This window comes from Oncorhynchus gorbuscha, linkage group LG14 (genome assembly GCF_021184085.1).
Source record: "Oncorhynchus gorbuscha isolate QuinsamMale2020 ecotype Even-year linkage group LG14, OgorEven_v1.0, whole genome shotgun sequence".
Classification (NCBI taxonomy): domain Eukaryota; kingdom Metazoa; phylum Chordata; class Actinopteri; order Salmoniformes; family Salmonidae; genus Oncorhynchus; species Oncorhynchus gorbuscha.
In genome coordinates, this window is record NC_060186.1 from 31,720,893 (window position 1) to 31,790,168 (window position 69,276).

Here is a 69,276-nt window from a genome sequence, read left to right on the forward strand (position 1 = left end):
GATGTATAATTTTGTGATGTCATCTTGCAGTCTGTCTCTCGATTTAGTGAGAAGCCTTTTGAGAAAGGCTTCCACGACGGTGTCTTGTGGCATTACATTATAGTCCAGCTTTATATCCAGAGCTGCTGTCACGACAAAGTACATGTCCAAGGCTGAAGAAGGTTTAGGATTGCAACATAATTCCCTTAATAATGTGTAAGTATAAAGTGGTCCTTATATTTGAGCTCCAGCATACTTAGTAGTTCATAAGATAAACCTAATTGCCCCTCTCCTGGACTGTCAACTTGCCACGATGGAGAGGCTTGCTTTCTCCAATGACCCTGAGCGCAAAGCTGGAGGGGTGCAGCCAAGCCGGTCGAAGGGTAGGAGGCAGACAAAGCAATCCATGATCCTCCATGTTGGGGGTTAAGCATGGGCCTAACTACCCCACTCCGGTAAAAACTCAAACATTGACGAATGGAAACCAAATAAATTGCACCATAGCAGGACATTTAAAGGTATAATTATACCCTGAACAAAACATCAACACATAAGAAGGTAGTACAAACCTTGAAGCCTCTCGGAAGCGGTATCCCACTGATAGCATGCTTCTCCTATGAGCAGGCAGGACAATGGAGGAAATCGCTTCCACAAAGCTTGTCTATTTCAAACCGCCTGTCTATTCGAGGAAGGCCTTCTGGAATGTTTCGCCAAATATCTTTCCACTCTAATAACATGCAAAACATACAGAGGTATAAGTAAGGGGCAATTGTTATATTAGGGAGAAATATTAATCACAAATGTATTAAAATGATCGTTTGTTGAGTATATACACACTTACCATGCCAACGTGCTTTTTTCTTGCATCAAACATTCCCACAAAGGCTTGACAGGAGCATCCCGTGGCCAACACCATCATGTCTTCAAAGGACTAGAAGAGGTCCACAGTGAAGGTGGTCAGACGAGTCCCGGTGGCTGCCCAGTAGACATTCTTTAAAACTTTGTCCAGCCCCACTGTCCAATGTCTCAGACACCTGGATCAGTTCAGAGCAGGAAGGGACAGGTTGAAGCACCCTGAGTCAGGAGTAATTAATTACATTATTTAAACAATAATACAGCTGTGGCACAGCCATGGGCAAAATACAAACTAGAAACCAGAATGCAGCACAATAAATCTCCAAAATAAATTGTTCTATATATCTAGACTGTAAATACTAATGCATTGAAAATTGTGCAGTATGGCTCAAAAGTATTGCAGGAGGTGCTATCAGATTTGATTTGAAACACCTAAACAATAAACACACACCTTTCTCCTGGAAGTTAAGAGACCACTCATCATCCTGATGAATTACGGTGGTTGGGACAAGGGGCGATAAAACCCTTCAAATTGAGACTTCCTGTTGTGCAAACCTTGATGATATGGGTGGCTATGTCACATGCGGCACAGAGAAGATGCCCGGGCAGGCACTCTGCACCGGACAACAGCATCCTCACTGTTGCAATACTGCCACAACACAATGCCTTCAGCAGAGAGCATACTGTCCACCATTACCAATACTGTCACAACACAGTACCTTCAGCAGAGAGCATACTGTCCACCATTACCAATACTGTCACTAGCCCAACACAGTACCTTCAGCAGAGAGCATGCTGTCCACCATTACCAATACTGCCACTGGCCCAACACAGTACCTTCAGCAGAGAGCATACTGTCCACCATTACCAATACTGTCACTAGCCCAACACAGTACCTTCAGCAGAGAGCATGCTGTCCATCATTACTAATACTGCCACAACACAATGCCTTCAGCAGAGAGCATACTGTCCACCATCAGCCCCTGTAGATCTTGTGGGAGTCTTGTGGAGATAAAGATATATATATTTTTTTAAACATGACAGAACCCATGAAATTAATTGCTTGGCTGTATAAAAAAAGGTTAAAGTTGGCGTGGCATTTGTCTGGCATTGTAGCAAACTGTACCTGTATCTTGTGGGGATAGGTGCAGGAGCATGGATACTGCAGGAGGATGGATACTGCAGGAGGATGGGTACTGGTACTAGAAACTATTAAATACAAATTGTGTTATATTTCTTAATCAACACAGCTTAAAGGCATTAGTATAACTGTGTTTTTTGGGTTTAGACATGAGAATCCATTACGACAGACATACGTCATAAAAGTATGATATACTTTACATCGTTATATTAGATATATATATCATTAAATGACGTGGGTAACTATGTGGTTTTAAGGGTGACCTGGATTCAAGCCTACTTCAGGTCAATACCCCCTTCTACCATTTGATTTCCTTAGGGTCAAGTGACCTGGATTCAAGCCTACCTCAGGTCAATACCCCCTCCTACCATTTGCTATTCTGATGAGCAGAAGTTTTGTGTGTTTATTGTGTGTGTTTATTACTTTTCATGTTAAGGTGTGAGGGATTTGTGATAGAGAAGCACAGGTTGTGTTTTCTGAACCGAGGGAGTAGTGTAACGATCCCAGCCTTGATAAGACAGTTAAGAAATCCCCCAAGGGAGTTCTCGCTCTTGGCATCTCCCTTGGAGTTCCTTTAGGGCAGGTTACACCAAACCTCTCCTCGGGCCCCTCCAGAAGTTTCACATTTTTGTTTTAACCCTTAATGTGCACAAATGGTTCAATTAGTCAATTAATCATCAAGCTTTTGACTAATGAAATGATTTGAAACTTCTCGGGGGGGCGGTGGAGAAACCGTGTTTTAGGGTCAGATGCCCCAGGGTCAAGCACTATTTTGGGCGATGCTCACCCCCGCCATTAGCTGCAATATGGTGACCTGTTCCGGTAAGGTCCATGTCTTCCTCTGTGACCTTTGATGACAATAATATACAATTGAAATGTTTTTATTTTCTTTATTTCACATTTATTTAACCAGGTAGGCCAGTTGAGATCGAGTTCTCATTTACAACTGCGACCTGGCCAAGATAAAGCAAAGCAGTGCGACACAAACAACAACACACATGGAATAAACAAACGTACAGTCAATAACACAATAGAAAAAAATCTATATACAGTGTGTGCAAATGAGATAAGATTAGGGTGGTAAGGCAATAAATAGACCACAGTGGCGAAGTAATTACAATTTAGCAATTAAACACCGGAATGGTAGGATGTGCAGAAGATGAATGTGCAAGTAGAGATACTGGGGTGCAAAGGAGCAAGATAAATAAATAAATACAGTATGGGGATGAGGTAGATTGGATGGGCTATTTACAGATGAACTATCTACAGATGCAGTAATCTGTGAGCTGCTCTGACGGCTGGTGCTTAAAGCTAGTGAGGGAGGTAAGAGTCTCCAGCTTCAGAGATTTTGCAGTTCGTTCTAATCATTAGCAGCAGAGAACTGGAAGGAGAAGCGGCCAAAGGAAGAATTGGCTTTGGGGGTGACCAGTGAGATACACCTGCTGGAATGCGTGCTACGGGTGGGTGCTGCTATGGTGACCAGTGAGCTGAGATAAGGCAGGGCTTTACCTAGCAGAGACTTGTAGATAACCTGGAGCCAGTGGGTTTGGCGACGAGTATGAAGCGAGGGCCAGCCAATGAGAGAATACAGATCGCAGTGGTGGGTAGTATATGGGGCTTTGGTGATAAAGCAGATGGCACTGTGATAGACTGCATCCAATTTGCTGAGTAGAGTGTTGGGGGATATTTTGTAAAATTATATCGCAGAAGTCGAGGACCGGTAGGACGGTCAGTTTTACAAGGGTATGTTTGGCAGCATGGGTGAAGGATGCTTTGTTGCAAAATAGGAAGCCAATTCTAGATCTAATTTTGGATTGGACATGTTTAATGTGAGTCTGGAAGGAGAGTTTACAGTCTAACCAGACACCTAGGTATTTGTAGTTGTCCACATATTCTAAGTCAGAACTGTCCAGAGTAGTGATGCTGGACAGGGGGGTGGCAGGTGAGGGCAGCGATCAGTTGAAGAGCATGCATTTAGTTTAACTTGCATTTAAGAGCAGGAGGAAAGTTTTATGGCACTGAAGCACATCTGGAAGTTAGTTAACACAGTGTCCAAAGAAGGGCCAGAGGTATACAGAATGGTGTCGTTTGCGTAGAGGTGGATCAAAGAATCACCAGCAGCAAGAGCGACATCATTGATGTACACAGAGAAGAGAGTCGACCCGGGAATTGAACCCTGTGGCACCCCCATAGAGACTGCCAGAGGTCCGGACAACAGGCCCTCCGATTTGACATACTGAACTCTATTGGAGAAGTAGTTGGTGAACCAGGCGAGGCAATCATTTGAGAAACCAAGGCTGTTGAGTCTGCCGATAAGAATGTGGTGATTGACAGTGTCAAAATCCTTGGCCAGGTCGATGAATACGGCTGCACAGTATTTTATTTTATCGATGGCAGTTATGATATCATTTAAGACCTTGAGTTTAGGACCTTGGGTGACTGTGGCAGCTTTCCAATCTTTGGTGATACCAGACAATACGAAAGAGAGGTTGAACAGGCTAGTAATAGGGGTTGCAACAGATGTGGCGGATAATTTTAGAAAGAGAGGGTCCAGATTGTCTAGCCCAGGGGATTTTTAGTGGTCCAGATTTTGCAGCTATTTTAGAACATCAGCTATCTGGATTTGGGTGAATGAGAAATGGGGGAGGTTTGGGCAAGTTGCTGTGGGGGGTGCAGGGCTGTTGACCAGGGTAGGGGTAGCCAGGTGGAAAGCATAGCTGCAGGGCCTGGATTAACCTCTACATCACCAGAGGAACAGAGGAGGAGTAGGATAAGGGTACTGCTAAAGGCTATAAGAACTGGTCTTCTAGTGCATTCGGAAAAGAGAGTAAAAGGAGCAGTTTTCTGAGCATGGAAAAGTAGATTCAAGACATAATGTACAGACAAGGGTATGGTAGGATGTGAATACGCCAAAGCATTGAGTGACGATGAGAGAGGTTGTCTCTTGGGACATCATTTAGACCAGGTGAGGTCACCGCATGTGTGGGAGCAGAAACAAAAGGGCTTGCTAAGGCATATTGAGCAGGGCTGGAGGCTCTACAGTGAAATAAGACAATAATCACTAACCAAAACAGTGTAGGCAGTAAAAGGGTCCAGGACAATTGGCAAAATAGGTATTGTAGCCCATGAGGCAGACAGGACTGGCATATGATATCTATTTAGAAAAAATGGTTACACTTTACATGTGTAAACAAACACACAAAACAAAATAGGTACATAACACCATGTTAGTAGGCCTTCTTAGACCTTTTTAGACCTTTTTAGTCCAGGACTTCAGTGAATTATGTTGCCTCTGCTGTCCCTCTCTAACCATTGGACAGGAGTAAGGCTAGTGGCAGGAGCAGGTGACTGTCGCTTTGCAGCTCGCTCCTTCTGAACCTAAAGTATTTATTAAAATCAAACATAGAATGGAAATCAAATCAAATCAAACTATATTTGTCACATGTGTAGTGTAGACCTTACTGTGAAATGCCTACTTTACAAGCCTCTAACCAACAGTGCAGTTCAAGAAGAGTTAAGAAAATATTTACCAAATACACTAAAGTAAAAAATAATAAAAAGTAACACAATAAAATAACAATACTGAGAATACCGGGGGGTACCGGTACTGAGTTAATATGCAGGGGTACAAGTTATTCGAGGTAATTTGTACATGTAGGTAGGGGTGAAGTGACTATTCATAGATAATAAACAGCGAGTAGCAGCAGTGTACAAGGCAAATGGAGGGGGGGGTGTCAATGTAAATAGTCCAGCAAGTCTTATGGCTTGGGGGTAGAATCTGTAGGTCCTAGACTTGGCGCTCCGTGCGGTAGCAGAAAGAACAGTCTATGACATGGGTGACTGGAATCTGACATTTTTTTAGGCCTTCATAAAAAAACATAATGATGATGTTGGAGTTGTATTTGGCCACGTAGTTGTGGGTGAACAGGGAGTACAGGAGGGGACTATGTACACACCTCTGAGGGGCCCCAGTGTTGAGGATCAACATGGCAGACGTGTTGTTGCCTACCCTTACCACCTTGGGCGGCCCGTCAGGAAGTCCAGGTTCCAGTTGCAGAGGGAGGTGTTTACTCCCAGGGTCCTTAGCTTAGTGATGAGCTTTGTGGGCACAATAGTGTTGAACGCTGAGCTGCAGTGAATGAACAGCATTCTCACATACAGTGGGGCAAAAAAGTATTTAGTCAGCCACCGATTGTGCAAGTTCTCCCACGTAAAATGATGAGAGAGGCCTGTAATTTTCATCATAGGTACACTTCAACTATGACAGACAAAATTAGAAAAAAAATCCAGAAAATCACATTGTAGGATTTTTAATTAATTAATTTACAAATTATGGTGGAAAATAAGTATTTGGTCACCTACAAACAAGCAAGATTTCTGGCTCTCACAGATCTGTAACTTCTTCTTTAAGAGGCTCCTATGTCAACCACTCGTTACCTGTATTAATGGCATCTGTTTGAACTTGTTATCAGTATAACAGACACCTGTCCACAACCTCAAACAGTCACACTCCAAACTCCACTATGGCCAAGACCAAAGAGCTGTCAAAGGACACCAGAAACAAAATTGTAGACCTGCACCAGGCTGGGAAGACTGAATCTGCAACAGGTAAGCAGCTTGGTTTGAAGAAATCAACTGTGGGAGCAATTATTAGGAAATGGAAGAGATACAAGACCACTGATAATCTGCCTCGATCTGGGGCTCCACGCAAGATCTCACCGCGTGGGGTCAAAATGATCACAAGAACGGTGAGCAAAAATCCCAGAACCACACGGTGGGACGTAGTGAATGACCTGCAGAGAGCTGGGACCAAAGTAACAAAGCCTACCATCAGTAACACACTACGCCGCCAGGGACTCAAATCCTGCAGTGCCAGACGTGTCCCCCTGCTTAAGCCAGTACATGTCCAGGCCCGTCTGAAGTTTGCTAGAGAGCATTTGGATGATCCAGAAGAAGATTGGGAGAATGTCATATGGTCAGATGAAACCAAAATATAACTTTTTGGTAAAAACTCAACTCTTCGTGTTTGGAGGACAAAGAATGCTGAGTTGCATCCAAAGAACACCATACCTACTGTAAAGCATGGGGGGTGGAAACATCATGCTTTGGGGCTGTTTTTATGCAAAGGGACCAGGACGACTGATCCGTGTAAAGGAAAGAATGAAAATCAACCATCCACAATGTCTACCAATTTACTTCTGTCATGAGTGAACCTTCTATATACAGTTCTGAACCTTCTATTTCTTGTTGAAAAACTATAGTTTCTACTTTGTGTATGACACAAAAAGATGAAACGTGGCTGGGTCTTTCAGCATGACAATGATCCCAAACACACTGTCCGGGCAACGAAGGAATAGCTTCGTAAGAAGCATTTCAAGGTCCTGGAGTGGCTTAGCCATTCTCCAGATCTCAACCCCATAGAATATCTTTGGAGGGAGTTGAAAGTCCGTGTTGCCCAGCAACAGCCCCAAAACATCACTGCTCTAGAGAAGATCTGCAAGGAGGAATGGGCCAAAATACCAGCAACAGCGTGTGAAAACCTTGTGAAGACTTACAGAAAACGTTTGACCTCTGTCATTGCCAACAAAGTGTATATAACAAAGTATTGAGATAAACTTTTGTTATTGAACAAATACCTATTTTCCACCATAAATTGCATTTAAATTAATTAAAAATCCTACAATGTGATTTTCAGATTTTTTTCTCTCCATTTTGTCTGTCATAGTTGAAGTGTACCTATGATGAAAATTACAGGCCTCTCATCATTTTAAGTGGGAGAACTTGCACAATTGGTGGCTGACTAAATACTTTTTTGCCCCACTGTACATCCACAGGTACACCTCCTATCAGAAGTTTCTAAAGCCATGACATCATTTTATTGAATTTTCCAAGCTGTTTAAAGGCACAGTCAACTTAGTGTACATAAACTTCTGACCCACTGGAATTGTGTTACAGTTAATTATAAGTGAAATAATCTTTCTGTAAATAATTGTTGGAAGAATTACTTGTGTCATACACAAAGTAGAAACTATAGTTCTTCAACAAGAAATAGAAGGTTCAGAACTGTATATAGAAGGTTCACTCATGACAGAAGTAAATTGGTAGACATTGTGGATGGTTGATTTTCATTATCGTGGGAACTGTGTTATATTGTGCAAAAGCAAAAGGCATGGCTCCACAGTTAACACTAAAAAGTTTTGTTATTTATCAACTTTAATATATTAAGATCTTAGGTGAGAACAACGCTCAAATTATTATTTATTAACTATATTATAACTATACTATATAACCAAAAACAGTCCTGCAAGGTGAAAACACTAACAGTGTGGGAAAACAGGCTACCTAAGTATGGTTCTCAATCAGAGACAACGAAAGACAGCTGTCCCTGATTGAGAACCATACCCAGCCAAAACATAGAAATACAAAACCTAGACATACAACCATAGAATGCCCACCCACATCACACCCTGACCAAACAAAAAATAGAAACATACAAAGCAATCTACGGTCAGGGCGTGACAAGCTATGGAATCATATTTACAGTGCCTTGTGAAAGTATTTGGCCCCCTTGAACTTGCGACCTTTTGCCACATTACAGGCTTCAAATATAAAGATATAAAACTGTATTTTTTTGTGAGGAATCAACAACAAGTGGGACACAATCATGAAGTGGAACGACATTTATAGGATATTTCAAACTTTAACAAATCAAAAACTGAAAAATTGGGCGTGCAAAATTATTCAGCCCCCTTAAGTTAATACTTTGTAGCGCCACCTTTTGCTGCGATTACAGCTGTAAGTCGCTTGGGGTATGTCTCTATCAGTTTTGCACATCGAGAGACTGACATTTTTTCCCATTCCTCCTTGCAAAACAGCTCGAGCTCAGTGAGGTTGGATGGAGAGCATTTGTGAACAGCAGTTTTCAGTTCTTTCCACAGATTCTCAATTGGATTCAGGTCTGGACTTTGACTTGGCCATTCTAACACCTGTATATGTTTATTTTTGAACCATTCCATTGTAGATTTTGCTTTATGTTTTGGATCATTGTCTTGTTGGATGAAAAATCTCCGTCCCAGTGTCAGGTCTTTTTGTTTGTGCCTCTTTTTTGTTGATTGTCTTTTTTACATAATTAATAATGGCAAGCAGCTAGCTAAAAAGGCACAATGTTCACTGGGGTTGCATCCAGCAGGAACCAAAAAGCTAACGTTAGCATACAAGATACTATTGTGAAGTGCGGATAAATGTATCTTACTGTCTACAAGATGAACCAATATACGTAACTGACTGAAATAAAATAAGAGTTGGCCTGACATTTGCCACAGCCCTTTTCAACCACTTTTGATTTGGTATAATAAAATATATAGATGCCAAAAAAGAGCGGCAAAGTGCTCTCAAAGTGTTTTTTTGAACAATTTGCCTCATGATTTGTAAATACGCACACAATTTCTCCATCCTTCTGACACATACAGTCAATATCGCTTTTGAGTTCAGCACTGATAAAGACATAGATACATTATATCCCTTTAAGGATCTGTGCATTCTTGCATTCTCTTCAAGGGTGGTGAAACGTATTTTTATAATGTTACGACATTCATTTTCTGGCAGTTACAGCATGATGCCTGTAAAGTACCACACCCCAGGTCATATAATGATTCCCATAGTGCTATATAACAATTACTGTATGATATTTTGAGAGCAAAGTCTACTTTTCTTCATGCTTTCAAACCAGATACTCCTAGCCTGGTCCCAGATCTGTGTGTGCTTCATTCCAAATCCTTGATTGCATTCAGTTGCACAACTGACTAGGTATCCCCCTTTCCTCTTCCTTTCCCTTGCCCTTGTCATGCAAAGAGTAGTGTCAATGAGTGGCATGATGGCATGAACAGACTGGTACCCAGGCTAAGACACTCCTACACGTTCTTTCTCATTGTAGGAGGATCTACAGAAAGCTCAGGTAGGCACCTTCCTTTTCTCTCACTTCTGACACGTCTGCAGTCATTCCAGTATGGCCACAGCCTCCTCTCCCCTCACAGACCACCTCCGTTGTTCGATCTGCACGGAGGTTTTCACTGAGCCTGTGTCTCTCAACTGCCAGCACACCTTCTGTAAGAGCTGCATCCAACAAAGCCTGAAGACCCTCCAGCAATGTCCCTTGTGCGGATCTTGCCTATTCAGAGACTCAACCTTTGAAATCAACAAGCCTAAACCTAAACCTAGACTTAAACCTAAACCTGAAGGGGTGGAACAGTCTTCCGATCATGGTGAATGGAGACAGAGAACCACAGCAGGACAAGACATGTGTTCTAAACACAATGAAATTTTGCAATTGTTCTGTGATACAGACAAACGGTTCATCTGTGTTGTATGCAGAGACGGGAGAGCCCACGCAGGACACAAGTTCAAACCTGTGAAAGAGGCGCAAGATGATGTCATGGAGAAACTAGTCTCTGACTTAATCTACCTTCAAGAGGATATCAACATGGTGGTCAGGTTCCTGGAGAGCGAGCGAGGCATCACGGCGAACACGCGGGAGAGAAACGTCAGACTCAAAGCCGAGATAAGCTCCCAGTTTGAGGAGCTCAGAGAGCAGCTGAGACTGAGAGAGGAGCAGGCCATGAGGGAGATGGAGGATATGGACATGGACTTTGAGACTAAACTAACCGAGATAGAGGAAGTGTTGGCAGAAGGCTGGGAGAGACAGGCCATCTTAAAGTCAGCGATGAACATTGCTGAGCCCAGGGAGTTCGTCATGTGGTGGACAGAAAAGGGTGAGGCCGAGGCGAGGCTGGTGAGGGAGGTTGGAAAACTGCAAGGACCTTTGATGAGGAAATGCCCCCCTCCCAGTCCACAGAAACCCTGGACAATCCTGGGGCTATCTGCTACACAGCCCAAACCATCCATCACACTCCCCAACTCAGTCACGATACAACGTGGCCCAGCCGGGACAGAGTTGCAGAGCCTGCTTGGCTTCCTGGACTCAGAGGGTCTGAAGAAAAGTCTTTCCAGAAGCATTTCTCAACCCAAATCCAACCATTTAGTCTTTAAAAAGAGTCAATCTAAAAAAGGCAAGAGTAAATTTCATGTCAGTTTTTAGATACTGAGTCATGTCTCAAAGTGACTTTCCTCTTTACAAACGGATTGTGCTCTTGTAATCTGATTACTTCTATTGATGTGATTGATTCGAATGAATAGTGTGTATTATTTTTAAAGGTTTTATAGTAATAGCTGTATTGGTTTGAATTGTGGCACTGAGAAACAAATTATTGTGTGCATTTGGAATGTGTAAAGAAGATCATATAGATTTTAGATTATATTTAGATTTAATGTTTCTTTTTCGATTTTAGCATTAGTGATTCATCAAATCAAATCAAAGTTTATTTGTCACGTGCGCCGAATACAACAGGTGTTGTATATCACCTTATAGTGATAAACAGAGTAGCAGCAGCGTAAAAAGAGGGGGTTTGGGGGTGGACACACAATCCAAATAGTCCGGGTAGCCATGTGATTACCTGTTCAGGAGTATTATGGCTTGGGGGTAAAAACTGTTGAGAAGCCTTTTTGTCCTATACTTGGCATTCCGGTACAGCTTGCCATGCGGTAGTAGAGAGAACAGTCTATGACTGGGGTGGCAGGGGTCTTTCACAAATTTTAGGGCCTTCCTCTGACACCGCCTGGTGTAGAGGTCCTGGATGGCAGGCAGCTTAGCCCCAGTAATGTATTGGGGCTAAGCCGTACGCACTACCCTCTGTAGTGCCTTGCGGTCAGAGGCCGAGCAATTGCCGTACAAGGCAGTGATGCAACCATGCTCTCGATGTTGAAGCTGTAGAACCTTTTGAGGATCTCAGGTCCCAGGCAGGTATAATGCACTCAATTCTCAAGATCAATGGATTTATATGAATACATTTTTAAAAAGTGTCAAACTGTGACCTAAGCTAGGAAGCCATAAATATTTGAAAACATGGTATACAGTGCTAAACCTATTTTATTTATCCACTACGGGATCGGTGTCCCTAAACTGGGACAGTTTTTGCTCAATATGCGATAATGTGACTAGAATGATGTTGTAAACAACAGACATCTTCCGGGACATAGATGTCTAATATGGGCAGAAAGCTTAAATTCTTGTTAATCTAACTTCAATATGCGATAATGTGACTAGAATGACGTTGTAAACAACAGACAACTTACCTGGATATAGACGTCTTATATGGGTAGAAAGCTTAAATTCTTGTTAATCTAACTGCAGTGTCCTATTTACAGTAGCTATTACAGCAAGAAAATACCATGCTATTGTTTAGAGGATAGTGCACAACAACAAAACATTTTTAGTACGGCAACTGGTTTGATACATTCACCTCTGAAGGTAAATAATGTACTTACATTCAGTAATCTTGTTCTGTTTTGTCATCCTTAGGGTTCCAGAGATAAAATGTAGTGTAGTGTTGTTTGATAAAAAACATTTCTATATTAAAATGTTGGAACTGGGTTCTACAGTAGAGAGAGAATAAAGTAGACGGCACACGTCAAACGTTTGATATATGACCAATGTCCGGATGATGTGTGCATGCCCATATTTGGGCATCCGGTCAGGACATTCAGACGGGAACTGATCACGTGCTTATGCCCATATATGGGCATCCTGTTCCTGATCTCACGTATTAGAGGGTGTGCTAATTTATGCATATATTGTATCTATTCCTTTGAAGTTGTCATGATGATTGATGTCTAGGGACCTCTTTGAACTGGGGGGTTTGTTTGAACATTTCAAAGAGTATGGCCCCCCAACCCCTGTTTTATTGACCTTAGGGCTGTTGTCTATGAAACAGGAATGCCCGGGGTATTGGGTGTGGCAGACGCATTATAAATAAAGCCCAGAACAAGACATGCGGCCCCAGAACGGTAAACAAGATTTAAAAAATAAACATAGATTTTGTGATCAGTGGCAAAGCTGTGATGACTGTAACAACGGAAGCAGGAAAGCGGCTGAAACATAGAGAAAGAGCCAAGTATAAAGCCACAATATACGATGCGCCAAAAAAACGGTTTCTAAGTGTGTATAGAACACTAATACCGCCCGCAACTGCGCTGAAAGATCAAGTGCTGATGTTTTAATGGACAGCAATGGGGGTATCAGTTTAAGTACCTGGCCTGTAGAGTGAACCTTTATACGGTAGCTGAAGGAGAAGAATATACCAACCAGACTTTAGGAGTGGACTACGGGCTTGAAGACTGGACGGTTTTTCGCAAGGTTGTGTGTCCCGAACTGAGACTTATCACCAAGGGCTACGAGACCCGTTGGGAAGGTACCCCAGACTCCTCAGGAATAATATTTCACAGGGTGAAAATACAGAGAAAGAATGGACTTCCATGTGGCTGCGTGGAGTTTTATATCAGCAACGAGGAAACCTGCAACCAAAACATTCGTGATGGAGGATTTTAGGTTGCACATGCTTATTCCTTTTAAAAGTTGGGATTTAATGGAATTGAAAATGTTAGAGTTGTTGGACGCTCTTTTTGTACAGAGCCAACAGCGGCAGAGCATTGTTCATGTAAGGAAGTGCATAATATATACGAATCCTGAGGATGATGATTCAAAGGAGCCCCAAGAAGGTACATCCTCAGAAGGGTCATCCCCCGAAGAAAACTAAGTACGTGGCTGCGTTAACCACGCCCTGATACCCAAAGGACTGGTTCAACAATAAAAGGATGGCCCTTAAAGCCTCCAGTTCTTCATTTCCGCATATACCATGGACATTCATACCACATACCAGGACTCAGAAACGTCATGGGGGCCAGACCATAAGGACTCTATGTCTCGCAGCCCAACATTCTACTCCCCCCTAGTACTGACTCCCCCCTGGCAAGACCCTACATATACACAACCTGAGGATGTGTTTGATGGGGTGGTCAGTAGTATTTTTGTGGACACCATCAAGGCCTCTGTAGCCACGCTTATATACGTGGTGATTGGAGAGTATATATGAGAAAAATGCATCCTTTGTGAGGTCAATCACCACAGCCAGCGCAGGCATCCGTGCCTATACGACCCCCCAAGATACTAAATCTTCAACCATTTTGAGGCGCTGGTGAAAATACTTTGGTCTTGCAGGTTTATACCATCGCTGGTCAGAGCCCTGGAGTCTATGGGGGTCTATGGGTCTTGTGACGTCTATTCCCAGAGTTTACGGGGTAACCGAGGCTTTCCTACATGAACTGAAGGAGGCAATCTACATCCACGAGAAAAGAAATCCGACACACCCTGGTGGACGACAACAATTACAGGGAAGCTGTGGTGGCTGATGTGATGACTTTCTGGCTCAATAATCCCCAAGAGACCGAGTGACAATTTGTTATTTAGATGTAACTATGTGTATACGATGTTAGAGAGAATAAATACATTTTTTAGTTTGAGAGAACTTACAAATGTTATGCATCAAATTATTGAAAATAAAGTGAACATTGTATCATTCTATACAACCCACAATTCCTGGGCTAATGTAGAGCGTGTGCTGAAAATGGAACAAATCATGAATCATGTACGACATGCGGGCGAGAGTCTACAATGGACACAATTGGTATCCCGTCTTGTGGATGATTCTGAAGAACTATAAACAACTGTCTAAGATTTTACTTTATTTGTTTGAAACACCATTTAATTGTAACATGTATGATATTTGTTGTTTACATACTTATATATCGGACGTGTGTGTTCTAAAAATTCAGCGACACAAGCCTGTTAATCTAAACCAAATATACAGGGTGTTGCATGCTGTGATCGTTGAGAAAACGGGGACATGTATCCTGCAACGAATTCTGAATTGTCTGTATACGTAATACATAATGTACACTTAAAATAAAAAATAAAAAAATTAAATGAAATGTTGTCGTTATTTGAAAGTGGCTCATTAACGTTATTGTACCTCAGAGAGGCAAGAAGGATGGCGGAACAGATGTTGAAAAACATTTATTATAGTCCCTCTAACACCGGGTCTTATGGGGGTAAGGAGCGTTTACAGAGCGCTATAGCCAAAGAAACAGGTAGCCGGTTAAGCGATGCTAAAGTGAATGAGTGGTTATCAGAGCAGGATGCACATACTCTACATAAACCTGTAAGAAAACAATGTCCAAGAAATAGAGTTTTTTCTACTCAACCCTTGTCCCAATTTCAGGTGGATCTATATGACATGCAGGCCCTTGAAGGATGGAGGAGCCCCCAAGAAAGTGCAGAGTGATGGCGGAAAATAATTTTTAAATACTACTTTTCAGAAAGTCATGAGAAGCACAATATAGTACATTTTGCTATAGGCTCGGATTTGAAAGCTTCAGTTGTTGAATGCTTTAACAGAACTCTGAAGTAGCGGATGTGGCGCTATTTTACAGCTCACAACACGCATAGATATATCGATATAGTTCAAGATTTAGTAATGGGGTACAACAACAGCTACCATAAGAGTATACGTATGAAACCCTCCGAGGTCTTGTCTGAAAACTCTTTTCAAGTCTTTAAAAATCTGTATGGTTTGTTCCCCCTTCGCCGTAAGAAAAAAAAACATTTTAAATTCATAGTGGGTGTCATGTACTTCTAGAAGTAGTGGATGGAGGAGTCAGGTGCAGAGAGCAGGGTAGTTGATATGTGGAATATTTATTCCCAAAAAAACAGAGTCGGTCAACGCCACACACACGGGCGCAATAAGACCCAGTCCAAAACAACAGGACGAAAACGGTTCAAGAACAAAATATTTCCACAGAAATCACACACATCAAATAACGTAAAACAAGCCTGCACAAACGCCGGCGGGCCTACCGGGTTTAAATAGCCCAAAACCAAAACCTAAACAAGAAACAGGTGCAACTAATCAGAAAAAAAATAAATGAAACAGAAAAGGGGAAGTTGTAATCTATAACACACCTCGTTTATCCTCCTCAGGACTTTAAAGCGGCCCCAGCTTCCGGCAGGGCATGCAAAGGGGCAGGTTTCGGGTCGGGAGCCAGACCCTGTCCCCTGGTGCGAACACAGGGGCCTCACTGAGGTGGCGGTCAGCGCTCTTCTTCTGCCGTCCACCGGCCTGCTTGAGAGCGCCCTGGACTGCCCGCCAGGTCTCCCTAGTGCGCTGTACCCACTCCTCCACCGAAGGAGCTTCGGTCTGACTCTGATGCCACGGAGCCAGGACCGGCTGGTAGCCCAGCATGCATTGGAATAGCGACATGTTCGTGGAGGAGTGGCGGAGTGAGTTCTGGGCCAACTCCGCCCATAGGACGCACCTCGCCCATTCTCCTGGCCGGTACTGGCAATATGACCGCAGAAACCTACCCACTTCCTGGTTCACTCTCTCCACCTGCCCATTACCCTCGGGTGATAACCAGAGGTCATGCTGACCGAGACCCCCAGACGTTCCATAAACGCCCTCCAAACACGGGACGTGAACTGAGGACCCCGATCAGATAGTGCCGGAAGACGTGGGTAAATAGAGCCTCCTCAGTTTGTAGGGCCGTAGGGAGACCAGGCAATGGGAGGAGACGGCAGGACTTAGAGAACCGATCCACAATGACCAGAATGGTAGTGTTCCCCTGAGACGGGTAAGGCAGTAAGAAAGTCCAACGACAGATGAGACCAGGGCCGTTGTGGAACCGGGACGGGCTGTAACTTCCCTCTAGGCAGGTGCCTAGGAGCCTTACTCTGGGAGCACACCGAACAGGAGGAGACACAGAGCCTCACGTCCTTGGCAAAGGTAGGCCACCAGTATTTTCCCCTAAGACCCTGCCCTGTCCTCGCAATCCCCGGATGACCTGAAGAAGGTAGTGTGTGAGCCCACCGAATCAATTGATCACAGACACCAAGCGGCACGTACCTGAGACAGGTAGGACACTGTGAAGGTGCAGGTTCCATCCGCAACGCCCGCTCGATGTCCGCGTCCACCTCCCATACCACCGGAGCCACCAACCTAGAAGCTGGAAGGATGGTAGTAGGATCGATGGACCATCGGCCTTAGTGTTGAGGGAACCTGGTCTATAAGAGATTGTGAATCTAAATCGGGTAAAGAACATGGCCCACCTAGCCTGACGAGGATTCAGTCTCCTTGCCGCCCGTATATACTCCAGATTGCGGTGGTCAGTCCAGATGAGGAAAGGGTGCTTAGCCCCCTCAAGCCAGTGTCTCCACATCTTCAGGGCTTTTACCATAGCTAGCGACTCCCAGTCCCCCACATCATAGTTCCGCTCCGCCGGACCCAGCTTCTTAGAAAAGAAAGTGCAGGGGCAGAGCTTCGGTGGCGTGCCCGAGCGCTGTGACAGCACGGCTCCGACCCCAGTCTCGGAAGCATCAACCTCCACTATGAACGCTAACGATGGGTCCGGATGCGCCAACATGGGCGCGTCAGTAAACAACGCCTTCAACTGGTTGAAAGCTCCATCTGCCTCGGCCGACCACCGTAAACGCACCACCCCCCCTTCAGCAGTGAGGTAATAGATGCAGCCACTTGGCCAAAACTCCGGATAATAGCCAGCCAGGGTATCCCCAACACCACTGGAAACGCAGGTGAATCGATAAGGTAGAAACTGATCCACTCCCTATGATCCCCCTGCATTACCATGTCCAGCGGAACCATGGCCTCCGTTACCAACCTTGACCCTAACGGTCGGCTATCTAAGGAGTGCACGGGAAGGGTGGGTCTATCTGCACCAACGGAATCCCCATCTTACGGGCGATTCCGCGATCCATAAAACTCCCAGCTCCGCCTGAATCGACTAGCGCCTTATGCTGGAGAGAAGGAAAAAAACGGAGGGAAAAAAATAACTAAAAACATGTGACCAACAGGGAGCTCTGGGTGAGTTTGGTGCCTACTCACCTGGGGTGGCCGAGAACTGTTCCGCCTGCCATCTCGACTCCCAGACGGACTCCTCCAGCACCGGTCCGAAGTGTGTCCTCTCCGGCCGCTGTTGGTGCAGGAGGAGCCTCCTCCTCCCTGGTCCCCCTAGATGCAGCTCCTCCCAGCTCCATCAGAGTTGGAGCGGGAGGGCTGGGAGGTGGAACTGACAGGACTCTCTCTGAACGCCCGCGGGCAGTTAGCAGGTTGTCTAGTCGGATCGACATGTCTATAAGCCCGTCGAGGGAGAGTGTGGTGTCCCGACAAGCTAGCTCCCTGCGAACGTCCTCCCGGAGGCTGCATCGGTAGTGGTCCATCAGGGACCTGTCATTCCATCCCGCACCAGCAGCCAAGGTCCGGAACTCCAAGGCAAAGTCTTGCGCGCTCCTCGTCTCCTGTCTGAGGTGAAACAGTCGCTCGGCCCTCAGGAGGGTGATCGAAAACGGCGGGTGTACTCCGGGTAGTGGTCCGAGCAGAGGCTGCCTCTACAGTAGATCCAGTTTGCCAGCAGAGAAGCACTTTGTCACTTTTGCTTTTTAAACTTTCTAATCATCTCTAGTTGTTTTTGTTAGTTTAGATTTGTTTGTTTATTATCATATGTTTTTATATGTAAAAGTACACAAAAAAAGTACACAACACATTTTATATGATCAGATATTTTTATTTTTAAACACAACCCATTTAATTATTAAACTATTACACATTATTGAACAATTACATTTAATTTATTTTATTTTCAACTAGTAAACCTACACATTCTTCACAATTATATTTTTAAGCAGTGTATTGGTAGTTAACATGCTACCTAACTGATCAACAATTATAGGTACAAGCTAATAACAAGGTATATATGCTATCTTATTGAACAAGCAACTTAACTCAAATAATGATGTGTGCGCTAGGCATCTCTCTCCAGATCTCTCCAGGTTATTGTGCTGCTTGGCTGGCTAGCTGCTCAATGGTTTCCTCCAGATATTGCCACTGTTGTCGCATACACTGAAGTACACACTGCCACCATCAGCTGTGTGTCTCCGCCAGTTCCAGAAAGTCCACTCCTTGCATAGTACTGTAAATATGATGAATCATAGATTGGCAAGGAAATCCTCTTCATCTTCACTGTCCAACTGCATTGTCACAGAGCTGGAACCAGCAGAAGAGGATGGAGTGGCCTTAAAGCTGTACACTGCTGTGGTGCCAAACTGCTGCAGAACTTCATTTGGTAGTTTGTGCTGGTAAAAGGTATCACCAGCCAGCTTCAGTCCATACAGGAGTATGGAGTTGAGAGTGTGCAGTGACATTCTATTTCTTAACTTTGACTTGACCACACTCATTTGGCTGAATAGCCGTTCAACCTTCACATTTGAGTGTGGCAAGGAGAGGTCAGCGAGTGCAGCTTTGCACAGTCACTCTAATATACTTTTCCTCTTGCTCAATTGTGCACTGGGGCCTCCCACTCCTCTTTCTATTCTGGTTAGGGCCAGTTTGCGCTGTTCTGTGAAGGGAGGAGTACACAGCTTTGCACAAGATCTTCAGTTTCTTGGAAATTTCTTGCAGCTTTTGAATGGTACTGTATATATGGGGCTCTCGAGTGGCACAGCGGTCTAAGGCACTGCATCTGTGCTTGAGGCATCAGTGTCGAATTTGGCCCAGTATCAAATTTGTTCTTAACTGACTTGCCTTGTTAAATAAAGTTTAAATGTAATATATTATTGTTTTTTTACTGCCAACATTCCATGTTCCAAACAATGCATTATGCATCCACTGCCATATATACTGGCTGAAAGAGTTGCAAATGCAACAAGTACTGTATATTGTATCACTCACACCTTTCCAAAAACAACAACACAGAGACACGTATGGTCTGTAAGAGTAAGGAACTATCCTGTTTTATTCGTTAAGCTCTCCAAAATTAGTTTCATAAGCATTGAATTCATGTTATTGAATTCATGTTTGAATAAGTCTTAGTTTCAATTATTCCTATTGACAGGTTTCAAGGGTACTTGACTGACATCGTGTGGTTTGTTGACCGTATTGCACCCCAGCTGGTGTATTATTTTTGCGCACCATTTTCCCTCAGACTATTTTGTGCTGATGGAATTAATGGTAACGTTAGGTAGGAAATGCTTCTCCACTCCTTTCCCAGATAAAGACTTTCTTTGATATAATTACATCCAAATTGTCACAGAATATGTTTTAACTAATGTACAATGTAATGACATACAGTTTGTCATAATGTGAAGTGTATTTTGGTTGTTTTAAGAGTTCTCATGCTAACTTGTTAGCTATGCTAGCTCTCGTCCTGTTAGCAATGTAACGTAAACTAACCCCATAGGACACCAAAGAGGCCTTTCTATTGACTCTGAAAAACACCAAAAGAAGGATGCCCAGGGTCGCTGCTCATCTGTGTGAATGTGCCTTAGGCATGCTGCAAGGAGGCATGAGGACTGCAGATGTGGCCAGGTCAATAAATTGCAATGTCCGTACTGTGAGACGCCTAAGACTGTGCTACAGGAGACAGCTACAGGAGACAGGACGGACAGCTGATTGTCCTCCTGCCACTGCGAGGATGATCAGGATCGGTACATCCGAACATCACACCTGCGGGACAGGTACAGGATGGCAACAACTGCCCGAGTTACACCAGGAACGCACAATCCCTCCATCAGTGCTCAGACTGTCCGCAATAGGCTGAGGGAGGCTGGACTGAGGGCCTGTGGGCCTGTTGTAAGGCAGGTCCTCACCAGACTTCACTGGCAAAAATGACGCATATGGGCACAAACCCACCATCGCTGGACCAGACAGAACTGGCAAAGTGTTCACTGACGAGTCGTGGTTTTGTCTCACCAGGGGTGATGGTCGGATTCGCATTTATCGTTGAAGGAATGAGCGTTACACCCCGAGGCCTGTACTCTGGAATGGGATTGATTTGGAGGTGGAGTGTCCGTCAAGGTCTGGGGCGGTGTGTCACAGCATCATCAGACTGAGCTTGTTGTCATTGCAGGCAATCTCAACACTGTGCGTTACAGGGAAGACATCCTCCTCCCTCATGTGCTACCCTTCCTGCAGGCTCATCCTGACATGACCCTCCAGCATTAGAATGACAACAGCCATACTGCTCATTCTGTGTGTGATTTCAGTGTTCTTCCATGGCCAGCAAAGAGCCCGGATCTCAATCCCATTGAGCACGTCTGGGACCTGTTGGATCGGAGGGTGAGGGCTAGGGCCATTCCCCCCAGAAATGTCAGGGAACTTGCTGGTGCCTAGGTGGAAGAGTGGGGTAACATCTCACAGCAAGAACTTGCAAATCTGGTGCAGTCCACGAGGAGATGCACTGCAGTACTTAATACAGCTGGTGGCCACACCAGATACGGACTGTTACTTTTGATTTTGCCCCCGCCCTTTGTTCAGGGCCACATTATTCCATTTTTGTTAAGTCTATGGAACTTGTTCAGTTTATGTCTCAGTTGTTTAATCTTGTGTTCATACAAAGACTTGCACATGTTAAGTTTCCTGAAAATAAACGCAGTTGACAGTGAGAGGACGTTTATTTTTTTGTTGAGGGTATTTATACAGAAAATAGGTAGAAAACATGTACATGCTGCATTTATATTACAATATTGTGTTTACAATATTTTATTATACATTTTCTGATATAGATCTCATATGCCTTTAATTTTTAAGTAAAAGCAAGAGCTATGCCTAAATGCTATTAAATCCAATCAGATGGTTTGGATTTCTCCTTTACCAAACTCATTGCCATTATCAGCACATTCTTTAATTATGAGATTTATGAACCCATCCCCTCGAGTAATTTAATAGGATCTCTGTGCCAGAGATACTGTAGTTACTGCATTTGAAACATGCTGTGAATGTTGCTTTCTGGATAGAGGGGAACTAACAGCAAAGAGGAAGAGAGAAACACATTTAGTCCGTGCAACATATCAACTGTTAGCCAAACATTCATTCTATGAAGGTGTCAGCTCTTCGGTTTGGGCCTAGGAAATGACCCAACTATCCTACAACAATGAAGGTGACCTCCACAGCAGAGTTCACTGTCAATGGTTTTCCCCTAACATTATCTCTTGATGATGCACACAGTCTATTGAGTTCAGCACTGATAAAATACTTTGATATAATGTATTTATATCTCTCTATTTCTGGAACTCCTAATTGAGAGGCAAATCAAATGTTCTATCAACATGCTAAGTCAACAACGACCAAGTTTTCGATGAACATCAAACTACCTTAGTCAGAGGATCCTGGTAAACACAATAGACCACAGCATATCATTTCATTTGGCTGTATGCTCTGACGAATAAAGGTTGTTCTGGGCCGGAAGGTTAGCCCATGCACCACAAACTTCCGTCTGTTAAGGTTGCACGGCTGCATTTTCTTCAAAGGTGCGAAGACTTATTTTCATAATGTTATAGACAAAAAAATAAAGGGAACACTTAAAACAACACAATGTAACTCCAAGTCAATCACACTTCTGTGAAATCAAACTGTCCACTTAGGAAGCAACACTGATTGACAATACATTTCACATGCTGTTGTGCAAATGGAATAGACAACAGGTGGAAATTATAGGCAATTAATTAGCAAGACACCCCCAATAAAGGAGTGGTTCTGCAGATGGTGACCACAGACCACTTCTCATTTCCTACGCTTCCTGGCTGATGTTTTGGTCACTTGAATGCTGGCGGTGCTTTCACTCTAGTGGTAGCATGAGACGGAGTCTACAAACCACACAAGTGGCTCCGGTAGTGCAGCTCATCCAGGATGGAACATCAATGCGAGCTGTGGCAAGAAGGTTTGCTGTGTCTGTCAGCGTAGTGTCCAGAGCATGGAGGCGCTACCAGGAGACAGGGCAGTACACCAGGAGACGTGGAGGAGGCCGTAGGAGGGCAACAACCCAGCAGCAGGACCACTACCTCCGCCTTTGTGCAAGGAGGAGCAGGAGGAGCCCTACAAAATGACCTCCAGCAGGCCATAAATGTGCATGAGTCTGCTCAAACAGTCAGAAACAGACTCCGTGAGGGTGGTATGAGGGCCCGACGTCCACAGGTGGGGGTTGTGCTTACAGCCCAACACCGTGCAGGACGTTTGGCATTTGCCAGAGAACACCAAGATTGGCAAATTTGGCACTTCACAGATAAAAGCAGGTTCACACTGAGCACATGTGACAGATGTGACAGAGTCTGGAGACGACGTGGAGAACGTTATGCTGCCTGCAACATCCTCCAGTATGACCGGTTTGGCGGTGGGTCAGTCATGGTGTGGGGTGGCATTTCTTTGGAGGGCTGCACTTCCGGCGCCGACTGAGATGGCCGCCTCGCTTCTCGTTCCTAGGAAACTATGCAGTTTTGTTTTTTACGTGTTATTTCTTACATTAGTACCCCAGGTCATCTTAGGTTTCATTACATACAGTCGAGAAGAACTACTGAATATAAGATCAGCGTCAACTCACCATCAGTACGACCAAGAATATGTTTTCCGCGACGCGGATCCTGTGTTCTGCCTTACAAACAGGACAACGGAATGGATCGCATGTAGCGACCCAAGGAAACGACTCCGAAAAAGAGGGAAACGCGGCGGTGTTCTGGTCAGACTCCGAAAAAGGGCACATCGCGCACCACTTCCCAGCATTCTTCTTGCCAATGTCCAGTCTCTCGACAACAAGGTTGATGAAATCCGAGCAAGGGTGGCATTCCAGAGGGACATCAGAGACTGCAACGTTCTCTGCTTTACGGAAACATGGCTTACTGGGAAGACGTTATCCAGGGCGGTGCAGCCAACGGGTTTCTCCACGCATCGCGCGGACAGAAACAAACATCTCTCTGGTAAGAAGAGTGGCGGGGGCGTATGCCTCATGACTAACGGGACATGGTGTGATTAAGGAAACATACAGGAACTCAAATCCTTCTGTTCACCTGATTTAGAATTCCTCACAATCAAATGTAGACCGCATTATCTTCCAAGAGAATTCTCTTCGATTATAATCACAGCCGTATATATCCCCCCCAAGCAGACACATCGATGGCTCTGAACGAACTTTATTTAACTCTTTGCAAACTAGAAAACATTTATTCGGAGGCTGCATTCATTGTAGCTGGGGATTTTAACAAAGCCAATCTGAAAACAAGACTCCCTAAATTTGATCAGCATATAGATTGCGCAACCAGGGGTGGTAAAACCTTGGATCATTGTTACTCTAACTTCCGCGACGCATATAAGGCCCTGCCCCGCCCCCCTTTCGGAAAAGCTGACCACGACTCCATTTTGCTGATCCCTGCCTACAGGCAGAAATTAAAACAAGAGGCTCCCACGCTGAGGTCTGTCCAACGCTGGTCAGACCAAGCTGACTCTACACTCCAAGACTGCTTCCATCACGTGGACTGGGACATGTTTCGTATTGCATCAGATGGGAATATTGACGAATACGCTGATTCGGTGTGCGAGTTCATTAGAACGTGCGTCGAAGATGTCGTTCCCATAGCAACGATAAAAACATTCCCTAACCAGAAACCGTGGATTGATGGCAGCATTCGCGTGAAACTGAAAGCGCGAACTACTGCTTTTAATCAGGGCAAGGTGACTGGTAACATGACTGAATACAAACAGTGCAGCTATTCCCTCCGCAAGGCTATTAAACAAGCTAAGCGTCAGTACAGAGACAAAGTGGAATCTCAATTCAATGGCTCAGACACAAGAGGCATGTGGCAGGGTCTACAGTCAATCACGGACTACAAGATGAAATCCAGCCCAGTCACGGACCAGGATGTCTTGCTCCCAGGCAGACTAAATAACTTTTTTTGCCAGCTTTGAGGACAATACAGTGCCACTGACACGGCCTGCAACGGAAACATGCGGTCTCTCCTTCACTGCAGCCGAGGTGAGTATAAGACATTTAAACGTGTTAACCCTCGCAAGGCTGCAGGCCCAGACGGCATCCCCAGCCGCGCCCTCAGAGCATGCGCAGACCAGCTGGCCGGTGTGTTTACGGACATATTCAATCAATCCCTATACCAGTCTGCTGTTCCCACATGCTTCAAGAGGGCCACCATTGTTCCTGTTCCCAAGAAAGCTAAGGTAACTGAGCTAAACGACTACCGCCCCGTAGCACTCACTTCCGTCATCATGAAGTGCTTTGAGAGACTAGTCAAGGACCATATCACCTCCACCCTACCTGACACCCTAGACCCACTCCAATTTGCTTACCGCCCAAATAGGTCCACAGACGATGCAATCTCAACCACACTGCACACTGCCCTAACCCACCTGGACAAGAGGAATACCTATGTGAGAATGCTGTTCATCGACTACAGCTCGGCATTCAACACCATAGTACCCTCCAAGCTCGTCATCAAGCTCGAGACCCTGGGTCTCGACCCCGCCCTGTGCAACTGGGTACTGGACTTCCTGACGGGCCGCCCCCAGGTGGTGAGGGTAGGCAACAACATCTCCTCCCCGCTGATCCTCAACACGGGGGCCCCACAAGGGTGCGTTCTGAGCCCTCTCCTGTACTCCCTGTTCACCCACGACTGCGTGGCCACGCACGCCTCCAACTCAATCATCAAGTTTGCGGACGACACAACAGTGGTAGGCTTGATTACCAACAACGACGAGACGGCCTACAGGGAGGAGGTGAGGGCCCTCGGAGTGTGGTGTCAGGAAAATAACCTCAACGTCAACAAAACTAAGGAGATGATTGTGGACTTCAGGAAACAGCAGAGGGAACACCCCCCTATCCACATTGATGGAACAGTAGTGGAGAGGGTAGCTAGTTTTAAGTTCCTCGGCATACACATCACAGACAAACTGAATTGGTCCACTCACACTGACAGCGTCGTGAAGAAGGCGCAGCAGCGCCTATTCAACCTCAGGAGGCTGAAGAAATTTGGCTTGTCACCAAAAGCACTCACAAACTTCTACAGATGCACAATCGAGAGCATCCTGGCGGGCTGTATCACCGCCTGGTACGGCAACTGCTCCGCCCTCAACCGTAAGGCTCTCCAGAGGGTAGTGAGGACTGCACAACGCATCACTGGGGGAAAACTACCTGCCCTCCAGGACACCTACACCACCCGTTGTTACAGGAAGGCCATAAAGATCATCAAGGACATCAACCACCCGAACCACTGCCTGTTCACCCCGCTATCATCCAGAAGGCGAGGTCAGTACAGGTGCATCAAAGCTGGGACCGAGAGACTGAAAAACAGCTTCTATCTCAAGGCCATCAGACTGTTAAACAGCCACCACTAACATTGAGTGGCTGCTGCCAACACACTGTCATTGACACTGACCCAACTCCAGCCATTTTAATAATGGGAATTGATGGGAAATGTAAATATATCACTAGCCACTTTAAACAATGCTACCTTATATAATGTTACTTACCCTACATTATTCATCTCATATGCATATGTATATACTGTACTCTACATCATCGACTGCATCCTTATGTAACACATGTATCACTAGCCACTTTAACTATGCCACTGTTTACTTTGTCTACACACTAATCTCATATGTATATACTGTACTCGATACCATCTACTGTATGCTGCTCTGTACCATCACTCATTCATATATCCTTATGTACATGTTCCTTATGCCCTTACACTGTGTAGAAGACAGTAGTTTTGGAATTGTTAGATTACTTGTTGGTTATCACTGCATTGTCGGAACTAGAAGCACAAGCATTTCGCTACACTCGCATTTAACATCTGCTAACCATGTGTATGTGACAAATGCATTTGATTTGATGTGCTCGCCAGAGGTAGCCTGACTGCCATTAGGTACCGAGATGAGATCCTCAGACCCCTTGTGAGACCATATGCTGGTGCGGTTGGCCCTGGGTTCCTCCTAATGCAAGACAATGCTAGACCTCGTGTGGCTGGAGTGTGTCAGCAGTTCCTGCAAGAGGAAAGCATTGATGCTATGGACTGACCTGCCCGTTCCACAGACCTGAATCCAATTGAGCACATCTGGGACATCATGTCTCGCTCCATGCAACGCCACGCTGCACCACAGACTGTCCAGGAGTTGGCGGATGCTGTCGTCCAGGTCTGGGAGGAGATCATCCGCCACCTCATCAGGAGCATGCCCAGGCGTCGTAGGGAGGTCATACCCAGCAAGTGGAGGCCACACACACTACTGAGCCTCATTTTGACTTGTTTTAAGGACATGACATCAAAGTTGGATCAGCCTCTGCCACAGTCCAACCCAGGCATAATGAAACGAGGCCAAGCCGTCATACTCCCCAACCAAGTCACAACACACCCTGACCCAGCTGGTACAGAACTGGAGAGCCTGCTCTGCTTCCTTGACCTAGAAAGCCTTGAGGAGCCTTTTCATGACTTCTCTCCCCTGGACGTAGAGCCCCAGTGACCTGTTCGTGAGCCCCTGGAATCCCCATCATACTAACCTGACGCTCCACTGGAAAGGTCCCCCTCTGACAGAGGGGGTCTAAACTGAGGAAGTCCAAACTTAAACTATTCTTTAAAAAAAAATGGAAAGTTATGTAGAGTAGGTGAGAATTTGACAGATTTTTGAATTGTGTAAATTCAATTGTTTTATGCTTGCTTTCCCTGGCTAGATTTTGTGTTGCGTAACTTCCGTACATTAATTGTAGTGCCCTGCATTGAGTTAACGGTTCTTAAACTAAACATTATATACACATTTACAACACATTGACAACATAGTGCTTTACCGGCAGTACGGGGTAAAAAAATAACCACCATAAAACCCTTAAAGATTAACCTTAGGCTTATTTTGGTGGGTACTGTAAGTCCTTAGCAAAGAAATCTGTAATAAATGCTTAGACATACTTGCTATACAGTGATTTGCCTTATTTATTTTGACAAAACAAGCTACAAATACTGAATGAATTCTCCAACAAAATAATTTATTAAGAAAATAAACATGACATCTTGAAAAATATAAATGTATGCCTACACACACACACACACACACACACACACCTTTCCAAAAACATGTTCACAGATTTTGGATGAGTGACAGGAAGTTAAGAAGCATATAGAAATGGTATCAGGTTCAACAATTGTGGTACAAATTCACATTACACTGCAACAGTATTGGTACATGGAGGGCTAGGTGGAGGGAGAGGAGGCAGAGTTTCAGACAAGGGACTTTCCTGAGAATGAGTCAAGGGAAGAGGCACCAGCGTTCCCACACAGTGGCATCCACTGTCCCACAGAATTGTGGAGCAATAAACTGATCCATATTTGATGCCCTCATTACCCTCAAATAACACAACATAGGCCACCGTGACTGTTAGCCTATGCAAAAACACAGATGCAGTTTAGAATCCTCTTTAGTGGGGTTGATGGTGGGCTGAGAGCCAATGGGAAAGGAGCATGGAATGTGGAACTGGAGAGGGTTCTAGAATGTCCAAAGTGCCTTGTGTTTACCTCCTTCTCCACCTAACTGGGATGTAGGGTTTCTGTTCTCTGACGCTGAGGAAAAAAAAAATCAGCCTTTAAGGAAGAGCACATGCAGATATGAAAATATGTGCATGACACAGGTGGCTCCTTAATAGGGGAGGACAGGCTCATCGTAACAGCTGGAACGGAATTAATGGATTGGTATCAAACATAAAGATATGGTTTCCATGTGTTTGATACCATTCCACTTACTCCATTCCAGCCATTATGAGCAGTCCTTCCCTCACCAGTCTCCTGTGGTGCAGGAGTATATTACTTACTTACAGTGGGGCAAAAAAGTATTTAGTCAGCCACCAATTGTGCAGGTTCTCCCACTTAAGTTGAGGCCTGTAATTTTCATCATAGGTACACTTCAACTATGACAGACAAAATGAGAAAGAAAATCCAGAAAATCACATTGTAGGATTTTTAATGAATTTATTTGCAAATTATGGTGGAAAATAAGTATTTGGTCACCTACAAACAAGCAAGATTTCTGGCTCTCACAGCCATGTAACTTCTTTAAGAGGCTCTTCTGTCCTCCACTCGTTACCTGTATTAATGGCACCTGTTTGAACTTGTTATCAGTATAAAAGACACCTGTCCACAACCTCAAACAGTCACACTCCAAACTCCACTATGGCCAAGACCAAAGAGCTGTCAAAGGATACCAGAAACACAATTGTAGACCTGCACCAGGCTGGGAAGACTGAATCTGCAATAGGTAAGCAGCTTGGTTTGAAGAAATCAACTGTGGGAGCAATTATTAGGAAATGGAAGACATACAAGACCACTGATAATCTCCCGTGATCTGGGGCTCAACACAAGATCTCACCCCGTGGGGTCAAAATGATCACAAGAACAGTGAGCAAAAATCCCAGAACCACAGTGAATGACCTGCAGAGAGCTGGGACCAAAGTAACAAAGCCTACCATGAGTAACACACTATGCCTCCAAGGACTCAAAATCCTGCAGTGCCAGACGTGTCCCCCTGCTTATTAAGCCAGTACATGTCCAGCTCCGTCTGAAGTTTGCTAGAGAGCATTTGGATGATCCAGAAGAAGATTGTGAGAATGTCCTTTAGTTAGATGAAACCAAAATATAACTTTTTGGTAAAAACTCAACTCATCGTGTTTGGAGGACAAAACATTGTTGCATCCAAAGAACACCATACCTACTGTGAAGCATTGGGGTGGAAACATGCTTTGGGGCTGTTTTTCTGCAAAGGGACCAGGACGACTGATCTGTGTAGAGCAAAGAATGGGGCCATGTATCGTGAGATTTTGAGTGAAAACCTCCTTCCATCAGCAAGGGCATTGAAGATGAAACGTGGCTGGGTCTTTCAGCATGACAATGATCCCAAACACACCACCCGGGCAACGAAGGAGTGGCTTCGTAAGAAGCATTTCAAGGTCCTGGAGTGGCCTAGCCAGTCTCCAGATCTCAACACCATAGAAAATATTTGGAGGGAGTTGCAACAGTGTGTGAAAACCTTGTCAAACGTTTTCTGTAAGTCTTCACCTCTGTCATTGCTAACAAAGGGTATGTAACAATGTATTGAGAAAAACTTGTTATTGACCATACACTTATTTTTCACCATAATTTGCAAATAAATTAATTAAAAATCCTACAATGTGGATTTTTAAAATTCATTTTGTCTGTCATAGAAGTGTATCTATGATGAAAATTACAGGCCTCTTATCTTTTTAAGTGGGAGAACTTGCACAATTGGTGGCTGACTAAATACTTTCTTGCCCCACTGTATGATCACTGAGCATTGGGGTTCTACATTCCCAGCATCATGAGGATATCAGACTTTCCATCTGTTTGCATCTCCCTTTATCCTTTACAATGATACTGTCCATAAGAATAAAAATATGAAAGGATGTAAATTATGATATGGTGAGTCAGCTCTCACCAGTGTGTAGTTGTTGGGGGCTATGATGGGGTCTGGCCGGGTGTAGTCTGGGGGGTTTGCCAGGGGGTCGTAGCCGAGGCGGGCGAGCATGGGGGCAATGTCATCCATATCACGCAGCACATCAGAGGGGATGTGACCCACCCACTTAGACAGGGCGTCTGTGTTTACAGGGTTCACAACCTGGTCTGTGGACCGCTCCACTCTACAGGGGGAGATCAGACAGATCAGACAGATAACATTAGTGTATGGGTGTTTGTGCGAGACTTGTGCGAGACTTGATTCACCTGACCTCTCCAACCTACAAGGGTCTAGACTAATTCCAATGCGTGTGTGTGCGCGCACACGCATCTATTTTTGTCCTAGCTTTGAGAGGTGCATATGGTTGTGACAAGATTTAATCGTGGCATAAGACAGAAATATTATATAAAGCAGCTCACTGACTACCACAGCTTGCTTCACATTGTCTCTCATCTAAACCTTCCATTAAACCATCATACATATAGCTCCAGACCTGGCTTCAAATGCTATTTGAACTCATTTAAAATACTTTATCTGGGATTGTTTAAGCAGAATAGTCAAAAAGGTGAAAAGAAAACCCTGTACATTTGGCACTCCAGGCAAATGAGCAGATACTGAAAGTATTTGAAATATCAAATAGTATTTTAACCCAGGTCTATACTGCACCGCACAGCTGGAAAAACATAAAGACAAACTCGCTCTCTCTTTCTCTTACTTTGACAACGACACTCCGCCGGCCTTGCCAATAAGGTCTTCGTGGTGTAGCACGGCCGGGTCCCATGGCAACCCCAGGAAGCTCAGCAGCTTCCTCATCTCTACCTCTGGGTGCAGTACCAGCTGCTCGTAGCGCACAGGCAGACAGCTGCCCTCAGGCGCCCCCTGGCACTGGGAGTACATGCCCTCCACCGCACGGCTCCACTTAGTTAGACAGTCCCTGTAACTAGTCAGGTCAAAACCAGAGATGGTCACCTGCAAGAAGAGAGAAGGGAAGGAGAAGGAGTCTGTGTTAAAGAGAGAGAATATAGAGAAGAGTGAAGTGTCTGAAGAGCAAGGAAGAATGGAAGCTCATCAGACCCCAGCATGCAGAGGGAACCCCCTCCCCCACCCCACAGCAGTTGCTACCTTGCGTGAGATCATGGAGTGGACGGTAGCCCTTCCATCCCGTAGCATGAGAACAAACTTTGCCTGGGGGAAAATACGGGCCAGGTAGGACAGAGACTTCAGAGCAAATGGATCCTTGTTACAGAGCCTGGCTGCTGGCTCCCCATGACCTATTATTACCTGTTGGAAGAAATCAATCAAGCAATGAATCCAGCCTCAAAGCTATAGAAAATGGTGCAGTTACAATTGAATTACACTGCAGCATCCTAGCCTAGGCAACCCTTCCTATGTTTCAGGATTACCTGAAGACAAACAGGAGAGACAAACACCATGGCTAACCTCCAGTAAGAACGCCCGCACTGCTGAGTCCAACACCTGGTCAGTGACCCCGGCCTCGTCCAGTCTGACCCGCTCTCTGGCCGAGCGACTCCAGGTGGCACGCATGGCAAGAAGACGCGGGATCACCCGTGTCTCCTCCCCGCAACGCACTGCATTGTGGGCATCCAGCATGGCCCGCATCAGTGTGGTGCCGCTCCGAGGGAACCCACCAATGAAAATGAGGGGTGTGTCCTCGCCATAGTAAATGGGAGATGCTTGGCTCTGATTGGTGGAGCCCAGGTGGGCATCTGCCCAGGTATGGCGGTGGGCGTGGTCAGGGGGAGGGCAGTCGATGCCACTCAGGCCCAGGTAGAGGAGAGAGGCAGAACAGAGGAGAGCACAGCCCAATAACATGCTCACCTTCTGTCCCCTCATGGTCAGTTAGACTGGAGGTTTATGGGCTGTGGACTGAAGTTAAGAGTAAGAGCTTGGGGTATGATTTGGTATAAAATCTGTGGGTTGAGACCTAGAGGGTTGAGAGAGGGGCAAGGGAGAGTGACTGAGGCCTTTGGGTAGAAAATAACGTAGTGAGGAACGTAGAGACCCGTCGTCGCTGGCGGTCTAGAACCCCCCCAGGTGGCTCTGAGAGGGGTCCTTTCCAGCTGGGTGCCAGCCCTGTACATATCCTTGATCCACCATACTGGACCTGCAACACACACACACACACACACACACACAGGCTTATTTTTGTTTACAATTGATATTATTTCTTCTGGTGACCACATAGCGTGTTGTATGTTATTACATAATTATTATGCATTACATTTTGGAACAATTTCAGAACAATTGTAGCTTCCTGCATGTGTCCTGTCATTGACCTCCAACGAATGACTGAACTAGCTGCACAAGAGACACAGAAGAGCGTGTCCGGTTGGATTTCTGCAACATTCATATTCCACATCCTGCATTTGGGGAGCCACTAACTACACGGTTATGCTGCCTTCTTGTAAATGCCATCAACTCTACGCTCTCCCTTTCTTCTCACCTCACTCAGTTTCTTTCTTTCCTCTATCCCTCATTGTCACACTCATGTAAAGCCACTAACTGCTACTGTTCCATGTTTTCCTACAGTGACAGCTTGCTCAGCCACACACTACAATGCAAAGCAATTTGTTTAAGATCCTATGAGTCACTACTAAACTAAATCAAAAGCCTGCCGAATGCCGATCCTCACAAGCTGCAACAATCATATTTACTCTGCTAGCTAGTTTTAGGCTACAAAAAGAGTTCTGTGATGATGCCGAGTGTGCACCCAAAACAAATATGTACCCAAATCATTTGCACAAAGAACATGTAGCCTAATTTATACATTTTTGTTCATTCCCTACTGAAAGGCCTAGGTACAAAGGCTTTGTACAGTACATGGTGGTCTCTGTATTAGATAAGTACTTCAAAGTAACTGTCCAGTGTTAAGATTTATGAAATATGACCTATAATTAATTCCAGTTCTTAAATTACGGTGCATTGGAAAGTATTCAGACCCCTTTCCATTACAGCCTTATTCTAAAATGGATTCAATAGTCCCCCCCCCCTCATCAATCTACACCACATAATAACAAAGCAAAAAACAGGTTGACATTTTGGCAAATTAATAAAAAAATAAATACAAATATCACATTTACATAAGTACTCAGACCCTTTACTTAGTACGTTGTTGAAGTACCTTTGGCAGCGGTTACAGCCCTGAGTCTTGTTGAATATGACTTTACAAGCTTGACACCTGTATTTGGAGAGTTTCTCCCATCCTTCTCTGTTGATATCACTCTAGTGGTGTGGGGGCAGTGCTTTGGGAAAGTGGGTGTGGTTATATCCTGCCTGGATGGCCCTCTCCGGGTGTAACGTCGGACGGGGCCATGGTGTTCCTGGTCCCCGTTTTAGCTTCCAGTATCTATTCTGCAATAGTCTATGTGGCGGGAGGCACACAGACTAGGCTGTCCTATCTGGTGCAATTCTCCTGTCTTATCTGGTGTCCTGCGTGAACTTAAGTATGCTCTCTCCCACTCTACCGCTGAATGCTCAGCTACGAAATGCAAACTGAAATTTACTCCCGAGGTGCTGAACTGTTGCACCCTTTACAACCCCTGATTATTATTTGACCATGCTGCTGCTTATCTATCAATGTTTGATAATCTTAAAGTACTCTTATAATCTCCACCCGGCACAGTCAGAAGAGGACTGGTGACCCCCAAGAGTATGGTTCCTACCCAGGTTTCTTCCTAGTGTTGGAGTCGGGGTAAACTTTGAACATCAAGATATTGTAGACATGATAGATCAGACACATGGTGTATAAGGAGTGAAAGAGACCGGGTTATGTCAGGAGGTAATGGGCCTCCGTAGAAAGACAGATGGCTCTGGATTGTGTTGGGTGGACGGGAGGAGATCACAGGATTGCTATAGGGGAAGCGGATGGACATCTGTGGATTAGGCAAAAGAGGGGTTGAGGTCAGATCCCCTGAAGGGAGTAATAAGGGTTTACATCCAACATTCCTGTTGAACCATAAGATGTAAGGATTGGAGAGAAGGAGGGGTGTCTAGTGGAGTGTGTGTGTGTGTGTGTGTATGTATATATAAGTAACACACACTTGTGATGATGGGAACATAACTTTGTCTGAATACAGCTGTGTCGTCCCATTGGGAAGAATTAAACTTGGTGTAATTCTCTAAGCTTCTCTAGTGTCCATGTTATTTACTCTGACAAATTAGAATTTAACAATAGGTTCCAAGTGTTGTTTTTTTTTTACACCTTTGTAATCATGAAATTTGGGAGTATAATCTTTCTCATCGCTGCAACTCCCCAAAGAGCTCGGGAGAGGCAAAGGTCGAGTCACGAGTCCTCCAAAACATAAGCTGCCTAGCCGCGCTTCTTTTTACCCGCCCGCTTAACCCAGAAGCACCAATGTGTCGGAAAACACCAGTCTCAACATCAACAGTGAAGAGGCGACTCCGGGATGCTGGCCTTTTAGGCAGTGTTGCAAAGAAAAAGCAATATCTCAGACTGGCCACTAAAAAGAAAAGATTAAGATGGGCAAAAGAACACAGATACTGGACAGAGGAACTCTATCTAGAAGGCCAGCGTCGCCACTTCACTGTTGAGTGTTTTGCGTGCACTATTTAATGAAGCTGCCAGTTGTGGACTTGAGGTATCCGTTTCTCAAACTAGACACTAATGTACTTGTACTCTTGCTCTGTTGTGCACCGGGGCCTCCCACTCCTTTCTATTCTGGATAGAGCAAGTTTGCTCTGTTCTGTGAAGGGAGTAGAACACTGTGTTGTAACAAGAGCTTCAGTTTCTTGACAATTTCTCGCATGGAATAACCTTCAGAAGAAAGTTTCATTTCTGGCCATTTTCAGCCTGTAATTGAAACCAAATGCTGATGCTCCAGATACTCACCTTGTCTAAAGGCGGCCAGTTTTATTGCTTCTTTAAAATCAGCACAACAGTTTTCAGCTGTGGGTTGTCGAATGATCAATTGGCCTTTTAAGGGGGGAACAAAATGGCGCCGTAGAGAGAACACTGTGTTTCAGCGAGCTCTCGTGGCATTCGTAAATTTATATTCTTACATTAATCTCCTAGCTTGAAAAAGTGGTAGAATTGGCTAAATAAGTTACCATATAATGAGTCTTGACGACTATTTCGCAAAAATCTCCGACAACATGCCCAATAGAACTACTAAGAAGTCGACCAAAACCACCACCCCTGTGGATGTGCACGAGGAGCTAGCTAACGTTAGCGAAGCTAACACCATTGCGGACCCAGGCACAATGGACCTGATAATTCAAAAGATGACTGATAACATTACTAAAGTGATCGATGCTAAAATAAGAACGGTCTTGGAAGCAATAGCAAGCCATTCAGCCGAAATACAGAGCGTTGTGAAACGTGTTGTTGAGGCGGAAGGAAGAATTGCTGCAGTGGAAACTTCAACTACATCTATGGACGCTAAGATAAAAGCACTTGAGAAACAGGTGCGCGAAATGGCGGAGCACATTGACGACTTGGATAATCGAGGACGCAGATGCAATATTCGTGTTGTGGGACTCCCGGAAAATTCTGAAGGGACACGTTCAGTAAAATTCTTTGAGGAATGGATCCCTGGCTACCTACAAATGGACACTAAGGCTGGTCGTGTGAAGCTGGACAGAGCCCATCGCTCTCAAGCACCGATACCGGGCCCCAATCAGCGCCCACGGCCGGTGGTTATAAAGTTCCACAACTTCACCGACAAGCAGCGCGTCATGGATGCGGCTAGAAACATCGGTTCTGTTGGTAGTCAACATAAAAGTCCAAAGGTCTCATTCTTCAATGATTACTCCACAGCGGTTGTACGAAGACGCAAAGCGTTTGATGAGGCGAAGGCTCGACTCAGGAGAATGAAGATGGACTACGCACTGTTGTACCCGGCCACATTGAAGATTATGGTCAACGGATCACCTAAAAAGCTCTACACACCTGAAGAGACTGCTGCGTTTATTGACTCTCTCGGGTAAATAACTCTAAGCTGCGCCTCCACAGCATTGGATAACTTTGTTTATTTTTGGTTGAATCTGATCATGAAACAGTGGTGTGAGTCCTCACGTACTCCAGCTCAGTAATATTCATATCTTTATTATTTTTCTTGCTAAAGTAATAGCCACTATAGCTCAGGCTGAGATATGTGTGAATCCATATTGGTGCCCAGGCTTGGTTTTAGGTGGAATAGCCTCAATCTTCTTCTATTGATTTTATTTTCCATATATATAAAGGATGAGGCTATTGAGCGGCAATGCGGACTTAAGAGTCTACATTTGAGAGTGGAAATCCCCTGTATGTTAGCTAGTGGGAAAACCCCCTTTTGGATCTTTACATGTTTAATTTTTGGGTTCAGTATAGTTCAAGTTCAGGGTTCATATTTTTTGTTTATGCTCAGTGAGATGGAGGAGAGTTCAACACATGGAAAAAGGTACCACCCCACTTTTACAGTAGGATCCAGTCTGAATATTGAATGGTCAAGATGCAATGGCAGATAACAGACTGCGTGTATGCACGTGGAACATTAGAGGGAGCCATAACCCCATTAAGAGGAAGAAAGTATGGTCTTTTTTGAAAAAAGAAAATATTGATATTGCCCTGTTACAGGAAACCCATTTGGATGATAAGGAGCACTTGAAATTACAGCAAGGAGGATTTGGTCAAGTGTTTTTCTCATCATTTACATCCAGAAGTAGAGGGGTAGCAATTCTGGTGAAAAAGAACTTACCACTTAAGGTCTTGAATTGTGTGAAAGATAAATTTGGTCGCTTTGTTATAATTAATGGTACTTTACAAGGGCAGAACATTTCCATAATGAATATTTACTTCACCCCTGCTCACCCCCCTGATTTCCTCACTAAAGCATTTCTAGACTTTTCAGAATTAAACTCAGACACTGCAGTGGTTGGAGGAGATTTTAACTGCTTGTTGAACCCCCTTATTGATAAGTCTCCCAGCGGTATAGCTTCACTCTCTCCTCAAGCAAAGTCACTTACAGCTATTTGTGATGATCTGGGGTATGCGGATGTCTGGAGAGCTTTCCATCCCTCCAACAGAGAGTTCACTTTTTTCTCTGCACCTCATGGATGTCAGACTAGAATAGACTATTTTTTTGTGCCCAGGACGTCTTTGCAGTCTGTTTTATCTGCTAGGATAGGAAGCATAGTCATATCTGATCATGCTGAGGTGATCCTGGACATAAAACTCAACGGGGCATTCAATCGGTCAAGACATTGGAGGTTGAACACAACCATTCTTAAAGACCATCATATTTTATAACAGAGTTTAAAGCATTTTTCTCTATTAACTCTCAATCAACAGATAACCCCTCGCTCCTTTGGGAGACCTGTAAAGCGTATGCCAGGGGTCTGATTATGTCATACACAGCTACTAAGAGACGGAAAAAGCGGGAAAAGCAAAAAATGTTAGAGGGTGAATTAGGAACTAAAGAGAAGGACTACATTAAAACGCCCACTCCTGCCCTATTAAAGGAAATATCAGTCATTAGATCAACGTTAGACTCTCTCCTAACACAGGACGCTGAAAAGAAAATGAGATTTGTCAGGCAAAAGCTATATGAACATGGCGATAAGCCAGGAAAGTACTTGGCATACCTAGCTAAAAAGAGGGCTGACTCTCAGTCAATTGCTACTATTACTGATTCTGATGGTAATCATTTATATGAAAATAAATTGATAAGTGACTCATTTAAGAAATTTTATACAAACCTTTATGCCTCAGAACTGCCAAAAGATGCACCCAAATTAATGGAGAACTTCTTTGGTAAGATTGAGCTCCCTACTATCTCCGAAGAACAGAGGTCCCTCCTCAATGCCCCCATTACCAAGGAAGAGATAATGTTCGCAATTAAGAATCTGCAAAATGGTAAGGCCCCAGGACCAGATGGGTTTTGTAGTGAGTTCTATAAAGAGTTCCATGGCCTGATCCTTGAGCCATTGCGTGATATGTTTAACCACTCATTTTCAAATGACCAACTCCCTCAAACGCTGAGAGAAGCCAACATTTCACTTATTCTCAAAAGGGAAAATGTCCAGAGTCTTGTTCCTCATACAGACCAATTTCCCTTCTGAATGTGGATAGAAAATTGCTTTCTAAAATTCTAGCCACAAGATTAGAGGACTCATTGCCACTAATTGTGAAAGGAGACCAAACTGGCTTCATTAGGGGCCGCAAGTCATGCAACAACGTCAGGCGGCTTCTTAATGTAATTCAAGCCTACCAACAAAGTGCTGTGGATGGTCTTGTGCTCTCCCTAGATGCTGAGAAGGCATTTGATCGTGTGGAGTGGTCTTACCTATTATTTGCTCTAAATAAATTTGGTCTGGGGGACAACTTTATAAAATGGGTGAAAGTTTTATATGATGATCCTCAGGCTGCTGTCCTTACTAATGGGCTACGGTCAAATAGCTTCCCTATACACAGAGGTACCAGACAGGGCTGTCCTTTATCCCCCTCCTCTTTGCACTCGTTATGGAACCACTAGCCGAGGCCATCAGGGTAACGCCTGCTATACAGGGGCTGCTCATTGGTGATGTTCACCATAAAATAAGCTTGTATGCTGATGATGTCCTGATATTCATCTCTAGTCCCGAGACTTCAATTACACCTCTTATTAATATTATTGAATTATTCAGCGGATTCTCAGGCTACAAGATTAACCTTACTAAGTCAGAGGCTATGCCACTTGGTAGCCTGCATTCTGTACCTAATACTTCTCCCCCCTTCCCTTTTAAATGGTCTCCCTCAGGTTTCAGGTATCTGGGTATATTTGTAACTCCTAAATTCCAGCTAATGTACAAAGCCAATTTTGTTCCTTTGTTTGATACAATAAGACAGGATCTGGAGCGCTGGAACTCCCTCCCCATTTCTTGGTTGGGTAGAATATCCCTCTTGAAAATGAACGTTTTACCCAGACTACTTTACCCAATCCAAATGATCCCAGTATTACTCTCCAATAAGGTAATAAAGGATGTAAATGGATGGCTAAGTTCCTTTATATGGAGTAAGCGCAAGCCAAGACTTAAGATGGCAATATTGCAGCTGCCAAGTTCTATGGGCGGCTTGGACCTGCCCAATATCAAGTTCTATCAATGGTGTGCCCACCTTTGTTATATTTCTGACTGGATCACAAATGATGACTCCTCTATTTGGTTAGACATTGAGACTTCTTTCAAAAAAACCCTTACAGGATCTTTTATTTTTCAGAAGTTTCAAGTCTGTAGAAGAACACTGCAATAATCCAGTTACACTTAACACACTCAAAGTATGGAGGTCAGTTCAACGCTTCCTGGGAAGGTCCAAACTAACCTCTGCTCTTACCCCAATTCTTAACAACCCAGATTTCAGCCCAGGATTGCTGGATGCTGGCTTTAACTTATGGCTTAATAAGGGCATACGCAGGCTAAACGACTTATTTGCTGATAAGATTTTGTTGTCATTTGAGCAGATGGTTGAGAAATATCGACTCCCAAAGCAGGACTTTTTCCGCTTCCTACAAGTAAGACATTATATTCTGGAGAGCACCACCTTAATTGGTAACCCTGATGTGTCTGTCATTGAAAGAATGCTTTTTTCCCACAAAGGAAGATGTCTGTAAGTCTGTTTTATGATACTTTAAGGTCCTTTTCTGCTGTCAACACACAGAGGGTGAAACAAGTGTGGGAGAAAGAATTGTCTGTTACTATTGACGAAGAGATGTGGGAGGACATTTGGAGATATGCAAAAACAATATCTATATGTAACCGTACTAGAGCAATCCAATTAAGAATAATACACAGATTGCATATATCCCCAAATCGCAGACATGCTTTTAGCCCCACTTCCTCTTCCCCTCAGTGTCTTAAATGCAAAACTGATACAGGCACCCTAACACATTGTTTATGGTCATGTACCAAAATACAAAGATACTGGTCTGGTGTCCTGCAAGAAATTGAAAAGATCCTAGGGGTTGATCTAGAATTGGACCCAGTTTCTTTACTGTTGGGTCTCCCTAGTAGGCATGTTACTTCGGTCTGTAAAAGGAGGCTTTACAACATCCTTACCTTCGCAGCGAGGAAAAACATCCTTTTACAGTGGATTAGTGATAAGGTTCCTTCTATTAAAGACTGGCATAAGATACTATTTGAATGGGTGCCTCTGGAATATCTGACATGTACATTGCATTCTAAAACAGACCAGTTCTACAAAGTATGGGAACCTTATCTAAATTATCTAGAACCTGAGGTATCAACTATTATGCTGCAAGGTTTCTCTTAGAATGGCGGGGATCTATGCATTTCAGAACTACACTGTACGTTCCATGTGTGGAACCTAACCTCTTGGTTTAAACTGAGCTTTTTTGTTTAAATTTCTGTTTGTAAGTTTGTTTAAAATGTATGTATTGAGAGACGCAATGATGGTGATGGGGTGAGAGAGGCACAGAGCGGGAAGAGAAATGGTGTACGTATGTATAGGTGGGTGCGTGCGTGCGTGTATGTATGCATAGGTGTGTGTATATGTATGTATGTATGTATGTATGTATGTATGTATGTATGTATGTATGTATGTATGTATGTATGTATGTATGTATGTATGTATGTATGTATGTATGTATGTATGTATGTATGTATGTATGTATGTATGTATGTATGTATGTATGTATGTATGTATGTATGTATGTATGTATGTATATGCACGTAAATATGGGTAAGTGGGGGCTGTTTTACTTTTTGTTCTGTGTGCTTTGTCTCTGTATCTCTTAATATGGGTGAAAATTGTGAAATTTCAATAAAAATACTGTTACAAAAAAAAAATTGGCCTTTTAAAATGGTAAACTTGGATTAGCTAACAACGTGCCATTAGAACACAGGAGTGATGGCTGCTGATAATGGGCCGCAGTACACCTATGAAGATATGGAATACAGTAAAAAAAAAAAAAAAAAAAAGTCATTTCCAGCTCAAATAGTAATTTACTATAAATTACTAGTAATTTACTATTAACAAAGTAATTTATTTATTAACAATGTCTATACTGTATTTCTGATCAATTTGATCTTATTTTAATGGAAAAAGTGCTTTTATTTCAAAAACAAGGACATTTCTAAGTGATCCCAAACCTTTGAAAGGCAGTGTAACTCCACTCACTTTGCAGACGTGCGAAGGGTTAATATGTCCACAGTGAGTCACTAACAGTGGTTTCAATGGCCAAGGTAAGACAAAGCAACGTAGCGAGAAACATAAAAGCGTAGGGAGATTAGATATGGGACCATTGGTCACTGGAAGAATGAGTGTAGAATGGAGCCTGCTTCATTTGGAGGAAATGTGGCCATGCAAGCATTTGCATCTTTTTCAAAAGAGCAGCAACAAATCCTCTTGAAAGCAGGACAGGAAAATGGTACATTGCAGTGTATGGCCACGGTTCGATCGATAGTGGTTCATAGAGATTACAGTTTCTACGTGAAGGGAGATGTAGGAGCCCACATTTTAAAGAACAACATTTTAACCTCTTGAGTGTAGGGGGCAGTATTTTGATGTTTGGATGAAAAACGTACCCAAATGAAACACCATTTCTCAGGCCCAGAATCTAGAATATGCATATAATTGTAAGATTAGGATAGAAAATTCTAAAGTTTCTAAAACTGTCAAAATATAGTCTGTAAGTATAACAGAACTGATATTGTTTTTCCTGAAAGCTCTCTGTTCCATTGCCTGCCTTCACACCCTTTATATCCCTTTAAATGGAGCGAACAGTCCTTAGACAGTTTCAGGCTTTTATTTTGAAAAATGAGAAAGATCACATCGCGTCATTGTATGGCTGGGTGCCAGCAGCGTTTTGCATGCGCAACAGCTTGTAGCAGACATTTCTCTACCTCTCTCTCCCATTGAAGAAGCTACACAGTCCCGGTTGAAATATTATCGATTATATATTGTAAAAACAACCTGAGGATCGATTATAAAAAACATTTGACATGTTTCTACGAACTTTACGGATACTTTTTGGAATTTGTCTGCGATATCGTGACCATTCGAGCCTGTGGATTTATGAACATAACACGCCAACCAAATGGAGGTATTTTGGATATAAAAATCATCTTTATGGAACATTTAGTGTAACTGGGAGTCTCGTGAGTGCAAACATCCGAAGATCAAAGGTAAGCAATTTATTTGATTGCTTTTCTGACTTCCGTGACCAATATACTTGGCTGCGAGGTGTTTAATGTCTTGTCTACTGAGAGACATGTCCTTAATAAACGCTTGGTATGCTTTCGCTGAAAGACTTTTTAAATCTGACACGACAGCTGGATTAACAACAAGCTAAGCTGTGTTGTGCCATATTGCACTTGTGATTTCATGAAAATTAAATATTTTTAGTCATTTCATTTGAATTTGGCGCTCTGCAATTCAGCAGATGTTGACGAAAGTGATCCCGCTAACGGGATGGGTGCATCAAGAAGTTAGATGCCAGGGATCCAATATCGCAGATTCCTTATGAGAAATTGTCTGAATTTGCCACAGGAAAAATTAATTTGGGGTTGAATAATCAATAAATCAAGGGAATGGATTCTAAAAAAATAATGAATGAAATCTGTCCAAACTCAGAAAACTTAAAAATTTTAAAATCTTGTGAGACATCTTATTCTGAAATAGATTTATAGAATGGATGAAAGGGGGGAGGAGGAGTCACGAGGAATTATAGCGGAGTTAAGTGTGAGTAATTGTTAGTAGAGTTTAAAGAAGCAATTCTGTCAAGAGACAGCATTTGGGTTACCAAACCTCAAATTAACTTGAAAAAATGTTTTGTACATGGACATGAAGGGAGTAGTGGTTATGGAAAAATCACAGGGAAAAGAGACGACTCGGTGGCAAGATACAGGTTGCCGTGTCTAAGGGTAGTACGTGCTAAATAAGTTGTGGTCATATTTGTTATTGGTGTCAATACTGTGTTTGATTTATTGTGTGGGGTCTATTAAATTTGGAATGCAGAATGATTGAAATGTTTTTAAATGGTTTTTGAAGGACAAAAAAGAAAAGTGAAAAGGAAATACTTAACTAAATATGCAGGTTAAAAAATATATACTTGTGTATTGATTTTAAGAAAGACATTGATGTTTATGGTTAGGTACACGTTGGAGCAACGAGAGTCCTTTTCACTGATGTGCACCGCATCGATACAGTGGGGGGAAAAGTATTTAGTTAAGTACTCCCCCTTAAAAAGATGAGGGCTGTAATTTTCATCATAGGTACACTTCATCTATGACAGACAAAATTTGATTTTTTTCTCTCCAGAAAATCACATTGTAGGATTTTTAATGAATTTATTTGCATATGATGGTGGAAAATAAGTATTTGGTCAATAACAAAAGTTTCTCAATACTTTGTTATACACCCTTTGTTGGTAATGACAGAGGTCAAACGTCTTCACAAGGTTCTCACACACTGTTGCTGGTATTTTGGCCCATTCCTCCATGCAGATCTCCAGAGCAGTGATGTTTTGGGGCTGTTGCTGGGCAACACAGACTTTCAACTCTCTCCAAAGATTTTCTATGGGGTTGAGATCTGGAGACTGGCTAGGCAACTCCAGGACCTTGAAATGCTTCTTACATTCGTCCTTCGTTGCCCGGGCGGTGTGTTTGGGATCATTGTCATGCTGAAAGACCCAGCCACGTATCATCTTCAATGCCCTTGCTGATGGATGGAGGTTTTCACTCAAAATCTCACGATACATGGCCCCATTCATTTTTTGCTTTACACGGATCAGTCCTCCTGGTCACTTTGCAGAAAAACAGCCCCAAAGCATGATGTGTCCACCCCCATGCTTCACAGTAGGTATGGTGTTCTTTGGATGCAACTCAGCATTCTTTGTCCTCCAAACACTGAGATTATCAGTGGTCTTGTATGTCTACCATTGCCTAATAATTGCTCCCACAGTTGATTTCTTAAAACCAAGCTGCTTACCTATTGCAGATGCAGTCTTCCCAGCCTGGTGCAGGTCTACAATTGTGTTTCTGGTGTCCTTTGACAGCTCTTTGGTCTTGGCCATAGTGGAGTTTGGAGTGTGACTGTTTGAGGTTGTGGACAGGTGTCTTTTATACTGATAACAAGTTCAAACAGGTGCCATTAATACAGGTAACGAGTGGAGGACAGAGGAGCCTCTTAAAGAAGAAGTTACAGGTCTGTGAGAGCCAGAAATCTTGCTTGTTTGTAGGTGACCAAATACTTATTTTCCACCATAATTTGCAAATAAATTCATAAAAAATCCTAATGTGATTTTCTTGATTTTTTTCTCTCATTTGTCTGTCATAGTTGAAGTGTGCCTATGATAAATTACAGGCTTCTCATCTTTTTAAGTGGGAGAACTTGCACAATCGGTGGCTGACTAGCTAGCAACTTAACTTGGCTCCTTACTGCATTCGCGTAACAGGCTGGCTCCTCGTGGAGTGCAATGTAAGGCAGGTGGTTAGAGCATTGGACTAGTTAACTGTAAGGTTGCAAGATTGAATCCCCGAGCTGACAAGGTAAAAATATGTCGTTCTGCCTCTGAACAAGGCAATTAACCCACCGTTCCTAGGCCTTCATTGAAAATCAGAATGTGTTCTTAACTGACTTGCCTAGTTAAATAAAAGTTGTAAAAACAAATAAGCCAAATCGGTGTCCAAAAATACCGATTTCCTATTTTTATGAAAACTTGAAATCGGTCGAAACCCTCCCTAACCGGCTGAAGAAAGAGCGACAAAGGCTTTCAATACGACTGACTTTTAACACTGGAGTCCGAGCCATCAACCTGGGTACGGGCGGCAGGAGTGCACCATGGAGAGAGATCTCATTCAAACTTCTCTCATGCTCCTGGTGTACTGGTGGGAGAAATGGACCAGACAGAAGGGTGATGGCAGCTCAGGTGAGAGACTTGTGTATTTGGGAAAAACATTTTATTTGGATATTGAAACCGGGACATTATCAAGGACCATCAAATGTGACAGGCAAGAGTTACATATGTGCCGTTGGGAAGATTAAATAAAGCTATCTGAAGAAGAACCAATGAAGACACGCTGGAAGGATAAGTGCCGGGGGGGGGGGGGGGTCAACCATGCCCATAATTGTTTAGTTGCGGTGTTAGGTTTATTGGGGAGGAATGCACACTGAAATTCATACAAATTTAGACCAAGACTGCATTGAGATATCAATCTTTCATTACCATGCCACTTGCGACAGGAAAACCGGGACAAATGGGAGGTTGTAAAGAGAAGAGCTATTACCAGTAATAAAAAGTTCCCGTTTCTAAATGTACATTCTAACCGTCATTATTTGTGCTAGGTTGAGAAGCTTGAATTCAAGTGGTAGACTCAAAGTGAAGCGCTAACAACTGTCATTCACAATTTGGGTTGGATAATAGATCAAAAATTTTAATTATGATTCGGACAAAGCGAGAAAGAGCGCTAGTTTCAAACTGTGAGGGGTGGGTGCACTGTTCAAATTTATTGGGCCTTGGGAGGGTTTGTCCTCCCTAGAAACCTTATCTTTAAGTAACCTTATATTTAAGTGTCCTCAGAGGGAGGTTAGTCGAGAACACTAGATGATAGCTTAAGACAACAATGTCGTGATAATTTTAATGTTAAATCGCATCAATACATGGATTGTTGGACACTGTACGATTAATATGTAAGAATATGTCAAAGATAAATACACAACGCAGAGGACAAAAGGGCTAGAATTAACGATCAATGGAAATAGTTCACTTCTTAAGGTATGGGGGCAGCATTTTCACATTTGGATAAATAGCGTGGCGATTTTCAAATTCCTGCTGCTCATGCCAAGAATAAGAATATAAGATATGCATATTATTGGATAGAAAACACTGAAGTTTCTAAAACTGTTTGAATCATATCTGAGTATAACAGAACTTATGTAGCAGGCAAAACCCAGAGGACTAACAGTTCAGATTCTTAGGTCTCTGAATAGAGTTCTCGTTGACAAATTATATTTCTTAGGAAGCCGTTTTCAGTTCCTACCGCTTCCACTGGATGTCACCAGTCTTAGGCATTTGGTTGAGGTTATTCATTTGTGCAATGAAGAAGTATGCCATTTAGGCCTAAAATCTAAGGTGTCATTGTACGCTGATGATTCATGTTTTTTTTTAAACCACAATTGGAGTCTCTCCACGGCCTCTTAGAGGATCTAGATACTTTTGCTATCCTGTCTGGATTAAAACCAAATTATGATAAATGTACCATATTACGTATTGGATCACAAAAAAAAAAGAAAATCACATTTACATTACCATGTAGTTTGCCAATTGGGTGGTCTGACGGAGATGTAGACATACTCTGTATACAAATCCCAAAGGAAAGAAATAATTTCACTCCAATACATTTTTATAGAAAGTTCAAAATAACTAAGATCTTGCTACCATGGAAAGAAAAATACCTGTCTATTTGTGAAAAAAATCACCCTGATTAACTCTAATTATATCACAGTTTACCTGTTTGCTTATGGTTTTGCCTGCTTTTTAAATTATATGAACAAAATATTCAATTTTATTTGGAACGGCAAACCAGAAAATTAAAAGGGCCTATTTATATAACGAATATGAATTCAGTGGGCATAAATTAAATATTAAAGCATTAGACCTCTCACTAAAGGCATCAGTCATACAAAAGTTATACTTAAAATCCAAACTGGTTCTCTAGTCAATTGGTACGAATGTCTCATCCTATATTCAGGAAGGGCCTTTTCCCCCTTACACCTGCTCACTTTCGGTTGTTTGAAAAGGAAATAATCTGCAAAATATCTTTATTTTTTTAAACAAGCCTTAGAAAGTTGGTTGCAATTTCAGTTTAATCCACCTGAAAGGACAGAACAAATATTGTGGTTAAATTCAAATCTACTAATTGATTTTTTAAAAACTATTTATCGAAGAAATATTTTTTATAAAAGGTATACATTTAGTGAATGATAACTCCAACAGTCCTATTTATGATGTCGCACATGCAGCCAACACAGACATATGGAAATGTCTGCTCTGCCCAAAATGACAACCAATTAATTGCAGCATAACCACAAAAATGGAAGAGGCAAATAGATAGGGAAAAAAGTAAGGAACTTGTATGTCGGCCCTGTATTAAAGAACATAAATGGTTAAAGAAAAGTGTGATAAATAAAAACATATACCAATTTCATTTAAGGACCACAAAAATGACAGCTGTGCCATATAAATTGCTAAATAGTTGGGAAGAGATTTGCAATTCCATGGCACATGTTTTATAAATTGATACGCAAAACGCCGGATTCAAAATTTCACATTTTTCAATATAAATTACTATACAAAATTCTTGCAACTAATAGAATGTTATATATATGGGGGATACAATCTTCCCAGCTCTGCAGATTCTGCTGTGAGGAGGCGGAGTCATTAGATCATTTATTTTGGTATTGTCCATATGTAGCTCATTTTTAGTCACAGGTCCAGGAATGGCTGAAGAATTGCAACATTTGCCTAGAACTAACACTACAGATAGCAATACTGGGTGATTTGAAAAGCCATAGTCAATCAATAAATAATATAATAATTATTTTAGCAAAAAAATGTTTTAATCTACAATCTGTAGAAGCTATGAGAATAGGAAGGTTCAATTATTTTGTGAAGCATCACAGCACAGTTGAAAAATATATGGCAAGTAGAAATCCGAAATGGATGATGTTGAGAGACAGATGGGAGAGGTTGAGTGGAGCTGAAGGGTGGGACTAATAAAAAGATAAACAATGTAAAACATACGGGATCTGTAGAGGAGGGACTAAGAACAAACAAGAGAGAACTATTGTAAAGTAGACCGTCTGTAGAGTATGTATAAGATGTATGGATTGAAGGTAGAAGCAGAAGTGTTTATTAGTTTACTCCAATTGGGGGATCGGCGGAAGGGTTTGCGGGGAATAATAATAATAAATAATATATATATATATACACACACAAAAAAAGGGGGATTGTAAATGATGCAGACAATTACATTGGAAGCTAAATTCTTTCCACAATATTAAGCTGATCCACCCTCTAGATGAAAAAATAAAAATATGACATCTAGGACCTGAGTAACACTTGAGTTGGCCAAGACATGAAAAGTAGCGTTAGTTTCCTCTCGTCCTCTATTGAAAACAGACCCGTATTCAATTTGATCGATTATTAACATTTAAAAATACCTAAAGTTGTATTACAAAAGTAGGTTTGCCAAAATATTTCGAAGTTCATAGGCAACCTTTAAAATATTTTGTAGTGACGTTTCACATTTTGGAAGCTGTTTTTGTTTCTGGATCAAACATGTCAAATTGACATTTTGGATATATATGGACGGAATTAATCAAACAAAAGGACTAATTGTGATGTTTATGGGACATATTGGAGTGCCAACAAAAGAAGCTCAAAGGTAAGGCATGTTTTATATTTTATTTCTGCTTTTTATGTTGCGCCTGCAGGGTTGAAATATTCTACCCTCTGTTTACTATTGTGCTATCATCAGATAATAGCTTCTTATGCTTTCGCCTAAAAGCCTTTTTAAAATCTGACATGTTGGCTGGATTCACAACGAGTGTAGCTTTAATTGAGTATTTTACATGTGTGATTTAATGAAAGTTAGATTTTTAAATTAATTTATTTGAATTTGTCGTGCTGCATTTACCTGGTTTTTGGCCAAGTGGGATGTGAGCGTCCCCTATCCTAAAGAGGTTAAGGAAGAAGGAACAGTTTATTGCCCGTATTACTTAACTTCCTGCCTAGAAAAGACAATGTTTAGAGAGGAGGAGATTCGACCCCAAATTGGGGTATATACAGTTGAAGACGGAAGTTTACATAACCTTAGGTTGGAGTCATTAACCTGTTACTCCTACCCCCCTACTTTTTCAAACATTGTTAAAAATCGCGCAACATTTCAGCGCCCTGCTACTCATGCCAGGAATATAGTATATGCATATGATTAGTATGTGTGGATAGAAAACACTCAGACGTTTATAAAACTGGTTAAATCACGGCTGTGACTATAACAACGTGCATTTCATCGAAAAGCGCTTGAAAATCTGATCACTGAAAATGGGAAAATATATCCATGCGCCACTTGAACGTGTTGTTGAATGGGAACCACATTAAATGGGGACGAGGTTGCAATACCTACAGCTTCCACACGATGTCAACGGTCTTTTCATTTGCCTACGATTTGTTTCTTGGTCAAACTGACACGAGGCAGCGCATTTCTTCCGGTCTCCGACCAGGTATTTTGGTTGAGATTTACCCGGACATTATTTCCAGACGTACAGCTATAGAATATACATCGCCTCGTGATCAATTTGATCGATTATTAACGTTTACTAATACCTAAAGTTGCATTACAAAAGTATTTCGAAGTGTTTTGTGAATGTTTATCGTCGACTTTTTTAATTTTAAAAAATGACGTTGCGTTATAAAAAGCTGTTTTTTTCCTTGACCACAGTCTTCATAGATCGATACCTAGGCTATATATGGACCGATTTTAAACGGGGAAAAAAACGTTTGAGTCTTAACGAGTGCTATTAGCATTTAGCGTAGCGCATTTGCATTTCCAGATGTCTAGATGGGACGCCTGCGTGTCGGGTAGGAGTAAGAGGTTAAACTCGTTTTTCAACCACTTCACAAATATCTTGTTAAACTATAGTTTTGGCAATCGCTTAGGACATCTTTGTGCATGATACAAGTAATTTTTCCAACAATCGTTTACAGACAGATTACTTCACTGTATCACAATTGCAGTGGGTCAGAAGTTTACATACACTAAGTTGATTGTGCCTTGAAACAGCTTGGAAAATTCCAGAAAATTATTACATGTCTTTAAAGCTTATGATAGGCTAATTGACATCATTTGGAGGTGTACCTGTGGATGCATTTCAAGGCCTACCTTCAAACTCAGTGCCTCTTTGCTTGACATGGTAAAAAAAAAAAAAGCCAAGACCTCCGAATTTTTGTTTTTGTAGACCTCCGCAAGTCTGGTTCATCTTTGGGAGCAATTTCCCAACACCTGAAAGTACAATGTTCATCTGTACAAACAATAGTAGGCAAGTATAAACACCATGGGACAACGCAGCCGTCATACCGTTCAGGAAGGAGACGCGTTCTGTCTCCTAGAGATTAATGTACTTTGGTGCGAAAAGTGCCAATCATTCCCAGAACAACAAAGGACCTTGTGAAGATTCTGGAGGAAACAGATGCAAAAGTATATCCAGAGTAAAAACGAGTCCTATATCGACATAACCTGAAAGGCCACTCAGCTAGTAAGAAGCCACGGCTCCAAAACCACCATAAACAAAAAAGCCAGACTACAGTTTGCAACTGCACATGGGGACAAAGATCGTACTTTTTGGAGAAATATCCTCTGGTCTGATGAAACAAAAATAGAACCGTTTGGCTATAATGACCATCGTTATGTTTGGAGGAAAAAGGGGGAGGCTTGCAAGCCAAGGAACACCATCCTAACCATGAAGCACAGGGGTGGCAGTATCATGATGTGGGGGTGCTTTGCTGCAGGAGGGACTGGTGTACTTCACAAAATACATATGAGGCAGGAAAATTTTGGGATATATTGAAGCAACATCTTAAGACAGTCAGGAAATTAAAGCTTGGTCGCAAATGAGTCTTCCAAATGGACAATGACCCCAGGCATACTTACAAAGTTGTGGAACTGGCTTAAGGACAACAATGTCAAGGTATTAGAGTGGCCATCACAAAGCCCTGACATCAATCCTATAGAAAATGTGTGGGCAGAACTGAAAAAGCATGTGCGAGCAAGGAGGCCTACAAACCTGACTCCGTTACACCAACTGTGTCAGGAGGAATGGGCCAAAATTCACCCAATTTACTGTGGGAAGCATGTGGAAGGCTACCTGAAAACATTGACCCAAGTGAATCAATTTAAAAGGCAATGCTACCAAATACTAATTAAGTGTATGTAAACTTCTGACCTACTGGGAATGTGATGAAAGAAATAAAAGCTGAAATAAATCTCTACTATTATTCTGACATTTCACATTCTTAAAATAAAGTGGTGATTCTACTGACCTAAAACAGGGAATGTTTACTAGGATTAAATGTCAGGGATTGTGAAAAACTGAGTTTAAATGCATTTGGCTAAGGTGTATGTAAACTTCAACTTCAACTGTATACACTACCACTGGTGGAACCATGTATTTGTCTTATACAGCTGTATGACCCAATAGGTGAATAAACTTGGTTTAAGCTTTACTAGTCGTCCGTGAGTGTTAACGGGTTCATTTAGAACCTAACAATGCTAAAACATTTAGTAGATAGAGGTGCTCAAAGTTGACCCATTTTGCATTCCCCACCATTTTGATATCATTTAAAAGCTTACAAACAGGGTTGTCGAAAGTAAACGAAATCAAATGTAATGAGACTCTGGTCTAATGTAGTAGACTATATAGGAAACCGGGGGCCATTAGGGACTCAGTCATTGACTCTGTCCCAGAATGAAGAATAGGCTACAGAGCAGTCTCATTGTCTCTCTTCTCCAGTCTGTTCAGAGTGGATGTGGAGGAAACTGGGCATCTGGTTGAACCAGGAAGGCAACACCTACTTTCTGGATACTTGCTAAAGTTCTTGTTAAAGTTCTGACAGATAAGGATGTTGAATGTGAACACTGGATAGAAATGTGTAAATAATAATCATTATTTTTTATGTACATTATTTTAGCTGTTATTTCAGCATGAGTAGTGTGACGTCACAAATTAATTCAGAACAGTCTCATTCAGTCTAGTCGTTGCGCTTCCCCTTTAATTTCCAATGAAATAGCCAGCATCAGGTGCGCAATAAGGCGACAGTTGCCATTTATTTTGTTCTATAGTGTGCGTTGTAACCGTGTCTTAAACTCAACAAGGGCGCCGGATTGAATCCACTATTTCCATTTTGGATTACAATTAAACAGTCAAATCAACGTTAATCTCCGCTGGGGTTCTATGGACAGATTGGTTGTACAGATCTAGCCAGTCAGGAGCCCTCAACCAAAAATATAGAAAGGCCTACTTGAATGCAGGACTTCAAACAGTGTGACCATAGGGATGGGATTAGCAAGGCTATGTGAGAATGCACTGTCGAAAAACAGTCCAGAACTGCCCTAAATGTGTGTTAGAGATTGCCAGGTCTGTTGCTGTGCAGATTGCAGTGAGTGTGTGTAACAGTGTTTAGGGGAGAGAGAAAAAGAGATTGACAGGTCTGTGATAGCAGAGAATCGTGGAATAATCCTACACGCACATTCTAAGCTATCTGACACTGAGCTCCAGGATGTTACAGTGGCAAGAAAAAAAAAAATAGGTGAACCCTTTGGAATTACCTGGATTTCTGCATAAATTGGTCAAATTGGATCTGATCTTCATCTTCACAACAATAGACAAACAGTGTGATTAAACTAATAACACAAATTGTATTTCTGGTCTATATTGAATACATCATTTAAACATTCACAGTGTAGGTTGGAAAAAGTATGTGAACCCCTAGGCTAATGACTCCTCCAAAAGCCAGTCCATGTGAGAACACCACAGAAGAAGCCACTGCGGTCTGAAGTTTTATAAAAGTGCACCTGGATGTTCCACAGCGCTATCAAAATATTCTGTGGACAGATGAAACTACAGTTGAGTTGTTTGGAAGGAAAAAAGGGCACAGCTCACCAACATCAAAACCTCATCCCAACTGTAAAGTATGGTGGAGGGAGCATAATGGTTTGGGACTGCTTTGCTGCCTCAGGGCAAGGACAGCTTGCTATCGTCGACAGAAATATTCATTCGCAAGTTTATCAAGACATTTTGCAGGAGAATGTTAAGGTATCTGTCCGCCAATTGAAGCTCAACAGAAGTTGGGTGATGCAACAGGACAACCACCCAAATCACAGAAGTAAATCAGCAACAGAATGGCTTCAACAGAAGAAAATAAGCCATCTGGAGTGGCCCAGTCAGAGTCCTGACCTCAACCTGATTGAGATGCTGTGGCATGACACCAAGACGGCAGTTCACACCAGACATCCCAAGAATATTGCTGAACTGAAACAGTTTTGTAAAGAGGAATGGTCCAAAATTCCTCCTGACAATTGTGCAGGTCTGATCCACAACTACAGAAAACGTTTGGCTGAGGTTATTAAAGCCAAGGGTTCACATACTTTCTCCACCCTGCACTATGAATGTTTACACAGTATGTTCAATAAAGACATGAAAACGTATAATTGTTTGCGTGTCCATTGTTGTGACCTAGATGAAGATCAGATAACATTTAATGATAAATTTACGCAGAAATCCAGGTATTTCCAAAGGGTTCACATACATTTTCTTGTCACTGTAAATTGCAGAACAGACCAGGCAGAATCACCAGTGAACATCTGGTCATGACAAGGGGTAGGGTGAAGTTAGCTGCTTTTAGAAACACACGTATTTACACACTAGCGTTGATCGGAATTAACTTGCAAAAAAACACAATAGTCCGCCAAAATGCAATTTCAACTTACTCTGACGATTGTCCGTAGGGTTGGTCCTTATGCAGGGGGGTGAGAAAAAAAACTGAATAGAATATAAACAGACTTAGCAAATCTGGGTCTGTTGTAGACCCACTTCCTCTCTGCTTACTTCATGTCAAAAATGTAATTAAAAAAACATGCACAAAAAGCAAGAACTTGTGGGGAACATTTATTTTGACATGAGGTAAGCAGAGAGGAACTTTGCCTAAACATCAGACTGTTACAATGGTAACACCATGAATATTAGTCTGAAAGAAGTCACTAAAAAAGATGCAAGTCTCTACAAGGCAGAATATTGACTACAATTACATTTACTTTAAGGAATTGGGATACCTAGTCAGTTGCACAACTAAGTAAACATTTCACTGTCAAGTCTACACCAGTTGTATTCTGCACATGTGACCAATAACTTTGTATTTGAATGCATGCAACTGAAATTTGTCTTCCACATTTAACCCAACCCCTCTGAATCAGAGAGATTGTTGTTGGGGATTAACTGACTTTCTCAAGGGCAGAACGGCAGATTTAAAAATTTGCCGGCTCGGCGATTCAAACCAGAGACCTTTTGATTACTGGCCCAACGCTCTTAACCGCTAGGCTACCTGCTGCCCCATGTACTGGTTGTATATTTTGTTGGTCCTTTTGGCGGTAGGAGGTGGAGAAAGGGTATCCAAAGGAAGGCGTTTACCCTACTTTATGTGGTGCTGGTAGGTTCTGTCCCTTGTATTTTCAATCTGTTGAGGCATTGCTTGTGATGGACAATATGTAAATAATAGTCGAATTTAGTCCACCAAAGCCCTCGGCTGGAAGGGGTTTGCTGGTCTGTTAGGCACTGCCATATTGTGCAAGTGTTTGTCACGTGTGAATTGCATTAGTATTGAAATGAAAAACACAAACAATATATTTACACAAACTAACGTTAGCATACTGAATGTCTGATGGGGATTTGTCTCAAATGGTGGGTCTTCAGGCTAAGAGAAACTGAACTGACCTTCCTGAGGAACTACAACAAACCAACGTTGGGAAATTGTTTAAATATACTTTCCATTATATGATACGTTCCAAGCCTACAGTCAATCGACAGTAAATCTAAATGGTATTTTTTTTAAATTGACAAGCTAATTTCCAAAAATCAGCTAGGGTTATGTAAACTAACTAGGCCAGCGATCCACACTGAAAAAATAAAAAACAGCACCTCCGGCAAACAGGGGTGTAATCATTAGTTCAAACAATTGCATTCCTTTTTGTAAATTAAAATGGGAGACAATTTTGCAACTAACACGAGGGGCAAATTCAGGTAGGACCCTCCCCGTTTCGTTCAGTTGGCTTCCCTTTAAGAAACGTTTTGCAACATAATCGGCCTAATTAATACACCCTTGGTTAATCGACAGGGAGTTGTGAATACCCAGGAAGCGCAATTGGTAGTAGTTTTGTATACACAAAACTTCACGGAATCGAATGTGAATATCACTCACCTTAACTGCCGAGAATCAGTCTCTGAAAAAGAAAGGTCCGTTGTATTGTGTAACTGCAAAAGAGGAAACTGTCAACTTCAACACAAGCCGCTCAAACAAGATAAATTGTGTAATTTAAACGAATTTAACTATGGTGTTGTCTTGTCACCAGTCTGAGGTTCAGCCGTATCTAGTGTCCTACAATATAATGAAAGTAATTCAGCATTCTTAAAAGAAACGCCTGAGCGGTGTTTATTACTTTCTGATCCTGACGAGGGAAAATAACTATCGGGGAGGTTCGCTTTTGCACTGTTCAACCAATCGAATAAACGTGGAGGAGGAGTTAAGATGGAGTTTGCCCTTGTTAAATGGATGTTAATAACGTCCAAAACTAACATCACATGCTCTCTTTCCATTCCTCCTAAAGACCGGATGCAATCGTTTGACTCCACTGACCGTGTACGGGACAGTTGCCATAAAGGCAGTACCACAGCTAGAATTATGAGACAGATATTTCACCGGATGTATAAGTGTGAAGCATCCGGTTTTCTGCTTCCACTCACTACCAAATATGGTGATGAGAGGAAGTCCATTGGATGGCAGTGAGAAGAGATGGATTTTGTCGGACATTATTATGAATTTTTTTTCACCAATTAAACTTTTGGTCTCAAAACAGTTATCCGTTCCCAAAACTACACTCTGTTCCGAATAGAGTGGACTAAGTTTTGTAGATGTTATCCTTTGCCAAAGGAAAACAAAAATGTTTTGTTTTAAAGGAGTGCAACGGGGAATTTATTTTTTACACACGTACTTTAGGGTAGGCGCTCCCTAACGGAAATATGCAAATATCTGCTTGAACGCTCCAATTGGATCTCACTAACTCATCCTTGGCTCTAACACCCTTCCTTGCTTGTGCCTGCCCACCATGGCTCATTTGTTCCCATTTGAAACGACAAGAGTTGGTCTATCTTGGGTTAGTTGTAAATTCCCTTTGATACAAAGATAGACACTTTCACAGTACAATATGAAGAGCGGCTGAAACTGCTTCTCCATTGAAGGACCGATCACACTTGTCGGCGGCGATGTCATATCGCAGCGACGTTGGCTACGCTCATGTGTAGGAACACATAATCAGGTCTAAAGGTAGTCTAGCAACAAAAAAAGGTAGTCTAGCTCCGAACTGCGCATGGGCAGGCTGTCAAATCAAAGGCGGCTGTCAAATCAAAGGCGGACTGTCAAATTAATGGGCAGGCTGTCAAATCGATATAAAAAAATCTAAAAACTTACTTAAATGTAACAACTTGGTTTATAGTAAACACAAACGCTCAGTAGAGCGCTAATTTGATCAGCTAGCAGTTGCTAGCTCATACACCGGAGAAAAACCTCCACCTGATTTGTCATGTGAAGAAATTGAGGAATCTGGACATTCGGTTGATTCAGAAAATCCAGTCAATAGTCCCACACCCAAAAAGACACAAATATAATTGTCTTTGCGCGAACTTCAGGTCAACATTGTTTATATATATATATATATATATATATACACACACACACATATATATATACACACATATATATACATGCATACATACACATATATATACATACATACATATATATATATATATACACTTTTTGTTCATTCTCAAGGTCAACAATCAATGCTGCCTCTGCAAAGATAAATGAAGGAGCCAATGGTCTGGAGAAAATTATACACGAAAAATCGTTCACCTCTAGACCTCTCTGAATCATGCATAAAATAGTATCTAAGAGCTTAAACTTGCAAACACTGCTTCTTCTGATAAATGCACTGAACAGGAGAAGACCATCCAACATGCAAGAGTGCTTATCTGAAGCAGAGAGATACCGGAGAAGGTGGGGGCTATGGCTTTACGGTGTCCCCGGGGACCACGGTGATGATGTAAAGCACATAGTAGGTGGCACCGGATTTCCCCGATGGATATATGGACATGGCTGTGGATGTTGCTCATTGTATTGGGATGAAGCAAGATGCCATCTGCAGCTGCTCGATCATCATCCAGTTTGCTTTTCGCACAGTGAGAGATGCAGTTTGGAAGAAAGCAAAGGAAAGCGCCTTTCTGAAAGATAGAGAATTTAGATTCGGCGAGGACCTGACTGCAGGTTATCCAAGATGGCGTAGCAGTGAAGGCGTGTTTGTTTTGTCCTCTCGTGTACTTTTGTATTTTTCGTATTTTTTTGTATATATATATATATTTCAATTTATTTTCAATCTCTTTTCGATTTTTAATTTGATCATACCTTCTGGTAACCTGCCTAACCCAATGTGATACGGAATCGCTATTATTTTCAATTTTAGAACACATTCAAGAACCTCCAGAAGCTAACCGGCTAATTAGCTACAAGCTATAAGTCATTGTTAGCCACTGCTAGCAGCGTTTACCTTCTGCACAGATACAGGCCCTGTTTTTAGCCTGGATAATACTCGCTAGTCTACCAGTATCGGACTGTCTCCACAACAACGCCGGATTCCTGCCGTAATCCCTGGACCACTACTTCTGATCGTCACAGCTAGCTTGCAGCTAGCTAGCTAGCTCACAGCCTGCAGCTAGCTAGCTCACAGCTAGCTTGCACTCACCGTGGCACCCAGTACCGAAGCTATCCCTGAGGCCCACCTCTCGGCCTACTCAGCTGTTCACACAAACACCACTCATACACGGCTAGAGCCGAATACTCCACCGGATCCTTGCTGTAAACTCTGGACCTTGGCACCGGATCACCGCTGCTACCGATTGGCTATAGTGGCTAACTCCACTGCCACAAAGCTAGCACCAGTTAGCTGTGAGCCAGGCCCATCTCCCGGCTAGCAAACTAAATTCTACAATACCTCTTTTGCCATCTGGCTTGGATTCTCTGTCGACACGGCGCCCCACCGCACCACCACGACTGGTCTGCCGACGAATACTCCATCCACTATGCCTTCAACCGGCCTCCGTCGGAGCAGACGCTCCTACTAGCCCCTTGCTACTAACTTTAAACGCTGTGTCGCTAGCGTAATGGCGGCTTCTCTGTTCCATCTACTGCTGCCCCCTGGACACTATGATCACTTGGCTACATAGCTGATGCCTGCTGGACTGTCCATTAATCATGGTACTCCATTCTGTTTATTTATTTTGTATCTGTCGGCCACAGCCGCGAACTCAAGACTTTGTGTGTAGTTAATCCGGCCCTCTCTGCCTACTCATCGCCATTTTACCTGCTGTTGTTGTGTTAGCTGATTAGCTGTTGTTGTTTTAGCTAGCTCTCCCAATCAACACCTGCGATTACTTTATACCTCGCTGTATGTCTCTCTCAAATGTCAATATGCCTTGTATACTGTTGTTGATACCTCACATCTCAAAATAGGGCTACTTAATGTTAGATCCCTTACTTCAAAGGCAATTATAGTCAATGAACTAATCACTGATCATAATCTTGATGTGATTGGCCTGACTGAAACATGGCTTAAGCCTGATGAATTTACTGTGTTAAATGAGGCCTCACCTCCTGGCTACATTAGTGACCATATCCCCCGTGCATCCCGCAAAGGCGGAGGTGTTGCTAACATTTACGATAGCAAATTTCAATTTAGAAAAAAAATACGTTTTCATCTTTTGAGCTTCAAGTCATGAAATCTATGCAGCCTACTCAATCACTTTTTATAGCTACTGTTTACAGGCTTCCTGGGCCATATACAGCATTCCTCACTGAGTTCCCTGAATTCATATCGGTAGTCATAGCAGATAATATTAACATTTTTGGTGACTTTAATATTCACATGGAAAAGTCCACAGACCCACTCCAAAAGGCTTTCGGAGCCATCATCGACTTAGTGGGTTTTGTCAAACATGTCTCTGGACCTACTCACTGTCACAGTCATACTCTGAACCTAGTTTTGTCCCATGGAATAAATGTTGTGGATCTTAATGTTTTTCCTCATAATCCTGGACTATCGGACCACCATTTTATTACGTTTGCAATTGCAACAAATAATCTGCTCAGACCCCAATCAAGGAACATCAAAAGTTGTGCTGTAAATTCACAGACAACACAAAGATTCCTTGATGTCCTTCCAGACTCCCTCTGTCTACCCAAGGGCGCCAGAGGACAAAAATCAGTTAACCACCTGAGGAACTCAATTTAACCTTGCGCAATACCTTAGATGCAGTTGAACCCCAAAAAACTAAAAACATTTCTCATAAGAAACTAGCTCCCTGGTATACAGAAAATGCCCGAGCTCTGAAGCAAGCTTCCAGAAAATTGGAACGGAAATGGCGCCACACCAAACTGGAAGTCTTCCGACTAGCTTGGAAAGACAGTACCGTGCAGTATCGAAGAGCCCTTACTGCTGCTCGATCATCCTATTTTTCCAACTTAATTGAGGAAAATAAGAACAATCCGAAATTCCATTTTGATACTGTCGCAAAGCTAACTAAAAAGCAGCATTCCCCAAGAGTGGATGATTATTATAAAGCAAATTACGGCCTCCTCTTTAAATCTGCGTATTCCTTCAAAGCTCAGTTGTCCTGAGTCTGCACAACTCTGTCAGGACCATCGATTCTTTTGGAGAGATTGGAAACCCAAATTGGTCTACACGGACAAGTTCTGGCCTGGTTTAGATCTTATGTCGAAAAGATATCAGTTTGTCTCTGTGAATGGTTTGTCCTCTGACAAATCAACTGTAAATTTCGGTGTTCCTCAAGGTTCCGTTTTAGGACCACTATTGTTTTCACTATATATTTTACCTCTTGGGGATGTCATTCGAAAACATAATGTTAACTTTCACTGTTATGCGGATGACACACAGCTGTAAATTTCAATGAAACATGGTGAAGCCCCAAAATTGCCCTCGCTTGAAGCATGTGTTTCAGACATAAGGAAGTGGATGGCTGCGAACATTCGGCGTTACTCTGGACCCTGATGTCTCTTTTGAAGAACATATCAAGACTGTTTCACGGACGGCTTTTTTCCATCTACGTAACATTGCAAAAATCTGAAACTTTCTGTCCAAAAATGTAGAAAAATTAATCCATACTTTCTCCTATAGAGCTCCATTTTTATGGAATGGCCTGCCTAACCATGTGAAAGACGCAAACTCGGTCTCAACCTTTAAGTCTTTACTGAAGACTCAACTCTTCAGTCCAGCAGTCATTTATGAACATTTTAACATCTTGGCCATGTTCTGTTATAATCTCCACCCAGCACAGCCAGAAGAGGACTGGCCACCCCACATAGCCTGGTTCCTCTCTAGGGTTCTTCCTAGGTTTTGGCCTTTCTAGGGAGTTTTTCCTAGCCACGGTGCTTCTACACCTGCATTGCTTGCTGTTTGGGGTTTTAGGCTGGGTATCTGTACAGCACTTTGAGATATCAGCTGATGTACGAAGGGCTATATAAATACATTTGATTTGAATCCAGAATGGATAGGACAATGGGACAGCACAGGACGTAATACACCCTTACAACAATCTACTTTTTGATCTTCTTGACTTCTTATCTGGTAAACTGCTATGTTTCAAGAAATGGGCCCCAATTAGGGGTTCCGGTAAAAAAGGGCTAGTTTAGATTAAAAACTATTGCCCTGTGTCCCCTTTCATAGGGGCATGAGAGACTAGTCACTGGTAGACTTGAGATGGCACTTTATTGGCACAAACACCCATAGACCCACAAGGTTGAGGTTACTCATGGACAGTAATTAGTAACACAATAGTTTTTGCATTGATGCATTGTGTCTTCTAACTGTCCAAGATCCAAAGTGTTAGGAAATATTTGTTCCCATAAATAGGAGGATGGCAGTTTAATCAGACTGGCTCTGTGGTGCACAGTCTGGCAATCAGGAGAGAATACATACAGGTCAACGGTGCCAATTGAAAGTCAAGGGGTGTGTCTGTGCCTTTTGGATTACTCTCTTTACAGAGAACCCCTGTGTTTAAAGTCTGCTCTGTGCATGTCTGAAAGTGACAGAGCCAACAGCCAAGAGTTTTTCACAGTATGCCATAAAAAAGGATTACACTTATGAGTGTATGTAAAATGCTAATATGTATTAGATCCAGTACAATGGAATAACTAAAGACCTGAATTTGAATGCAGCCTGTGCATATTTGTAAACAAAAGCTGGTGCACGAAATCTAAGGAAGTCTTTAGATTTTGCTCGTATATTGTGATAAACTGCAGGCCACATTACTTGCCTAGAGAGTTCTCAGCTATACTTTGTGGCTGTTTATTTACAACCACAGACAAATCTGTGTAAGGAAATAAGCCAACAGGAAACCACTCACCCAGAGGCGGCGCTCCTAGTGGCCGGAGACTTTAATGCAGGGAAACTTAAATCAGTTCTACCAAATCTCTATCCACATGTTAAATGTGCAACCAGAGGGGGGGGGGGGAAATTTCTAGATCACCTGTACTCCACACACAGAGACACATACAAAGCCCTCCGTCGCCCTCCATTTGGTAAATCCGACCACAACTCTATCCTCCTGATTCCTGGTTATAAGCAAAAATTAAAGCAGGAAGCATCCCTTTAGCTCAGTGCGAATGTTGCCTGTAATCCATGGCTTCTGGTTGGGGTATGTATTTACAGCCACTGTGGGGATGATGTCTTCAATGCACTTATTGATAAAGCCAGTGACTGATGTGGTGTATTCCTCAATGTCATCTGAAGAATCCCAGAACATGTTCCAGTCTGTGATAGCAAAGCAGTCCTGTAGTTTAGCATCTGCTTCACCTGACCATTTTTTTATAGACCGAGTCACTGGTGAGCTGCCGCTTTCAAGGTGCGGGACTCTAACCCGGAAGCTTACAAGAAATCCCGCTATGTCCTGCGACGAACCATCAAACAGGCAAAGCGTCAATACAGGGCTAAGATTGAATCACACTACACCAGTTCCGACGCTCGTCGGATGTGGCAGGACTTGCAAACTATTACAGACTACAAAAGGGAAGCACAGCCGTGAGCTGCCCAGTGACACAAGCCTACCAGACGAGCTAAATCACTTCTATGCTCGCTTCAAGCCAAGCAACACTGAGGCATGCATGAGAGCATCAGCTGTTTCGGACGACTGTGTGATCACGCTCTCCGTAGCCGACGTGAGTAAGACCTTTAAACAGGTTAACATACACAAGGCTGCGGGGCCAGACGGATTACCAACCAGGACGTGTGCTCCGGGCATTTGCTGACCAGCTGGCAGGTGTCTTCACTGACATTTTCAACATGTCCCTGATTAGGTCTGTAATACCAACATGCTTCAAGCAGACCACCATAGTCCCTGTGCTCAAGAACACAAAGGAATCCTGCCTAAATGACTACAGACCCGTAGTACTCACATCCATAGCCATGAAGTGCTTTGAAAGGCTGGTAATGGCTCACATCAACACCATTATCCCAGAAACACTAGACCCACTCCAATTTGCATACCGCCCAAACAGATCCACAGATGATGCAATCTCTATTGCACTCCACACTGCCCTTTCCCACCTGGACAAAAGGAACACCTATGTGAGAATGCTGTTCATTGACTACTGCTCAGCATTCAACAACATAGTACCCACAAAGCTCATCACCAAGCTAAGGATCCTGGGACTAAACACCTCCCTCCAACTGGATCCTGGACTTCCTGACAGGCCGCCCCCAGGTGGTAAGGGTAGGTAGCAACACATCTGCCACGCTGATCCTCAACACTGGAGCTCCCCAGGGGTGCGTGCTCAGTCCCCTCCTGTACTCCCCACGACTGCATGGCCAGGCACGACTCCAACACCATCATTAAGTTTGATGACGACACAACAGTGGTAAGGCCTGATCACCGACAAGACAGCCTATAGGGAGGAGGTCAGAGACCTGGCCGGGTGGTGCCAGAATAACAACCTATCCCTCAACGTAACCAAGACTAAGGAGATGATTGTGGACTACAGGAAAATGAGCACGTCCCAACAAACTAGAATGGTCCAAACACACCAAGACAGTCGTGAAGAGGGCACAACAAAGCCTATTCCCCCTCAGCAAACTAAAAAGATTTGGCATGGGTCCTGAGATCCTCAAAAGGATCTACAGCTGCAACATCGAGAGCATCCTGACCAGTTGTATCACTGCCTGGTACGACAATGGCTCGGCCTCCGACCGCAAGGCACTTCAGAGGGTAGTGCATACAGCCCAGTACATCACTGGGGCAAAGCTGCCTGCCATCCAGGACCTCTACACCAGGCGGTGTCAGAGGAAGGCTCTGAAAATTGTCAAAGATCCCAGCCATAGACTGTTCTCTCTACTACCGCATGACAAGAGGTACAAGAGTGCCAAGTCTAGGACAAAAAGGCTTCTCAACAGTTTTTACCCTCAAGCCATAAGACTCCTGAACAGGTAACCAAATGGTTACCCTTAACATTTGCATTGTGTGCCCACCCCAACCCCTATTTTACACTGCTGCTTCTCTCAGTTTCTTATATGCATAGTCACTTTAACTATACATTCATGTACATACTACCTCAATTAACCCAACCAACCAGTGCTCCCGCACATTGGCTAACCAGGCTATCTGCATTGTGTCCCACAACTCGCCAACCCCTCTTTTTACACTACTGCTACTCTCGGTTCATCATATACAGTGGGGCCAAAAAGTATTTAGTCAGCCACCAATTGTGCAAGTTCTCCCACTTAAAAAGATGAGAGGCCTGTAATTTATCATAGGTACACTTCAACTATGACAGACAAATGAGAGAATAAAATCCAGAAAATCACATTGTAGTATTTTTTATGAATTTATTTGCAAATTATGGTGGAAAATAAGTATTTGGTCACCTACAAACAAGCAAGATTTCTGGCTCTCACAGACCTGTAACTTCTTCTTTAAGAGGCTCCTCTGTCCTCCACTCGTTACCTGTATTAATGGCACCTGTTTGAACTTGTTATCAGTATAAAAGACACCTGACCACAACCTCAAACAGTCACACTCCAAACTCCACTATGGCCAAGACCAAAGAGCTGTCAAAGGACACCAGAAACACAATTGTAGACCTGCACCAGGCTGGGAAGACTGAATCTGCAATAGGTAAACAGCTTGGTTTGAAGAAATCAACTGTGGGAGCAATTATTAGGAAATGGAAGACATCCAAGACCACTGATAATCTCCCTCAATCTGGGGCTCCATGCAAGATCTCACCCTGTGGGGCCAAAATGATCACAAGAACGGTGAGCAAAAATCCCAGAACCACACGGGGGGACCTAGTGAATGACCTGCAGAGAGCTGGGACCAAAGTAACAAAGCCTACCATCAGCAAGGGCATTGGATACAGCCCATATACCATAAACCCACGAGGTGTCTTATTGCTATGATAAACTGGTTACCAACATAATTAGAACAGTAAAAATGTAACGTTGTCATACCCATGGTATATGGTCGGGGCGGCAGCGTAGCCTAGTGGTTAGAGGAAGATGAAACGTGGCTGGGTCTTTCAGCATGACAATGATCCCAAACACACCGCCCAGGCAACGAAGGAGTGGCTTCGTAAGAAGCATTTCAAGGTCCTGGAGTGGCCTAGCCAATCTCCACGACTCAACCCCATAGAAAATCTTTGGAGGGAGTTGAAAGTCTACTATCAATTGGGGAGAGAGCATCAAATATCACATTAATTTGTACATCTCCACAATACACATATGAATCGTGGCAAAGTTGCTTCCTGTTTGTCACATCTTTGTTCCCATGGGTAAAATAAAAACACAAATGATTGACAAATAGTGCCTCCCACAATGCAGGTAAGTTGCATCTGAAGAGGACCAACTGCAGAAGATTGAAGTTGATTGCAGTCGAAACTTCATGAGCTTTGATCACATGGTTCTTGTGAAGTTCATGCAGTCGACATGTAGGCGCAAGTCAGACAAAACTTATCCCCATAATGCAACACTTTGAAAAGCGAACCGCTCGAACGCGCCAACATTCATCCACAAAGGCAAACGCATACTGTATTCCTTTGATTTTATTAGGCAAATGGATTTACAAAGAAACAAGTATATTTATCCAATGTATGGTTGTCAAACAAAATACAAAACAAGTCTACCTTCTACCCCATTTTATGGGCTCTTGAAAGCAATAGTGCTCTGTAGAGGACAGCGTGGGTGCTGTCAAAACTGTGATCCCTGACTGTTCTCTCTGAACACACCAAGCCTGTGCTTCTGTCTAGCTATGTTCCATTCACTGTACTATGAAAGCTAGTTATTACAAATATTGCCTCGTCAGACCATTACTCTGTTCCAGCTGGCTGATAGGTACTGTTTGGTGTAACAGAGAATTTTCAACCAACCTTAGCCAGACTATCGATACGTCTAAAATTCCCAACTTGGAAGACAATCAATGTCTTCTAAACATCCATGTCTAGTTGCAGGGGTTCGTTTAAGCAATAAGGCATGAGGGGGTGTGGTATATGGCCAATATACCATGGCTAAGGGCTGTTCTTACGCGCAACGCAGAGTGCCTGGATACAGCCCATATACCACAAACCCACGAGGTGTCTTATTGCTATGATAAACTGGTTACCAACGTAATTAGAACAGTAAAATTTAACGTTGTCATACCCATGGTATATGGTCGGGGCGGCAGCGTAGCCTAGTGGTTAGAGCGTTGGACTAGTAACTGAAAGGTGCTAGATCGAATCCCGAACTGACAAGGTACAAATCTGTCGTTCTGCCCCTGAACAAGGCAGTTAACCCACTGTTCCTAGGCTGTCAATGAGAATAAGAATTTGTTCTCAACTGACTTGCATAGTTAAATACCACAGCATTCAGACCTCGAACCATCAGTTCATAATTTAATTTAGAAAATTGGTTATTCAATTAAATAAAAGTTCTGCTCCATGAAGTAATCCAACAATGTGTACGTCGCCATCGTAACCATTTAAAATCTTCTCTCATTGATCAAGACAGGTAGGTCTCCACCACAAAGTGCTGCATGTCATGATGACACTCACCTGTCTCGATCAATGAGTGAGAAGACTTGAAATAGACAAGATGGCAGCGTACACATTTTTGGATTACTTCATGGAGCAAAGAATTTATTTAATAACAGAGCATTTTCTAAATTCAAACAAAGCCCTAGCAACTAGATAGCAACTAGATATTGGCGTTTAGGAAGACATTGGTTGTTTTCCAAGTCGGAAATTGAGTAAGTGTCACCAAGGTTGGTCGGAAATTCTGTGAAATGCCGCAAACAGTACCTAACCTGTAATGGTTAATGGAGCTTCAAATTAGCCCGTTGTAATCTGCTAACTATATGAAAGCATGTAGTACAGGAGATCACTAACACAATCTTCTGTAAGTGCAAGTGGATTCCAGAACACACTAGTTAAGAAACAGTGCTGTAAACACAGAAGGACTAAGAGCTGAAGTTGAACCAAGCAGACAGGTAGGTTAGTAATGCACAGAAGAATGGGAACAGTCTTGTTACTGTCAATGGTAATATCTGACTCTATTCCATTCTGCATACTTCCATGTCCAGTCCAGAGCACCCAAATGAGCATGAAAGTGGATTTCCAGTGTTTTCTTTATACCATTTTGACTCCTGTTCAGCTCAGGCTCCCTCCCTTAGTAACAGACAAGCTCCATCAGGACTCGTGGCTATTGGTCAATGCCTTCTTCCATCTCTGCTTCATTGCTGGGGGTAGAGGCTTCTTGTTCTGGGTCGCCTGGGAGCACGTCTGTGACCTTCTGAATGAGCTCCTCAATCTGCTCCTCTGATAACCGCTCCTCACTCTCCTCTACCATCACACACACACACACACACACACACACACACACACACACACACACACACACACACACACACACACACACACACACACAGTTAATCTCACCCACAACAAACACTAGTGTAGGATAGAAGGAGATGAGTAGGAGAAAGGGTGAGAAAGGGAGGAGAGTAAGTGAATAAAGAGTGAAGGATAAGCATGGTCTCACCAGTTGGATCTCTACAGCAGTCTCTGGTCTGTGGTTCAGTAGCTGTAGCTTCTCAGCCCTATGGACAAACACACATATCACTGTCTGTGTGTAATATGTTTCCGAATGTCATGTTCAATGGCATGTAACAGTTACATTTGCGTTTGACAGAGATTACACAGGGGGTAGGAGGAGTGGGTAGTGCGTGTGTTTTGCCACTCACTTAGTGAGTTTGTGAGGCACCATGGTGGTAAGGAAGTTCTTGACAGTCTCTGGGTTCTGCCTGCTGCACGGAGTCTTGGACAGGTACTTCAGAGTCTGGAAAGAGAGAAAACAGGTGTGTGTCTGCTGCAAACCCTATACATTAAGTTCTGCTGGTTTCTGGCTACAGTGTGTTTGTGAGTGTGTACCCATCGTGGTACTAACCTCATACAAAAAAATGTTGAGGTTCTGCGGTGTGCTACTAACCTCGTACATGATGGTGTTGAGGTTCTGTTGTCCAGTGCTGTGTTTGTTCTTCCCACTGTCCTTTCTCTGTTCCTTCAGATCTGTCAGGAGCTGGTACACCTAGGAGAGAGAAAGATTGAGAGGGAGATAGAGGGGGAGTGAGTGAGAAAAAGAGATTACCAGAGGGAGAGATGGGATGCAAATACAGTGACGGGGAGGTAGTGCATGAGACAGAAAGAAATGCAAATACAGTGACGGGGAGGTAGTGCATGAGACAGAAAGAAATGCAAATACAGTGACGGGGAGGTAGTGCATGAGACAGAAAGAAATGCAAATACAGTGACGGGGAGGTAGTGCATGAGACAGAAAGAAATGCAAATACAGTGACGGGGAGGTAGAGCATGAGACAGAAAGAAATGCAGAGGAAGGGAGGGAGAGACGGGATACAAATACAGTGATGGGGAGGGGGGGACAGAAACAAACACAGTGGGGGGAGGGAGAGACGGGATGCAAATACAGTGACAACATATAACATGTAAAAAAATGACCCAAAAAAATAATACAATGGGCCGCAGCCAAATAATATAAATTACCTCATAGTTGCTGAGCATAGCAGCATTGGCATCCTTCCTGAATGATAAACATGAGACAGACGATTGAAAAGGTCAAATATCTTACGGTGTAATGCCATGAGATTGTACTACATACTTGCCTCACTCAACAAGTGAAAATGTAGAAGACCCCCTGTGACCCACCAAAACTACAGATTTATATTGGTAATCTTTGTTGATTTGTGAGATTTCCTAAAGTCTAAATGTATTCTTTAAATAGTCTTGAACCAGCAGATTAGCGTTTTTCATCATGAAAAATGTTCTGGATGCAGAACTGGAGACTGGTCACGAACTGGCACAGCCACAAAGTCATAAAATCTGATTTCAAACCGAACCTTAACCACACTGTTAAGCCGAATGCATAATCCCAAATTTAAATTATGACCAAAAAGCCAATTTTAACTTTGCATCCTGCCTATCTAAGGTTTAAGGGGAAATCGCTCAGTTCTGACTCCAGGACAAGACTCGTGATAATAAACGCCAACCTGCATACTGGTAATCGGAGGACAACATGTTTGTGCCAGAAAGAAAACCACTTTATAAGACATAACTAACTAGTAGTACCTACTCTGGTTATTTAGCTGAAAAAATACATGATTCCATACTCATCATGATCAGGCACAAGGCATCTAGGCAATAAGATGTAGGCCTAGCTATCATCTTTGTTTCATAATCACAGTTTGTTGCGTGCACTGCTGAGTCTTTACAGGAAAAGCTAGCTATATATTTCACAAGACAACAACTACGCACAACAGTTAAACCATTTTAATATAAATCTATGTCGATTAAATAAATGTTCAGAAAATGCTTACACTTCCATTTTGCCAGCAACTCTAGCTTGATCCCTTGCCAATTTATTCCGTCTGGAAACATGTTTGCTGATAAAATGAGTTCCTAGCCCGCAGACGTTTATATAACTCGTGACATTACCGTTCTACTAGTAGCAGGATATTATGCTGGCAGCACGATCTCGGATTTTATTTGTTTGAGGACTCTAGTGCAATATAACTGTTTTTCACAGCATTAAACCCACCTCTGAAAAAATGTATGGATAATTTGACGTATTCTTCTTATTATTAAAAGTTTACACACATTTTACGCAAAT

The 69,276-nt window shown here is 42.9% G+C and overlaps 3 protein-coding genes across 3 annotated transcripts; 1 reads left to right on the forward strand and 2 right to left on the reverse strand.

Annotated features, from left to right (window-relative positions):
- Positions 1-9,927: 9,927 nt before the first annotated feature.
- Positions 9,928-11,582, forward strand: LOC123995818 (nuclear factor 7, brain-like). The gene has a single exon (XM_046299500.1). The coding sequence runs from the start codon at positions 9,981-9,983 to the stop codon at positions 11,067-11,069; it is 1,089 nt and encodes a 362-aa protein (XP_046155456.1). The 5' UTR covers positions 9,928-9,980; the 3' UTR covers positions 11,070-11,582.
- A 16,092-nt stretch (positions 11,583-27,674) lies between these two features.
- Positions 27,675-55,479, reverse strand: tpst1l (tyrosylprotein sulfotransferase 1, like). The gene is made up of 7 exons (XM_046297779.1): positions 55,441-55,479; positions 55,203-55,255; positions 31,660-32,344; positions 31,342-31,500; positions 30,935-31,188; positions 30,202-30,403; positions 27,675-28,316 (listed from the first exon to the last, which is right to left on the reverse strand). Exons 3-7 carry the CDS (start codon positions 32,071-32,073, stop codon positions 28,284-28,286), a joined length of 1,062 nt encoding a protein of 353 aa, XP_046153735.1. The 5' UTR covers positions 32,074-32,344; positions 55,203-55,255; positions 55,441-55,479; the 3' UTR covers positions 27,675-28,283.
- A 10,347-nt stretch (positions 55,480-65,826) lies between these two features.
- LOC123995631 (calcitonin gene-related peptide-receptor component protein) lies at positions 65,827-69,094 on the reverse strand. The gene is made up of 6 exons (XM_046299277.1): positions 68,984-69,094; positions 68,154-68,190; positions 67,582-67,680; positions 67,337-67,431; positions 67,135-67,192; positions 65,827-66,942 (listed from the first exon to the last, which is right to left on the reverse strand). The coding sequence occupies exons 1-6, from the start codon at positions 68,989-68,991 to the stop codon at positions 66,796-66,798; spliced, it is 444 nt and encodes a 147-aa protein (XP_046155233.1). The 5' UTR covers positions 68,992-69,094; the 3' UTR covers positions 65,827-66,795.
- Positions 69,095-69,276: the final 182 nt, after the last annotated feature.

Coding starts and splice junctions, on each gene's coding strand:
- LOC123995631 (XM_046299277.1), bottom strand. Junction 67,432..67,581: donor TCAACACCATCATGTACGAG/GTTAGTAGCACA, acceptor CTCTCTTTCCAG/ACTCTGAAGTACCTGTCCAA. Junction 66,943..67,134: donor CTGCTGTAGAGATCCAACTG/GTGAGACCATGC, acceptor TGTGTGTGTGTG/ATGGTAGAGGAGAGTGAGGA.
- LOC123995818 (XM_046299500.1), top strand. CDS start 9,981: ATGGCCACAGCCTCCTCTCCCCTCACAGACCACCTCCGTTGTTCGATC.
- tpst1l (XM_046297779.1), bottom strand. CDS start 32,073: ATGAGGGGACAGAAGGTGAGCATGTTATTGGGCTGTGCTCTCCTCTGT. Junction 31,501..31,659: donor TGCGGGCGTTCTTACTGGAG/GTTAGCCATGGT, acceptor TTCTTCCAACAG/GTAATAATAGGTCATGGGGA. Junction 31,189..31,341: donor ACTCCATGATCTCACGCAAG/GTAGCAACTGCT, acceptor CTCTTCTTGCAG/GTGACCATCTCTGGTTTTGA.